The sequence below is a fragment of the Quercus robur genome, chromosome 5 (assembly GCF_932294415.1).
Source record: "Quercus robur chromosome 5, dhQueRobu3.1, whole genome shotgun sequence".
NCBI classification, from domain to species: domain Eukaryota; kingdom Viridiplantae; phylum Streptophyta; class Magnoliopsida; order Fagales; family Fagaceae; genus Quercus; species Quercus robur.
Window position 1 is genome coordinate 81,336,667 of NC_065538.1, and position 72,089 is coordinate 81,408,755.

Genomic DNA, 72,089 nt, shown 5'->3' on the forward strand with positions numbered 1-72,089 from the left:
CTCGCGGGTGGTTCGCGGCTGCAAGCCGCCAGATGCAGCACACGTGCCAAGCATGCCAGAAGGTGAACAGTCATGTTACTTGGAGCACTACAGGACAAAACAAGACAACTGGCCATACGGTTATCTCGCGACTGGAACTCGTGACTCAGTCAAGTCTCGAGGCCAAGCCGCGAGCCACCCCTATTTTGAAAAACCTGACGTTTCACATTCTCCTCTCACCTTAGTATAAATACCCCTTATACCCACAAATGAAAGAGAGTTTCCAAAGAGAATTTTGAGAGAGAAACCCTAAATAAAAACAAGATTGATTCACCTACAATCTATACATTAGAGTCTCTTCAAATTCCTCAACTCTCTTCATCTCCATTGTCAAATCCTTAAGAGGCATTTTACCAAAACCTCGTTCTCACCATATTCATCACTGTGAGAGGGCTGTTTGGTTTTCTGGGAAGCAGTTAGGAAGGAACCAATCTACATTGGTTGATGCTACGGTCTAGTAACGGAATCCGGGAAGCTAGAAAAGAAAAAGGTTCGGCGCAACCTCGTTGGAGCAAGAAGCTTGGAGGGCTTAGGTGCACTGGGTAGATTAGGCTTGGAGGGTCTATTGCTGTCCATGTATCCCAACTACATTTTCTAGTGGATCGTTTACCACTTGGAGGGCGGCAGAGAGGTTTTACGCCAAGGGCTTCGGTTTCCTCTTCGATAACACATCGCGTGTTGTCTTTGTGTTTGCATCTTCCTTCCCTTTTATCTTTACCTTTTATTATTTTCTGTGGGTTGTGATTTTAATATTGGTTTAGATTGTTTTTCCAATTCTATATTACAGCTTATGTTCATTTTCTGCATACTAGTTGTTTAACATAAAACTTGAATTGGTTAATTTATAAATTGGGGGTGTAAACGTTCAAGGGTGTTTATACACATATTTGAACTTTCAAAATGTATCTTACTAAGAAGGCCCATAACTTGTTCTCGCCAACTTGGTGTGAGAATGCCGAACAGGGGGCCATGTTTATATAACAATTTATGGTTGGTTCATGGTTGCTTTCTAGGATAAATGCTACTCCAGACTTTCGTGAGTCTAACTCTAACAACCCAGAAAATACGTTGAAGTAGTAAAGATTCAATAAGGACCTCATGTAAATGTCTCCATTTGAACTTTTCAATAGCATTCTCTCTCTCTCTCTCTCTCTCTCTCTCTCTCTCTCTCTCTCTCTTACACACACACACACACACACACACACACACACATATATATATATATAAGCAAGATTTAAGTACAGTATTTAGGTACTATTTCTTAAGTTCCATTCTTAAAATTCTATTATGTGGATTTTTTCTCATGTGCTGGAAGTATATTTTTTAGTTAAGTATCTACGTAGTAGAATCTTAAGAGGAGACCTAAGGAATAGTATCGAAAAGAAAAATATATATTGTATCATTTTTGCAAACCAAAAAAATACGTACTAATATTCACACTCATTCTCTCATAAAAGAAAAATACAGACTAATGTACTATATACACAAAATTTCCCACGGCGTTTCTTCGTAAAACACGTAACTTTCTAAAATTTTGAATGTAACATGAGTGATATGCATAATACAACCTAGGTATTGATTAGGATCCCAAATTTTAATTACAACTTAATTAATTAAGACTATTTTATCAATTAAATCCAAAGTTTACGTGATTAATCAATTGATAATGCATGTAAATAAAATGTAAAAATCCCATAAAATCAAAAGACACAATATCAAAGGTAACATAAAATTTATATATATTACTAAAAGCTTAAGCATGGCATTTATTACTGCTGAGCTCCTGTTGCACCACCTCATCGTCACGTCATTCGCCACATAATTATTATTTGTTATTTATTCCTTTTTTTTTTTTTACAAATATATATATATATATATATATATATATATATATATAGATTATTGACGTTACATGTTCATCTTTGTCGGTTTTAACATCTATATATATATATTGAAAGTTCAAAAACGTGTACAAAACACCTTTGAACGTTTAGACCCCCAAAATACAACTTAACAAATTCAAGCAATATGTTAAACAACTAATGTGCGGAAACTTAACACATGCTATAATATGAAATTGGTTAAATACTATCTAAGCCATAACATAATAAAACCACAGCAGATAATATAAAGGCAAAGATAGAGAGGAAGGAAGATGCAAACACAAAGACAACACGCGATGTGTTATCGAAGAGGAAACCGAAGTCCTCGGCGAAAAACCTCTCCGCCGCCCTCCAAGCGGTAATCAATCCACTAGAAAATACAGTTGGGATACAAGGACAGCAATAGACCCTCCAAGCCTAATCTACCCAGTGCACTTAAGCCCTCCAAGCTTCTTGCTCCAACGAGGTTGCGCCGAACCTTTTTCTTTTCTAGCTTCCCGGATTCCGCTACTAGACCGTAGCATCAACCAATGAAGATTGGTTCCTTCCTAACTGCTTCCCAGAAATCCAAACAACTGTCTCACAGTGATGATGATGGTGAGAACCAAGTTTGGTATAATGCCTCTCAAGGATTTGACAATGGAGAGGAAGAGAGTAAGGGAATTTGAAGAGACTCTAAGGTATAGATTGTGGGTGAAACAATCTTGTTTTTCTTTAGGGTTTCTCTCTCAAAATTCTCTCTGGAAGCTCTCTTTCAATCGTGGGTAAAAGGGGTATTTATACTGGAGTGGGAGAGGAATGTGAAACGTCAGGTTTTACAAAACAGGGGTGGCTCGCGGCTTGACCTCGCGGCTTGACCAAGTCACGAGATCCAGTCGCGAGTTAACCGTATGGCCAGTTGTCCTGTTTTGTCCTGTAGTGCTCCAGCTAGCATGACTGTTCATCTTCCAGCATGCTTGGCACGTGTGCTGCTTCTGGCGGCTTGCAGCCGCGAGTCCACCCGCGAGTCCCAGCCGCGAGTCTCTGTTTTCTTGCACACTCTTGAGCAATCTTCACTCTATCTCACTCACTACCCTTACAACAAACCCACCTAAATACAGGGTTACTAAATGCTGAATTACAAGGAAATTTGGCACGGAATAAAGCCAATTAGATGGTTGAATAAATTCAACCTTACATATATATATATATATATTTCTTTTTTTATTTCCAGTTTTCCTATGATTTTATTTACATTCACTTATTTTTTAAATATTTACATTTTCTTTAACCTTTCTTCTTCCCTTACCTTTTCATCTCCCCACTACCCTCTACTTTAATATTGCCATTCATCTTCCTTTATTTATCTCTTCTTATCCCTTCCCTCTTACTATAAATTTGTCACTCTTTTCCATTCTTTGCATAGTTTTCTCTCACAAAAAGGTTATCTCTCTCTCTCTCTCTCTCTCTCTCTCACACACACACACATACACACAATGTTTTGGTGGATTTTAATTTTTTATTGCATCTCCGCTTTAGGTTGATAAATTTTTGTGTTTTTAAGAATTCTAATTTAGGTTGATACAATTTAGTTTTTAAGTTATTAATTATTATTATTATTTTGCTCTTTGATTGTTAAATTTTATCCAATTAAATTATAAAAAATTAAAGATAGTACATAAAAATAAAATAGTATTCCATTACATAGCATAATTTGGATAATTTAGTGTTTATTGTTATATCTTTTAATTTTTCTTACTTTTTTTCTTCTCTTCTATTTTACTCAATATTGATATTCAACTACATCCTCCTTATCATTAAAATATTTATATTTTCTCTCTCTTGTTGTTTTTAAAAATAAAAAAATGTAATATTTTACTTAAATTCAAATAAAAGAAAATTGTGCTCATCAAATTGCACTCATTTTTTTTTAACATTTACACTTTTTCCAACCTTTCTCCTTCTCTTTACTTTTTCATCTCCCAAAACATTTTACCTTGATATCACCCTTCCTCTTTCCTTTTATCTTCCTTTAATTTGTTTCTTTTTATTATCATCCTCCTTGTATAAATTTGTCATTTACTCTTCCATTCTTTACATAATTTTCCCTCACAAAAAAGTGGTTATTTCCCACTCTTTCTCCCTCAATTTTTTGGTGGATTTTTATTTTCATTTTTCTTGCATCTCTATTTTAGCTTGATAAAGTTTTGTATTCTTTAGAACTCTATTTTGGTTGATGGGATTTAGTTTTGTGTTTTAAGGTTTTTTTTTAATTTTTTATTTTTAATGACTTTGATTGTTAAATATGATCATATTGCATTACAAATAATTAAAAATAGTATATAAGAATGTATAAGTTAGTGTTTATTGTTATTTATTTTATTTTTATTTTTTCCCATATCATTTTATTTAACATTTAAATTCAGCCACATCTCCCACATATATCATTAAATTATTTATATTTCCACTCTTTTTTATTTTAAAAAATTTAAAATATAATATTTTGCCTAAATTAAATAAATAAAACTATCCACATTAAGTGGAGTAATGCTAGGGAAACACTCATTCCCACACCCAATGCATCAAAGGAAGAATGAAATACAAAACAAATTAAGTTAGAAACACTAAATTAAAAAAACTAATAATGCATATTTAATGTCATAGAATCATCATCAAATTTTGGAAAACAATAGGTTGCCAATGGAGAGAGAGAGATGGTATAGAAAAAAACAAATACAAAGTAATGAAGAGTAGATAAAAGAAAGAAAAAAAAAAAACAAAACAAAAAACAAACATCAATTAGTAATCGTTGATTGGAAAACAAAAAGGTAGTAAGGAGAAGTAAAAAATAAAATAGAGATTACCGTGTGGAGAACATTAAAAACTTTATAGTGTAGTAACATAAACCGTTAAATTCACTTAAAAAATTAAATCAACAATTAACAATTAAATACAATCATGGTACTAAATTTAAATTTAAAACTAATCAAACTCTAACTATGGAAACCATATGCCAAAGGTCTTGTAGCTGAATTGGCACCTCCCCATGCACAAAGTGCTTGGGGATTTAGGGGGGAAAGGGTTCGAGTTATGGGGTTAGCAACATGTTGTAATTATTTCTCAAAAAAAAAAAAAAAAACTATGGAAACCACTAAAAAGAAAGTGAAATATATAGAGTTTTCTTAAAGGTATGTATAAAGACTCACTATATATGTGTATAAAGGTAAAAAAGGGTATATTTAAAGTTTTTATTAACATAAAAACTAATAAAAAACCAATGGTTAATAACTAAAATATAGTATTAATAAAATATTTAATGAGACCATCTTAATAAAATTATTATGCGCAATACATGGATATACGACTAGTGTGTTATTAAAGAGGAAAATCCAAGCACCAGGGGCATAAATCTCTTTGGCGGTACCATTGCCATTATGATCCACTAGAATGAATAGTTGCCATACCCGTACATGATAAGTGCAAAACCCCGATTTGAGTATTCTCCTTGCAAATTTCGAGGGACATGAGGCTAATATGTAGAGGATAAAGGCTGGAATCGTAGAGTTGTTCGTAATTAAATCCTCTCTAGTTCTGGTGATTTCGGTCGTCGAAGGGTCAAGCCAAAGTCAGGCGAAAATTTGGTGGGACGAAGAATCAATTTCAGTTGATTGAAATTCCTCTTCCGGTATCTTCAACTTTCAGCGCTTTGAACCTCAACCCAATTACAAATTAACCCACTAACACCAAAATACAAATATTTGGATGTTAGTTACAAGGACAATTTGACGTGGAATATGCCAACCCAAAATAAAACCTAACATAAAACTTAGCCTCTTTTTTGTATTGTTATATGTGCAAACCATTAATTATATATTATATTCAAAACTTTATGGTGGGTTTTGTGTTTGAAGGAGAACCTACAATTGGGTTTTGTATACTTTTGCTGGAAATTAGTTTCTTTGATTTGATATTATCCAGAAATTGATATCCCATATGCTATCATTTCGACAGAAAAAACCGTTGAATCATGAATGTTAGATTAGGCATGTGCGTTTGTTGTACATCCTAATCAATCATTAAACTTAGCTGGCGAAATTATGCTGTGTACGTACAATGTCCATGTCCAGACCTGGCGGCCTGGCCGAGCTCCACATATTCATTCTTCATGATAGTGGGCAATATTGACTTATGAGAGAACTGGTCATTGCAATTTATAGCTGGGACTCGTATCAAATTTATTAGGTTGGAGGACAGTTGAATGAAAGGAATGTAACACTCACTCATTGGACCTAATGGCATATATTCTCGATGCAGTTAATTCGAGGATTCAATCCTCATCTTACTCATTTAAGTCATAACAAAAAAAAAAGAGTACATTTATGTCCAATTCAAATGTTCATTTTCATTGGGGAATGATTAGTTAGAAATACTTGTATACTTGTACCTTGAAGAAGTAAGAAAAAGAAAGAAAAAAAATGACATTTAAAAAACAGTACATTAAAAAAAAAAAAGTAACTTATACTCTAGTCTCAAATACACAAAATGTCAAAATCTCTATTTGTTGTTATTATTATTATTATTTTCCTCTATTTGTTATTATAATTATTATTATTATTTTTCCTTTAGACTTGCAAATATTTGTCCCTTTCATTTACCGTTTCCATTCTCCTTTGCCTTTGAAGGCGAGCAATTGGGTTTTTTTTTTTGGTGGATAAATCACTAAACTTTTATGGGTAAATAACCTACAATACGAAACAGAGGCCAATACACGCCCAGGCAACAAAACCAGGGGAAAACGGAGACTCCAAGGAATACAAACAGAGTCTTTAAAGGCCCAAACCACAGATTTTGTCTATAACCCATGGATTGTGGCCATTCTCATTGATGATCCATTCTGAAACATTCTTAAGAGCTACATCAATTTATGTGCTACCATGGAAAGCCCTTTTCAACAGTGTTGAAGAGCTCTCCATTGGCCTCAACTTTGTACTTTTTTTTTTCATTGCCTAACAATTTTTACAATAGTTTGATATATATTTTTAGTTTACTAAATCATTCAAATTACACCAATGATGTTTATATATAAACATCCTTGTAATTGATATAAATGAACTTTTGTAATTGATACTAACATAAAATCATGAAAGAGTGATAAAGCAAGCCATAGGAGAGTTCTGTGTACGTGTTATAATATGCTGAAGGTAATTTGGTGTTGATCACTTGGGCAAATGCATATGATGAATGCAATAATGGAATTAGTTTGGAGTTTGGACAATATGAAAAGGGTATTGCTATTTATTTTTTATTATTGAAAAAAGAAAAAAACCCTACTACCTTTTTAGGATAAAATTACAAGTTGTATTCTCTATGTTTGATTGAAATTCATTTTAGTTCTCTAACTTTGTTTTAATTTAATTGAGTCCATTAAATTTTAAATTTGTTCAATTAAGGCATTTTGTCCAATTCCCTTAAAAAAAATTACCATTAAGCATGCAATTAACTAATGAAAAAAATCTTTTTTGAAAAAACTTCTAATATAAAAAATCTATAAAATATTCTTATTAATTTTATGTATTTTTTATTGCAATTTTTTAACAAAATTGGACAGAAGGCCTTAATTGAATATAGAGTAATACTTTCTCTCTATGGTCGAATAATATCAAAATTGGCATGTTGTGTTGATCTCTATAGCTTTGGCAACCATAGTCCATGTCACACTAGTTATTTTGCAATATGAGATTATAAAACTACCACTGAAAGTTGTGACATTGCTTGTGTGAGCACCCTTGCATATAAAACTTTGTTTTAATCAAATAACACTAAAGCTTTATCTTGGAGGGTTTAGTCTCATCATTTTAAACCAGTTGCCTACCTCTTGAGTGAACATTTATGTGTAAAATTTAAAAAATATGCACATATGTAATAAAAAAAAAATTATTAATTTATTTCTAATGTATACAAACATAGGTTTATGTTTAAGTTAATGATAATGTTTTATTTTTTTGAAAAATAATTATTAGAGCATATTTAGTAAAATATATTATGTGTATAATGTAGTAAGTACATTGATGGATAAGGTTCCTACAACTTGATCACTCGCCCTCAACGAGGAAGAATCTTGTCACCACAAATAGAAAAGTTCTATCACTTGACCAAGGATAAAAAGATAAAAAGTATTTTCATTTTATTTTATTGGGAAAAATGCCCTCAAATCCATGAACTTTAAAGCAGTGGTCTTGACACCCTTTAAACTTTTAATTTAGGCAATTTAGTACTTGAACTTCACACATGTGCTAATGTTTTAGTAACGTGGCATGCGTGTGAACCAAAAAAAAAAAAAAAAAAAAATTCCAAAGCCTATTACAAAGGATTGCAAGACAATTGAGAACATAGAAAAACCTGGGTTGAATTTAGAGAGAGAAACCTAGGTGATTGAGGATTGGATTAGATGGCAACATTCATAGTCTTGTAGGAGCTGGAGGCCCGGAGGTCACGGTATGGTCGACGATCAAGCTGTTCTTGGTCTTACTGGAAGACTAGAGCTAGAGTTGTGGGTTCAGTTTTATCTTTTTTGTACAAGAGAGAGAAACAATTTGATTTCTTGAAGCTTGTGTCTTCATGAGGAGAATGGAGTGGAGATGAACACGGAAGGAGGATCAGATGTTTAAGATTGTGTTTGTGTTTTGTGACATGGAATTAAATCAAGTGTCAATGAATAGGTGGGAGAGTGATTACGAAGAGATATAGAGGAAGTTTAGGGAGAAAGGGTATGGGTTTGTGGTATCAGAGATTGAGTTTTGGAACTTGAGTTGAGGATTACACTTTTTGCTTGGATTTTATCTCCATGAATTAAAAGAGCTAACCAAACATGTAAAGCTTCCAAGTGATCTAGTCACATCCTCTCTTGAATTAAATTTCTAACTTCTTAAGTTTCAGGACAGGCCAATACTAGTAATTGGCTAAAATAAAAGTTTAAGGGTGTGTCAAGGCCATCATCCCAAAGTTCAGAGGAGTGAAAGGGCATTTTTCCCTATTTTATTTAAGCGTTCCTAGCTGAAGTGTCCATGTTGGTTTACGCCACCACCTCTTGGCAAGAACCTTTAATTTCTTAAAATTATTGTGAAGATCCTAACTATTTAATTAGAGTCATAAGCCTCTAAGAAAAATCTTCTCTTAAGGGGGTGGGGAAATTTTCTATAAAAAAAAAGGGAAAAAAAAAAAGATCAAAAAAATTAAAGAGTTTTTACTGTTTCTTGGAAAAAATATCATTTTTAAAAGAGAATAAAATATTTTATTTCAATCCGTTTTCCAAGGATAATAACTATTTTCTCATGTTTTCAACTTTTGTGTTTCATAGTTTTCAAACAAAGTCAAAATTATTACCAAAAAACTGAGTCATACTCAAACTCAAAGTAGTCAAGTCGCTTCTATAATCGGACGTAGCTTAGTTAATGCCCTGACTCTCAATGCACTAGGTAAAAGAAAAGTCCTCTATGTTAAGGTAGAACGGATTCATAACCTTTGTAGACATGAAAGTCATATCACAACATCAAAAGCATAATGCAAGTAATCGATGTAGCCTGTGATCAAATTGAGACATAATATTAAAATAAGTACAATAATTTTCACTAGTAATCGAACAATTTATGTTCATATCTGCATCAATGGTTTTTAAAATTCACTCAGTTTTAGTAATATTGACAAATATTTTGAGACTTTTCTGAAAATTTTCAGCGTGCATACTACATATAACCACAAAATGATTATTTGAAAGTACGCATATGCTAACTATATGCTATCGACTGTGAAGTTACTTGCCTATATGTAGCAAATTCTTGGATTGAGATCTTTATCCAACATGACGTTACTTGTCTTTAGATGTTTATGAATTTATATATATCTAAAAGCTGAAGCGTAGCATTTATTGTTATTACGCTCCCGTTGAGCCACATCAGAGGCCACATCACCTACTTCTCTCTACTACTTCCAACCATAACTTCCCTTTTACCTTTTCATCTCTCCACTACTCTCAACCTTAATGTATCTCTTCATCTATCTATTTCTCTTCCTTTTATTTTGACCATTCTTATCTTTATTCTATTACTATAAATATGACATTTTCTCTTCCATTCTATATATATTTTCTCACGTGAAAAATGTTATTACTCTCTCTCTCTCTCTCTCTCTCTCATGTTTTATTTTTGTGTGAATTTTTTATTTTTTGTATCTCTACTTTAGATTGATATGTTTATGACTTCTTTAGAATTTTACTTTGGGTTGCAATTTGGTTTTTGTGTTTTCGAGTTATTATCTTTTTTTTTCTTTTCTTTTCTATGATTGTTAAATGTTATTCTATTGCAAATAAATATAATTTACAAGAATATAATGTTATTCTATTATATATCATGGCTTGGATAATTTGGTATTTGACTTATGACAATATAATTTTTTTATTTTTTTTTATTTTGATGCTTCTTTTTCTCATTTTATTTTCTATTTCTCTTCTGAAAAAGCTAATCTCTCTCTCTCTCTCTCTCTCTCTCTCTCTCTCTCTCTCTCTATATATATATATATATTATTTATTCTTTTTTGATGAATCATTGTATTTTTGTATATAATACTATTTTGGGTTAATACGATTTGGTAGTGTGTTTGATTTTTTAAGTTTTCCATCACAAGTTTTCTCACTCCCTTTCTTAGCTTTTGTTTGATTTCTTTTTTTTGAACATAATACTTGGCTATTTCGGAAGTGAGATTTTGAATTTATATCAAAATACAATGTTGGCTATGTATTTGAATGTGTCTATCAACTATTAAAATTAAACCGCCCAAGATGAATATGTATAGACAATATTTGAATTTTAACTTTTCATTGATTTATTATTTAGTTTTAACATCAAAATTAAAGTAAATGAATATGTAAAGTTAAAACTGCCTAGAAGAATTTGTAAAGATAATATATTTATATATTTAATATTGTCAAAAAATTAAAAGTAAAAAAAAAAAAAAAGTATAATGATGTGGCCAATGATGTGACAGATGAGAAGGCTCAATAAGAGCGTAGTAACAAAAATGCGATATGAAGATCCAGTTAAAGATAATTAAATCTTAATAAATAAAAGTGTATGTAGTCAAAAAATAATTTTAATTATGTTCTCTTTATGTTTTTATACAGATTATTTTCTTTCATTTCAATAGATGAAGTGTTCAATTTTAGACATAAAGTCTACTTTTTCCATACATATTATTCTAAATATTAAATTTATAATATGGTATAGTCTCTTAGGAGTTTCTAAGAAATATGTAGTTCCAATTTTATGTATCTATATTAGTAAACAAAAACTCAATCAATAGTTCGAAACTACTCCTACGATAAGAAAAATTATAAATATAATAATCTCTTTTTAAGAGAATGAAAATTTTGAATAATATATTTGAAAGTCAATTTTTTTTTTGGATAGGAAAACTCAAATAGTTTAGTTGTACATGAAAAAAAAAAAATTAGGAAAATATAGCGCACGATAACATAATTTATCAAAATATGGACCGCCTAAAAAATGAATAATATCAGTCAAATAAATTCAAATAATAAAATGATGATATAATTTTTGAGATAGATAAATGAAAAATAATTTTTGAAATGGTTTAAGTTTTTGGGAGAACAAATTATATATTATACCTGAACTAAAACAAAATTATCTACTTTCACGCATTGAGTGGGTCTACGACTAGTAATAATCTTAAATGAAATAATCTTAGTGATAAGTTCAAATTTGAACTAATAACAACTAACCACCTATGATTTATTATGAAAATGTTGTGGATGCAACACTTTTTCAACTAACTACACTTTTGATGTTAAAAAATTAGAGGTGCAGAATCTGAACATAAAAGAATCCCAAAATTAAATGACTATTTTTTATTACAAACCTTAATTATATTATTATTAATTTATTACCGTATTTTTAATTATTATGTTATAAATGAATATTACAATTTATAACTCACAAAATGTTTAATATTTGTATCTTATTAATCTTCCTAACCATTCCCATTCTAATGACTATTCAATAATTTTGTTTAAAAATTAGTTGACTAATAATTAAAAAATAATCAAAAGAAGATTGAACTAATAATTAAAAAAATATACCGAAAAAATTAGTGTCATTAAAATACATATGTGTTAATTTCCTTCACTATGCCACTTGGTAATTATCATTAAATGCATAATAACTAAGAATTACAACAACAAAAAAAGATAATAATACCAAAAATATTCCTTTGAGTCTTTGACAATAGAGTACCTAATAAATACCAAAAAAAAAAAAAAAAAAAAAATTCAAAAAGAGAGATGACTCATTAAACCAATAATAATAAAAAATAAAAAAATAAAAATGCTAAAACTATTTAGTCCACATTGGTCCATTTTGGTCATCTTTGGTCTATTTGGTCCAATTTAGTCTAATTTGGTCCATCAAATAATATCAAAAATTAATTTACACAGTAAAAAAGGATAAAGAAAAATCCCTCACAAAGTGTGATCTTTTGCTCTCCAAAACCCTTTTCTTTCCTTTCCTCCCTCTTCCCTATTCCCCCTTCTCTCCAATTCATCTCCCCCTTTCCCTTTCAAAACGCGTACGAGAACCAACGTGAATTCTGAAAGTTCAAATAGCGTATAAAACACCCTTGAACGTTTAGACCCCCAAATACAAAATAACCAATTCAAGCTTGACAAACAACAAGTGTGCGGAAAATGAACACAAGCTATAGATAGAATTGGTAATCAATCTAAGCCTATTAAAATCACATCTACAGCAGATTATAAAAGGCAAAGATAAAGGGAAGGAAGATGCAAACACAAGGACAACACATGATGTGATATCGAAGAGGAAACCGAAGCCCTCGGCGTAAAACCTCTTCGCCACCCTCCAAACGGTAAGTAATCCACTAGAAAATGTTTGGGATACATGAACAGCAATAGACCCTTCAAGCCTAATCTACCTAGTGTACGTAAGCCCTTCAAGCTTCTTGCTCTAACGCGGTTGCACCGAACCTATTTCTTTTCTAGCTTCTCGGATTCTGCTACTTGACCATAGCATCAACCAATGTAAATTGGTTCCTTCCTAACTGCTTCCCAGAACACCAAACAACTCTCTACCTGTAATGGATATGGTGAGAAAAAGGTTTTTGGTAAAATGCCTCTCAAGGGTTTAACAATGAAGAGGAAGAGAGTTGAGGAATTTGAAGAGTCTCTTATGTGAAGATTGTGGATGAATCAATCTTGTATAACACTAGGGTTTCTCTCTCAAAATTCTCTCAGGAATCTCTCTTTCTTTTGTGGGTATAAGGGGTATTTATACTGGGGTGAGAATGGAATGTGAAGAGTTAGGTTCTTCAAAACAGGGCTAGCTTGCAGCTTGACTGAGTCACGAGATACAGCCACGAGATAACAGAATGGTCAGTTGTCCTATTTTGTCCTGTAGTGCTCCAGCTAGCATGACGCTTCAACTTCTGGCATGCTTGGCACGTGTATTGCTTCTGGTAGCTTGAAGTCGTGAGTCACCCGCGAGAACAAGTCGCAAGTCTTTGTTTTCTTGCACACTCTTGAGCATTTCAACTCTCTATCTCACTCACTACCCTTACAACCATCCCACCTAAATACAGGGTTACTAAATGCTGAAGTACAAGCAAATTTGGCATGGAATAAAGCCAACAAGATGGTTGATTAAATTCATCCTTACAAATTCCAATTCCCTGACTACAATAAATGTCAATAACCATTTCTCTCTTTCATTCTAATGTTAACTTAATGTGTAAATAACTTAGTGGTTTATTTTTAATGCTGTGTCAAAATCAAATAAATTTAAGTTTTAATAGGTGCTAAGAATAAGTAAAATTCATGTTGAGTTGATAAATAAGAAATTTTTTGCAAAGACACGAAGGACTACCCAGAAAAGCTTAACATTGCAATTATTGAAATTGAGATTGGTTTTAATGGAGAAAGCTCATTTTACTACTTTTGTGTGATTTTGGAAGTAAGACTACTTACCAACACTTCTCCCAAACCCCATAAAAATATGGGGAGCCTTGTGCATTGGGTTCAATCTTATTTTGTTTTATTTTTATTTTTTGAAGAAAGAAAATAGAAAAACAGACCATCTTTGCATGACTTGAGGTCTACATAGATAGCCTCATTGCTTTATTGGAATCAGTACAGAAAGCAATGATTTTGTTTTGATCTGTGTATTGGAAATGTAGTAACAATTGAGATTGGTTTTGATGGAGAAGCTCATTTTGTCTCAAGGTTTTCGATGAATGTATGCTTCTAGAAGTATGCCTTGTGTGTGTGTGTGTGTTTTAAAAAAAAAAAAAAATTGGTTATTACCAAATAGATAGCTGTACAAAATAAAATGTCGATTTTCTAGCGAGGTAGTAATTTTTATAATCTTGAGTAATATAATATGTCCCATTATTTTATTTTAATTTCTAGTGATGCAATGAAACTGATATTTCTTTATAACATTTGATGGGTAGTATCTTTTTGAAAAGTGTTAAATATTAGCATTGATACATTGAATATGCTTGTAACACCCCATAATTTTGATATCAATTAAATTATTATACGTAAATTTTTTAATGGAGGCCTATAATTAAAATGGATTAAATTAATTTGGGCCTAAGGTATTAAAAAAGAAGATAAATACTATGGAATATGAAGCCCAAGTGAGGTGATATAAGTACATTTATGGGCCTTGAAAACCATAGCCTTTTTCCTCTTAGGTCACACGTGTTTTTGCTGATGGGATTTCTTTTTGCTTCAGCCGACTATTGAATTCTGCCTTTCTTCACTGTGGCGTTGAGTTGGAGTCTTCAGGTATGATCTTTCTCATGCTCAAGATTTAAGAAGTTTGAATAGTCAAATAGCTTGCAATTGATATGAACCTAGACTATCTTTATTCTAATAGAAAAAGGGTTCCTATAATTGTATTATATTAGATAAGAATGATCAAATATGGCTGCATGTCCAGAGCTTTGAATGGTGTCTAATAGGCTTGGACTTTATCATTTGTTTTGTCACCATGTGAAAGGAAAAAGGGTTGCTTGTGGTTTATATATATATATAATGGTTTATCTCTTTTCACTGCCATTGTCTTTGCCCAAATAAGGGTCCAGCCGTGTCCTTTGCTTTATGGCATCAAGAGGATTTGGGTCTCTGGGTTAATGAATACAATATTAAAATAGGAACTTTTTATTTATGTAGCCGTATGGTTCTCCATAGGCTTTGAAAAGGATTTGACATAACTTTAATATATAGCTTCTACCTTTGATTAATAGCTTTATATATTAGGTTGATCAGATAGGTTTATATATATATATATATATATATCTATTGTGGCTTCAAGGGAAAAATATAAGCATCCGGATTGATAAATTAAGAATACTATCTCATGGCTACCCATGTTAGATTGAATATATATATATATAATGGTTAGAGTCAATGGACATCCAGTGGCATCAAGAGGGAATGCTAAGCAACAAATTAAGGCAATACGTGGCTTCCAATAGTAAATTTGATAGTTAAGTGAATAAATGGAGGATTTTGGATATATTAATATTGTTTAGGATAAAACCGTTTAAGTGTGAAAATAAATTTTGAAGTGGGAAATTCTGTCTTGAATACAATATTTTTGGTATTGCTAGGTTCTAATTCTACTGAATTGTTGTGATTCAAGGGAAGTTGATTTCCTTTATTTTTGCAACTAAGAGGTAAGTGGTGTTTACTAATTTTGGGGGTTTTCCCAAAACAGTGTTGATTATTAAACTATTTTATATGAAAGAAATATGTTGATATTCTATATATAAATGAATATTTTACAAATGTTTGAAGTGCACATTGGCTATTCGTTTTATGAAAAACTTGTGGGACAACCTAATTTTATTTAAACTTGTACGTGTGAATATGTCTTTATATTTTGAGAAGTATGAATGGATTATTTTGTGAGCATATTGAATATGTTTTGAAAACCTATGGCAAGTCGTGATTAGAGGCTCAGTATGGTATTTAGTCCTTAGCAAGGGACAATCATGCTGCAGCTAATCCTTAGCAAGGGACGGTCCCAAAAGGGGACAGTGCACATTTGATAGCTCCTTAGCAAGGGAGCATACTATTGAGGATCCAAAAGGAAGCTCCTTAGCAAGGGAGTGTACCTTTAGGTTCCAAAGTAGCCATCCTCAAGAAATGGGATGAAAGGAGGTTCCAGTCCCAAAAAGGGGACAGCATAACCCTATCAACGGGGCGTAAACTTTGACCACGAGAAAAGTCTAGGAAATTGTTTATGTGATGGTATCAATATATATATTATGATGGCTCATAATATAAAGATATTATTTTCTTTTACATGAAATAGTTGATGACAAAATATTGATGAGTTATAAGCTGTGAATCTGTTGAGAGAATTATTTATTAGAAAGGTTTGTTCCCACACCCCAATGTTAGTGAAGTCCACTTATTGAGTTATCTCACCCCCCTTTATTTCCCATTACAGATACATTAGGTGGATTACTGGAGTAGAGATTCTTGGGAGACAGAAGTTACAAACTATTTTTGTGGAACTGAGGATTTTATTATTATTTTATGGCATTAAACTTGTATTTGGAGAATTATTTTGAGGATGTTTTGTATTTGGTGAATTAGAGCTCTGACTTTTGTAATAAGGTTGCTAGTTTCTTTTATTTTTATTTTTTATTTTTTATGGATTATTCAGATTAAATAGACTTTTATTACCTATGATTTTGGGGGATTACATTTGTGGTATCAGAGCTTAGGATATGATTCTGTAGACACTTGAAAACTAGGTCATGATCCTATAGACACTTGAAACTAGGCTATGATCTTGATTTTTGTTAGAGCATTTGGAATTTGGGTTATGTTTGATGAGATATTTTAAAAAATTTTAGCAATGTACTTCTTATGTGTAGTAATAATAATTGTTGCACCATCTATATTTCTTGATTCTTTGTTAACTAGGTATCATGCCACCCAAAAAGAAGAGAGTAGCTAATTCCAATAGCGAGGAACCTATTGTTAATTTGCGAAGGCCAACCAAAGCAAGGGTTGATACTGAGGCTGAAGTCACTTAAGACATGAGAAATAATGAACGTCCTAGGGTGACACGCACTGATCCTTTGGATGAAGCTGCTGCTCGACTGTTGGACAGGTTGGCCCATGTTGCTAGTAGAGGCGTAGGTAGAGTAGAGGCAAGGGCTGGTTTCTCTTTTGAGACTTTTATGAAGCAGAATCCCCCTTCCTTTGATGGGAAGCCAGATCCTACAGAAGCTGAGAATTGGTTCTTGCAAATGGAGAAATTGTTAGAAGCTTCAGATTGCACTGACTCTCAGAAGGTGCGGTTTGCAACTTTCAAGTTGATTGGAGAAGCTGAGCGTTGGTGGAGATCTACTAAAGCAATTTTGGAGGGAATGGACACTGAGAGAAATCCCATCACTTGGGAGAAATTTAAAGGGGTTTTATATGATAACTACTTTCCTGAGGTGGTTCGAGAACGAAAAGAGAGGGAATTTGCTGATTTGGTGCAAGGAAGTATGACTGTTGAGCAGTATGCTACTAAATTCATCAAGTTATCTCGCTTTGGACCCCACTTAATCCTTACTGAGGCGAGGAAAGCAAGCAGATTTCAAAAGGGGTTGAATGAGAGACTTTGACACCATTTGATTGCAGCAGGGGTTGATAACTATGCAGAGTCAGTTAAGAGAGCTATGAGACTGGAGGAAGATTTCAAGAACAATGTTAGGAAGGAGAATCCACCTAGAAACACTGGACAGACAGGCTTTCGTCAAGGCAATGATCAAGGTCATTGGAACAAGGAAGGATCTTTTGGGAGGTCTGGGAATAATTCATCATCAAATAAGCCAGAAAATAAGAATCCACCCCAGAATGCTCATGGTAGAAGTTTGAATGCTTGCCCTACATGTGGAAGGTTTCATGGAGATAAGCCGTGTTTTTTTGAAGGAAAGGCTTGTTATAACTATGGGAAGATAGGACACTTAGCTAGAAGCTGTACTTCTCCTCAACAAAACTCAATGGCACAACCTAGAAAGAATGATCAGAGGAGGAAAGCACAAGGGAGAGTGTTTGCACTCACACCACAAGATGTTCAAGCTTCGGATACTGTGGTTACAGGTACCCTCCCTTTATTCTCAAACTTTGCTAAAACTCTATTTGATTCTGGATCTACACACTCTTTCATCTCCTCTCGATATGCTAAGTTATGTGATAAGAAACCTGGACTTATGGATTATGACTTGTCTGTGGCCACACCTATGGGTGATTCTTTGGTGTGTAATTTTATGCTTAAGTCTTGTGTCATCCAAATTGAGGATAGGGAAATGTTAGCGGATTTGATTGTGCTGGACATGTATGACTATGATGTAATTTTGGGCATGGACTGATTGGCGGCTTATCATGCTAGTATAGATTGTTTTAGAAAAGAAGTGGTGTTTTGGCCTCTAGGAGAACCTGAATTTCGGTTTAAGGGCTCTAGGATGCATGCTTTACCTAGGGTGATATCAGCCCTTCGAGCTAAGCATCTTTTACGGAAAGAATGCCAAGGGTACCTAGCTCATGTGGTGGACACTAGGAAAGATGTATTGAAGTTGGATGATATCCCTGTTGTACGGGAGTTTCCTGATGTCTTTCCTGAAGACCTACCAGGGATACCTGTAGATAGGGAGATTGAATTCTCTATTGATTTGCTCCCTGGAACTTTTCTTATTTCGAAAGCACCATATCAGATGGCACCAACTGAACTTAAGGAGCTTAAGGAACAGTTACAAGAACTTCTTGATAAGGGGTTCATCAGACCAAGTGCATCTCCTTGGGGTGCACCAGTTTTATTTGTAAAGAAGAAGGATGGGGGCTATGAGGTTGTGTATTGACTACCGTGAGTTGAACCGGGTTACTGTGAGAAACAAATACCCTCTCCCTCATATTGATGACCTGTTTGATCAATTGCAAGGGGCACAAGTCTTCTCTAAGATTGACCTTCGTTTTGGGTATCACCAGTTGAAAATCAAGGGTGAAGACATACCCAAGACAGCTTTCAGGACTAGGTATGGGCACTACGAATTCTTGGTAATGCCTTTTGGATTGACCAATGCTCCTGCTGCGTTTATGGACTTGATGAATAGGGTGTTTCATGAGTACATAGACCGCTTTGTTAATGTCTTTATTGATGACATTCTAATCTTCTCCAAAAGCATGGAAGAACATGAAAAGCACTTGAGAATTGTTTTTCAAATTTTGAGGGAGAAGAAGCTATATGCTAAGTTTAAGAAGTGTGAATTTTGGCTTGACCAAGTGGTGTTCCTAGGGCATGTGATATCTAAGGCAGGGATTTCTGTAGACCCTAGTAAGGTTGAAGCTGTGGTTGATTGGGCAAGACCGACGAATGTGAGTGACATTAAAAGCTTTTTGGGCCTTGGTGGCTATTATAGGAGGTTTGTGGAGGGATTTTCCTGTATTGCAGCCCCTTTGACTCACCTAACTCGTAAGAATGCCAAGTTTGTGTGGACAAAAGAATGTGAGAAGAGTTTTCAAGAACTTAAGCAAAGGTTGGTCACTACACCAGTACTAACCATCCCTAGCAACATGGGAGGCTTTGTCATTTATAGTGATGCCTCAAGAAAAGGGCTTGGTTGTGTGTTGATGCAGCATGGTAAAGTTATAGCTTATGCATCCCGCCAATTAAAAAGGTATGAACAAAATTATCCCACTCATGATTTGGAGTTGGCTGCAGTGGTGTTTGCATTGAAGATTTGGAGACATTATTTGTATGGTGAAAGGTGTGAGATTTATACAAATCATAAGAGCTTGAAGTACTTCTTTACTCAGAAAGAATTGAATATGAGACAACGAAGGTGGCTTGAGTTGATTAAAGATTATGATTGCTCAATCAATTACCATCCAGGCAGGGCTAATGTGGTAGCTGATGCACTTAGTCGGAAGTCTTCTGGTTTCTCAGCTGCCTTGTTAACTACTCAAAAGGAGATTATTAAGGACTTGGAGAGGATGGGAATTGAAATTTTCATGGGTGATTCCCAAGTCTTTATGGCTAGTTTGACAATACAACCCACTTTGATTGAGAAGATTAAGAGTTCACAGGTTGACGATGCACAAATTGTAAAGATCATAGAAAAAGTACAAGAAGGGAAGAGACCAGAATTTAATGTGTCTAATGATGGTGTCTTGAGGTTTGGAAAAGGACTTTGTGTGCCAAATGATTTTGCAATAAAGAAGGAGATTATGGAAGAAGCCCATCGTACCCCATACTTAGTGCATCCTAGTAGCACTAAAATATATCGTGACATTCGAGAAACTTATTGGTGGAACAACATGAAGAGGGAGATAGCTCAGTTTGTGGAGCAATGCTTGACTTGTCAACAAATTAAGGCAATACACCAGAAACCTTCAGGATTGTTGCAACCACTTCCCATTCCTGAGTGGAAGTGGGAGTGTATATGTATGGATTTTGTGACTGGTTTGCCAAGATCTCCTAAGGGACATGAGGCCATTTGGGTAATTGTGGATAGAATGACAAAGACAACACATTTATTCCTGTTAAGTTGACTTACTCACTTGATCACTTAGCACAGATATATATTGATGAGATTGTGAGTCTTCACAGAGTTCCAGCATCAATTGTGTCCGATCGAGACCTAAGATTCACCTCAAGGTTTTGGGAAAGCCTACATAAAATTTTGGGTACTAATCTTAGCTTTAGCACTGCCTTCCACCCACAAACTGATGGATTATCAGAAAGGACTATTCGTACTCTGGAGGATATGTTAAGGGCTTATGTATTGGATTTCAAAGGGAATTAGGAAAAATACTTGTCTTTAGTGGAATTTGCCTACAATAATAGCTACCACTCTAGTATTGAGATGGCTCCCTATGAGGTCTTGTATGGTAGAAAATGCAGGTCCCTATTGTGTTGGGAAGAGGTTGGTGAGAGGAAATTGCTGGGACCAGAAATCATTCAGATGACATCTGAGAAGATTGATTTGATTTGTAAAAGATTGCAAACAGCACAAAGTCGATAGAAGAGTTATTATGACCACTCAAGAAAGAAAGTAGAATTTGAAGTTGGAGATATGGTATTTTTGAAAGTCTCCCCAATGAAGGGTGTGATGAGATTTGGGAAGAAGGGGAAGTTGAGTCCCAGATTTGTTGGTCCATTTGAGATCCTGAAACATATTGGTAAAGTTGCCTACGAGTTGGCCTTACCGCCTAAACTTGCAGGAGTGCATAATGCGTTTCATGTTTCCATGCTGAGAAAGTACATCCCGGATCCTTCACATGTCTTGAACTATGAGCCACTCAAGATCAAAGACAACTTGACTTATGAGGAAGTTCCAATCCAAATTCTTGACCGCAAGGACCATGTGCTATGCACCAAGACTATAACATTGGTTAAGGTTCTTTGGAAGAATCACATAGTGGAGGAGGCATCTTGGGAGCGAGAAGATGAGATGAAATCAAAGTATCCAAAGTTGTTCGTTAACGAAGGTATGTACGATTTCGAGGACGAAATTCTTTTTAAGGGGGGAAGGATGTAACGCCCCATAATTTTGATATCAATTAAATTATTATACGTAAATTTTTTAATGGAGGCCTATAATTAAAATGGATTAAATTAATTTGGGCCTAAGGTATTAAAAAAGAAGATAAATACTATGGAATATGAAGCCCAAGTAAGGTGACATAAGTACATATATGGGCCTTGAAAACCCTAGCCTTCTTCCTCTTAGGTCACATGTGTTTTTGTTGATGAGATTTCTTTTTGCTTTAGCCGACTATTGAATTCTGCCTTTCTTCACTGTGGATTTGAGTTGGAGTCTTCAGGTATGATCTTTCTCATGCTCAAGATTTAAGAAGTTTGAATAGTCAAATAGCTTCCAATTGATATGAACCTAGACTATCTTTATTCTAATATAAAAAGGGTTCCTATAATTGTATTATATTAGATAAGAATGATCAAATATGGCTGCATGTCCAGAGCTTTGAATGGTGTCTAATAGGCTTGGACTTTATCATTTGTTTTGTCACCATGTGAAAGGAAAAAGGGTTGCTTGTGGTTTATATATATATATATATATATATATATATATATATATATATATATATATATATATATATAATGGTTTATCTCTTTTCACTGCCATTGTCTTTGCCCAAATAAGGGTCCAGCCGTGTCCTTTGCTTTATGGCATCAAGAGGATTTGGGTCTCTGGGTTAATGAATACAATATTAAAATAGGAACTTTTTATTTATGCAGCCGTATGGTTCTCCATAGGCTTTGAAAAGGATTTGACATAACTTTAATATATAGCTTCTACCTTTGATTAATAGCTTTATATACTAGGTTGATCAGATAGGTTTATATATATATATATATATATATATATATATATCTATCGTGGCTTCAAGGGAAAAATATAAGCATCCAGATTGATAAATTAAGAATACTATCTCATGGCTACCCATGTTAGATTGAATATATATAAATATATATATATATAATGGTTAGAGTCAATGGACATCCAGTGGCATCAAGAGGGAATGCTAAGCAACAAATTAAGGCAATACGTGGCTTCCAATAGTAAATTTGATAGTTAAGTGAATAAATGGAGGATTTTGGATATATTAATATTGTTTAGGACAAAACCGTTTAAGTGTGAAAATAAATTTTGAAGTGGGAAATTGTGTCTTGAATACAATATTTTTGGTATTGCTAGGTTCTAATTCTACTGAATTGTTGTGATTCAAGGGAGGTTGATTTCCTTTATTTTTGCAACTAAGAGGTAAGTGGTGTTTACTAATTTTGGGGGTTTTCCCAAAAAAGTGTTGATTATTAAACTATTTTATATGAAAGAAATATGTTGATATTCTATATATAAATGAATATTTTACAAATGTTTGATGTGCACATTGGCTATTCGTTTTATGAAAAACTTGTGGGACAACCTAATTTTATTTAAACTTGTACGTGTGAATATGTCTTTATATTTTGAGAAGTATGAATGGATTATTTTGTGAGCATATTGAATATGTTTTGAAAACCTATGGCAAGTCGTGGTTAGAGACTCAGTATGGTATTTAGTCCTTAGCAGGGGACAATCATGCTGCAGCTAGTCCTTAGCAAGGGACGGTCCCAAAAGGGGACAGTGCACATTTGATAGCTCCTTAGCAAGGGAGCATACTATTGAGGATCCAAAAGGAAGCTCCTTAGCAAGGGAGTGTACCTTTAGGTTCCAAAGTAGCCATCCTCAAGAAATGGGATGAAAGGAGGTTCCAGTCCCAAAAAGGGGACAACACAACCCTGTCAACGGAGCGTAAATGTTGACCACGAGAAAAGCCTAGGAAATTGTTTATGTGATGATATCAATATATATATTATGATGGCTCACAATATAAAGATATTATTTTCTTTTACATGAAATAGTTGATGACAAAATATTGATGAGTTATAAGCTGTGAATCTGTTGAGAGAATTATTTATTTGAAAGGTTTGTTCCCACACCCCAATGTTAGTGAATTCCACTTATTGAGTTATCTCACCCCCCCTTTATTTCCCATTACAGATACATTAGGTGGATTACTGGAGTAGAGATTATTGGGAGACAGAAGTTACAAACTATTTTTGTGGAACTGAGGATTTTATTATTATTTTATGGCATTAAACTTGTATTTGGAGAATTATTTTGAGGATGTTTTGTATTTGGTGAATTAGAGCTCCGACTTTTGTAATTAGATTCAAGGGTGCTAGTTTCTTTTATTTAATATTTTTTATGGATTATTCAGATTAAATAGACTTTTATTGCCTATGATTTTGGGGCGTTACAATGCTAATATAAATGTGGAAGTGAAAGCATAAAGTATATAATACAATAACACACGAGGGTTGCGTGATTCAGCCTAACGACCTACATCTACGAAGGAAATCCTAAAAGGCTACATCAATAATATATTAAAGTGTAGTATAAATCCCGTGATACAATGAACCATAACATGTGTATATATAGTAGATGAAACCCTAGACTAATAGACTTCTAGTACAAGTAGGAGACTTGACTTGTACACAAGGTAGAATTAGGCTTAGGCCTATGCTAATGGGCTAATATATCTCTAACACCCCCTCTCAAACTCAAGATGGAAGCTTAATGAAATCCTGAAATTTGATAAGGTTGAGAAGATCCTTTTTATGAAGTTTGGTTCTGTGACGGTGGTTTGAGGAAGGCAATGATCTTATAGTATTGATGCGACTTCTAATGGTGGCATTACTATACCGTAGAGTTTTGATGGCTGCGGTGGGAAGCCAAAGAAGATGAACGCAGTGAAAAACCACCAAGGAAGACAAAGATTGCTCTTAAATATATCAGAAGGATAGAAAACCATGGCCACAAGAAGGAGGCTTTGATACCATGTTAAATATTAGCATTGATACACCATGTTGAATATAGTAGTATGGATGTGGAAGTGAAAGCATAAATTATAGAATATAATAACACACTAGAATTACATGGTTCAGTCTAATGGCCTACATCCACGAAGGAAACCCTAAAATGCTATATCAATAATATATTAGAGTGTAGTATAAATCATGTGTTACAATTAACCATAACATGTGTATATATAATAGACGAAACCCTAGACTAATAGACTTCTAGTACAAGTAAGAGACTTAACTTGCACACAAAGTAGAATTAGGTTTAGGCCTATGCTAATGGGCTAATATATCTCTAACAAAAAGAAAAGGTTTGCTAGCAGTTTGTTGCTAAAGTTTATAAATTCAGTGTGTAGATCCCGACCATCTACTTCCAAGGGTTGCGATTGTTGGAGGACCATATGTTGGTAAATCAGTGTTGTTTAATTGTCTTGTTGGGATATTTGATCAATAATTCTGGCTTTTGATTCACTGAATGGTATTGATGCTTTCCTGTACTGTAGGAATAAACATTAAAACTTCCACACGTATGTTTTCACTTAGTGAAAGTTGACTTTCTTTTTTGATTAATATAGGGGAACAGGGCAATTGGGGTGGATGAACTGGGAGTTACAAGGGATCGCTTGCATGGTAGATCCTATTGGAGAGTATCAATTTATGGTGGTGTTCTCAATATTGCAAAGTCACAGGCTTATGTTATGGACAGGTATCGTGCATGACTGTATGACTTAAAATGTACTGTCTGTGTCTTAATATTTTATGATCTCTCTTTGTAATTCCCTTTTCAATCTATATTTTTGCTGGTGAAATGCTTGAAAGAACGTCTCTAAAATTTGTTTTGACTTTCCTAAGAAATTGCAGTAAAATGAATCATGCACCACCTTAGTGGGTAGGTGTTAATGGTTGTGGTGACTTGGGAAGTGATTCTATGCATCAATTGACGTGTGACCTCCAGGTAAGTTTCACCCTATTTTTTTCTTTGTTAACTTCAATTTTCCATAGTCAACAAGACGATATATAGCACCCTAAAGGAAGATAGGAGTACTGAAAAGGTAGAAAACAATAGGGCACTTGTGTTGCAACCCACAAAATTTCTAATGACATTAAATTGTAAGATAAGTTGAGTGATGCAAGAAAGTAAGAACTCACATAGGACCAAAAACAAATTGGAGAAGCACGTCCTAAAGTAAAATTACATGGCAGTAGTAATAAGATTCAGAGTTTTTCATGAAATTTCTTTTAGACCTCAGCTGTTATGTTTTGAATTTTGTTTACCTGGATTTTGATGTGAGTTGTTGGTGATTCGTTTTGATAATTCAGGTATTTGTTGGATTTGTGTTTGAGAGTTTTGATTTTTATATTTTGTTTTTATTTCTCTAGTTTCTGTAGGTTAGATTTGCATGTGCTCTCTCTTTTTGAAAAATGCTTATAGGAATTGCAATTGGGTTATCAGCTTCGCAACCACATTTTCATCTTTGATTTTTTTTTTTTTTTTTTTTTTTTTATGACTATATGTTTTTCTGTCAAAGATTGATTTTTTAAAAATATTTTTTTATTTAATAATTTGAGGGTTGGCAGAGTTGAGTATGAATTGTTTTTGCAGAGTTGGTATAGAATTACTGTAAAGGTGAGATACAAAAATCTGCATGTGGTGGCAGAGTGTGAGGTCGTTCATGGCAAGCCCATACCAACACTATGGAATTCACTTCTGTAGCTCTCTTTAAGTACTTTTATTTTCTTAACAAGAAATGACTAGAACAACCTGAAGATAAATTTTTTCAATTTATTAGTGAAAAGCATGCTAGGTGTTTGTTTGACTGGATAAATCTTTTATTTCCTGTATTGCTTCAAGTATCTAATATGGATGAGTTTTCTTGGTGAAAAAGATAGTAAGTCTTGATGAAACTTCTTTGTGAATGTTTCTATCATTGTCCTGACATTATGGAATTTGTGAAATACAAAATTGATCTCTTGGTCCAACAGAATCACTAATGGAAGTGCTTAATAATATTTTTCAATCTGCCTTTTGCAGCCCCAAGGGCAATGGAGAATTGCAAAACTGTAATTAGTGCAATGCTTCCACTGTGGATGGATATAATATTCTATTGACGCATATAATTGGGGTCTCAGCGGGTCTCAAAATTGGGCCCTATGTTTCATTTTTATAGATATTGAAGATTTTCTGTGATGGAAAAACAATGTAGTAGGCCAGATATATAAATGTAGATGGTTCCAGGAATCTTAGGTCTATTCCCTTTATTTACTCTCTCCCATGTAGGTAGAGTTTGGATAGCGTCTGCGTTGTGCATTTGCGTTGCTTTTCTGTGAGTCCTGTAAACTGTTCACGGGACCCACAGATACTTTTTTTAGAAAAAAACTTTAAAGTTGGGTCTCACGGTGTTATTTATACATTTAAAAATTATTTTGTTACAGTTTTTTCAGTTTTCAGTTTTTAGCAATAAGCGGTATCCAAACAGACCCGTAATTTGATTGATGATTGTTAAGGCTGTATTATTTATTACGTTCCTCTAGCTATGTAAGAGTTATTTATAGTTAGCCTTTCTAAGCAATTAGGTTCCTTTATACGTGTTACCTTTAAGTGCAATCACTTATTTGTTTTAACTCCATTACTTTCACATGAAGGTGAGGTTGGTTTATGATCTTTCTCTTATTGCAAATTTTGCATAACTATATATGGTCAACATTATACCTTCAAACAAAATAAATATATGTGATTTTTATTTACTTGTCCCATGCTTTGCACGGGTTAGCAACTAGTGTATATATAATAACAAAGTCATTATTTCAAGAACACTTGCAAGCTATCGACCTTGAACCATAGTAATAGCAACATTGTTAGCAGAGCATTTACTTTGGCTGAGTTGGGAGGACTCTGTATCCAAGCCAATGTTCCTTTTAGTGAATGCTGATTTTTTTGGAGGGGGCAGATTGATAATCTCACTTTTAAGCATAGAAACAACAACGGATACAATTGGCCTATCTTTAGCAAATTCTTGGACACATAATAGCCCAACTAGTATGCACCTCAAAATCTCCGTTTCAAAGCAAGGTTCATATATCATTGGGTCCATTAATGTGACAATGTTGTCTGCATTCCACAATTTTCAGGCCTTGAAAAATGAAAACATGATTCAAATCTTTAGTATCAATACTGAAACTTATCAATGAAAGAAGACAAGAGATTTTCAAAATGAGGCAATGAGTGACTTACAAGTCCTAAAAGGCTCAAGGACTTCTCATCATTATAAAAGCTAGTGTTTTTTCCTCCACTAACTATCTCTAGTAACACCATTCCAAAACTGAAGACATCTGATTTTTCTAAAAATAGTCCTTCTATTGCATATTCAGGAGACATATAGCCACTAAATTTCAACAATAGAACACATTGTAGATTTTATCATCTCAAATATTAGTGGTATTGATATAAATTGACTGAGTTAGTAATAAATAGTTCATGCATGGCTAAAACAAAGTGTTTATATTCATTTATTTGGCAAATGCGTCAAGGTCAAGCCTAAGTATAGGTTTGATGATTAAATGAGGCAAGCTTAGGAATAATAATGTGTTCAAGAACAAATTTAGGAGCATAAGAATTGATTTAAGTAAATAATAATATACTTATTTATACTTGATATTGGATTGTGTGAATCTGTAAATAAGTTCATAAGATATCAATCAATATTTGTATTTTATTGATAAATATATACAATCAATTTTATAGTAGAAATTATATAAAATATTTTAACAATACAACATATGTGAATCTAATTATTAAAAGTTCATAAATGAAAACCATTTTACCTAATTAACTCCAATAATATAATTTCAACTACATAATTTATGTATGAATTATTTGCATAGATTTGTAAAGAGGTAAAATTTTTAGTAGTGGGGTAAACTATAAATGAGAACATAATAAGTTATCAACTAGTTGTGAATCAATTTGAGCTTGTTCAACCAAAAAATGAGCTAAGTTTGACCAAGTAATCTAGTGTGTTGATGAGCTTGAGCTCGACTTGTATTGGAATAAATTTTAATAAAACAATCTTGAACTTTTAATACTCAACTTGTCTTGGCTTGTTTACAACCATACTTTCAATTGAATTTGGCAAACTAGGGGTACTTACTATGTTCCAACAACCCTTCTAGTATTTGCCTGGTCTTCATTACCATGAAAAATCCGAGCTGTACCAAAATCTGATATTTTTGGATGTAGCTCTTTATCCAACAAGATGTTACTTGCCTTTAGATCTCTATGAATAATCCTTAATCTAGAATCCCTATGTAGGTAGAGCAGACCTCGACCAATTCCTTCAATAATGTTGAAGCGTTTTCTCCAATTTAGCGGATTTTCTTTTTGTGGATCTAATGAATTTAAACAAAAGAAAGAAGAGAAAGAAAATGAGGGTTAAACTTATAAGGTGAATGAACATGAGGTTTGCAAAATAAGTTCATTTGGTGGAAGTCATTAGAAAACTATGTTCCAAGTGAATTACCACAACAAAGAATATTGTTCCATCGTCTCCTAATATACTGACACTATTTCTAGGCACAAATTTAAAAATTGAAAAATATTTTGGTAACAAGAAATTGTATCAAAATTAACTAACCGAAGAGAAATGCATCCAAACTTTTGTTTGGCATGTATTCATAAATCAACATCCTCTCTTCTCCTTCAACACAGCAGTCGTGGAGCCTTACAAGATTCCAATGTTGGAGTCTAGAAATTACTACCACCTCATTCATAAATTCTTCTAACCCTTGTCCAGAGGCTTTGGAAAGTCTTTTTACTGCAATTTCTTGCCCATTTGACAACATTCCCTATAAACAAACATCAAATCATTAACTAGATATTCAAATTACATTTCAAAAAACCTCTAGTAGAACGACCATTTCAAATTACATTTCAAATCCACCCTGCCCAAGCTTGTTAGATTGATGGAAGTTGTTTGTTGCACTCTCTAGCTTCTCAAAATTGAATAACGGCAACTCCTGGACTTTAACTTGGTTTAGGTTTTCTCCAACTCCAAGCATGTTTTCATTTGGAAATGTTTTATGTGCTTCCCCTCTCTTCAACAATAAGATTCCCTTTGCTTTCTTTTTCCTTGCTGATTTCCACTGAAGTTGTCAATAATCTCTAATATTTAGCAACACTACCTAGTCCACTGTATTAATTTTAGTCAGAATATTACCTTTATGTTTAGCTATCCACCTCCACAATACGAAAGTGCAGATTGAAATGAAAACTGTTCCTATTACCACTGTGATTGTGACAATTTTTTTCGTATCTTCCTCTGTATCTGTTAACAGAAAAAAAGTAATATACTAATTTTGTGGGCATTGTTTATTGGGAAAAAAAAAAAAAAAAAAAAATCTTACAATAAGGGCTTATTAACTTATTTCTTGGCCCAAATTCTCAAGGCTTTATACACTAAGTTGCTGGAATGTTTTCTAAGTAACTAAGAAAATACATAAAGTTGAGAGACGGGTTATTGAAGCAAGCATCTCAAAATTATTTGGGGTTTCTTTCAAGAAGTTGTTTGGAAGATTTCATTGCCGTGAAGGTGAGTTTTGTAAAACTCCCGAAGGTAATCTTATAATTTGCGTGATAAAACTATTAGGGTTAATTATAGCTCTCCACCCTTATAACCCAAGATATTAATTTATGATGTCCTTCAGGATTAATGGATAGCTATCCACAATAAACTATACGAGTATAGGTAATGTACATACAAAACTACAAAAAAATTATAAGATTGATTAAGATTAATTTGATCATATATGATACTCTTAACACTAATTTGGAAGGTAGGTGGATATTATAAAGAAAGAAAGAAAGAAAGCAAGTATAAGAGGATGATGTGGTGGAAGTTGGATTTGGGTTCGCGATGGAAATCTTAGGGGCCTAACCAAAGAGTGCGCGTTGTGTAGAAGACCATTGTAACTTGTTGATTACAGTGGACCATTTGAAGCTCGATCTATTGATGTACCTTCCATGTGTTTGATGGTTTGTCTCTTTAATATTATATATCTTGCTTGCTTAACCTTGGTATTTGTTGGGTTCAATCCCCCGTCTCTGCCCTATCTCACAATTAAAAAAAAAAAAATTCACATGTTGGACCCCAATTAAAGGGCAGCTCAGGTAGCTCACATATGAAGAGAGAGTGTAAGATTAAATGATTAAATTCATTATTTCTTAACAACTTAAGTTTTTGGGAGAATTAGTAATTTATCAATCTCTATATTGGAAAATTTACACATGATTAAAGATATCTGTTGAGATTTTTCTCTCACCATGAGGTGGTTTTTTTTCCCAATATAATTTATACAAAATAGATTACTGATATGTTTTCTTTTCTTTTCTTTTTTTGGACAAATAAATTGGCTTTAACTAGGATTTCATTATCTAGGGGAACTGGGGGGGTGGGTGGGTTGAAGTTGGAAGAAATGGTAACCTAACAAACTGGACTAGCAGTGTATGATTTGAATCACCAACGGTGGTGGTCTAGAAGTTAATGAGCATACTCCTAAGTGGTTTGGGAGGTCGAGGTTCCAAGTTCGAATCTTGTAATGGGAGGCGCTCATAACAAACCTCATGCCCCCTTTGTTGCCCACTAGTGCCCTTGTGGGGTTAGGATAGCATCTATGGCTCATTAAATCCCCTATTTGCAGGTTGAGATGGTCACGCCCAGCGGCCCAGGTAGGAATGCTACTCTGGTCACTCCTTCCTATCCTTTTTTTCAATAATTAAAAAAAAAAAAAAAAAAAAAGCAGTGCATGATTTGAAGCTTAAGATAAATTTAGACAGAAAACTAAATAACTCACCAAGTTCTAAATAGGCGAGACGAATGTAAAGATCAACTCCGCTGCTGGACAATTGGTTTGTGTCAATTAAGTTTCTAGTCCATGACATACACCCTATGCCAATATCATATGCATAAGCTATACATGAACAATTCTGTAAACACTGCTGCCTGCAGTCATCTTCAAGAGCAGCTGACCATTCTGCAAAGTTTGGCACCTTCATCATTTTCAGTTTCAAAAACCCATCCATTTTGTCGGCTTCACTGCCAGTACTGTTCACCCTCCCACACTGCAACGGTGTCCTCCTCACACATCCACTAGTCCAATTTCCTCTATTCCATTCTTTTGTGTCATTTGGCTTAAACCCCCGTAAACAGCTGCAAATTGGTGAGTTCCGTGAATAACAGCTTCCAAATTCACCACACTTACCATAAAAATGGCACTCACTCTTCAAAGCTTTCCGCAAGACCTTCCAATCTTCCTTCTCATTATCCCAATATCTTAGCTCCATATCTCCTTGCGTAGTCAGGACAATATGTGACAAAGACATGTTCACATAAAAGAAACTTAAAACAAATGTTCCGTCTTGATCCTCTACGAAACTAAATCCATTTTGAAATACATGATACATTTCTTGCATTCCACTAAAGGTCCGACCACTCCATGGGCCACTGCGCCAAAATGGGCTCCCGTCTTTCCAAACAAATGCTTGAGGAGGATGTTGAGGTTGAACACCACTCAAGAAGCTTCCGATGGATGGATCAGAAGGGCTTTTCCATGATGTACACTGAACTTTCTTACCTGTTCTTACATTACTACTAATTTTCATATTGGGCAACATTGTATTAGTAGGAAATTGGGAACTCTCCCATATGATTGTCCCTGTAGTGTCTTGTAAGACAAGGTTCCCTGAATCTAAAAGCTGGGCTTTTGAATTGACAACAGAGTTTATGACTTCTGATGACCAAAGAATCTTTTTTTGTCCATCTAATACGACAAGATTTCCATCCTTAAATATGGTAAGAACCCCAGAAGCATCTTTGAGGGGTTTTTGTCTGTTAGCTACCCATACCCATTGGGCAGGGGAAACAGAATTTTTATTATACCATATTCCGACATAGCGATTGGTTGAATTTACCGGGCTGAAGAATCCCAGTTTGAACGTACTACCATTGGAGATTATGTAATCAGAGTCTTTGTCTTTGATGGATTGAGAAGATCTAATGGTGTCTATGGCAAGGACTAAGTTTAAACAAAGGCAACAAAGGACAGACAAGAAGTTTATCATACCAACAGGCCCCATAGCTTGTTCGAACAAACTTGGTGTGAGAATGCGGAACAGGGGGGCATGTTTATATAACAATTTATGGTTGGTTGCTCTCTAGGATAAATCTCCAGACTTTCGTGAGTCTAACAACCCATAAAATACGTCAAGCAATAAAAATTCAACAAAGACCTAAAAGTCTCCATTTGCTCTTTTCAATAACATTGTGTCACTTACCAAGAGTTTGTAGCTCAACTGATGATTTCTTATGTTTCTAATACAGATGTTCAAATTCTCCCTCCCCAATTGTAACTATTAAGTTATCAAAAAAAATATGGATTAATATTCACAGGGACACTGTAACACCCCATAATTTTATTACTAATTTCTTTTTTATACATAATTTAAAAAGGGGGCCCACAATTAAATGGATTCAATTGACTTGAACCTAAGATATTTAAATTAGATGATTATTATGGTATAAGAGGCTCAAGTGAGATGGCATAAGTGTGTATATATATATATATATATATAGGCCTTGATAAGCTTTAAAAACCCTAACCTTTTTCCTCTTAAGCTACATGTGTATATATATAGGAGGATTCCTTTTGTTTCAACCGCAACACACTATTAAGCTTTTCTTTTCTTCTATGCGATTAGGGTTTGTGCATGAATTTATTTTAGTACCTATAAGCGTCAGTCCATGAACCTAATCTATCATTATATTAATGGTAAAAGGACTCCTATGATTGTTACCATACTTAGACTAGGCAAGTACATATAGGCATGTGTCATGGAATGGAGCTAGGAGGCGTTGGTCTCATGATTCTCCACCTATCCTTATATTAATGGAAAAGATGTCCTATAATTGTTATTATATTATATTAGGAATGATGTATATAGCTTTTTGTTTTTCCCCTATTTTCATCCTCAAATATAAACATGACCCTTTCAGCAACTAGCAGGTTGAGATGACTTCTTAAAACTAGAAATTTTCAACAAAGAAAAATATCTAGATATTTCTTATACCCTTTCCAATGACATCAAAATAATGCCTTCATTGTTTTTCTATATTAGCAAAGAAAATGTCCACTAACTAGGGATGAAATTGGGCAGTAGAGAGGAAAAGAAATTTGAGCAGAACTAGGCCCTACATATAGTTTGAACTTATAAGGCAGCCTTCAGTGACTGCAATCAGAATGGTGCAGTGGAAGTGTATCTCAAAGAATCTAACATCTCTGTAGGCTTTAGTATTGATAGATAAAACTATTTAAGTGTGAAAATAGATTTTTAAGTGAGAAATTCGTGTATTGATGGACCTATTTTTGGTGTTGCTAGGTTCTAATTCTACTGATTATTGTGACTCAAGCGTGAATGATTTCATTTTTGCAAATAAGAGATATGTGGTGTTTACTAATTTTGGGGGATTTTCCCAAAACAATTTTGATTATGAAACTATCCTTATATCAAAGAAATATGTTGATATTCTATTAATATATTGATATCCTATAAATGTTTGATATGCACATTGTATGGAGACGTTGACTATTTGTTATATGAAAAACTTGTGGGACAATGTAAACTTATTTAAATTTGTATGTGTGGAGAAATCTTTGTATTTTTTAGTATTATGACAAGATTATTTGTTGTGAGCATCTTGAATTTGTTTTGAATCCTATGACAAGTCATGATTAAAAGCTCAGTGTTGTATTAGTCCTTAGTAAGGGACAATCATACTATAGCTAGTCCTTAACAAGGGACAGTCCCAGAAAATGGGACAGTGCACATTTGGTAGCTCCTTAGTAAGAGAGTATACCATTTAGGATCCGAAAATGGAGCTCCTTAGCAAGGGAGTGCACCTTCAGGTTCCAAGGGCGCTACCCTAAAGTAAAGGGATGAAAAAGGGGTTCCAATCCCAAAAAGGAGACAGCATAATCCTATCAACGAGGCGTAAACATTAACCACAAGAAAAGTCTAGGAAATTTTTTATATGATGGTGTTGTTATATTATGATGACTCACAATATAATTATATTTTCTTTATATGAAATATTTGATGTTAAAAATATAGATGATTTGAAAGTTATAAATTTATTGTATGGATTATTCATTTAAAAGGTTTGTTCCAAAACCCCAATGTTAGTGAATTCCACTTATTGAGTTATCTCACCCCCCCCCCCCCCTCTTTTATTTCCCCTTACAGATACATTAGAGGGATCATTGAAGTAGAGATTCTTGAAACACAACAGTTACAAATTATATTGTAGAACTAAGGATTTTATTATTATTATTTATGATTTGGGGGCATTACACACACTCTCACTAAGGATATATAAGATATATCTTTTGTTAATCTCCTTTTGTTCCACAACAATAGCATTTCTTGAATCTTCTTCTTCCCATCATTTCTCACCTTACCATTATTCTTCTTCCAAGCCTTCCTCCACATTATTCCTCACATATCCGTTACTCTTCCTACAACTCTTCTTTTTCCTTTTTTGACTCATTTTCTTCTTATCTTATTTCATATAAACTAGTAAGTTGCCCATGTGATGCACGGATAATGTTGTAATATTTTATGTAAAATGGTTTTGAAAAATGTTGTACATATATTATAGCATAATTGTTATAGAATTTTGTTAGTAATGAGTTCATCATAAAAGAGGATACAATTATAATTGCTCATACATATCCATTATAATTATTTAGTTCAAGTAATGAGAAATAAAAATAAAATAAAAAATAAAAAATAAAAAAACTTTGGAGGAACACTGTAGAATAAAAGTTGATATAAAATGCGTTTTTCTATTTCTCCTTAATTCCTATATATATATATATATATATATATATATATGCATCCCAAACACCCACATTCAATCACATCATTTACAAAACCCACAAATCTACAACGTTTCACCTTAACATTTGAATGCTCGAAAATGTGTTAAAAACACAAGAGCTGTTTAGACCCCCAAATTAAAAATTACGGCTCGATTGATTTTACTCTAACTTATACTAAGTGCAGAATAGAGTAAATGCGAGCGGATAAACAACATAACTACTCTACACCATATTCATTAAAACATAGCAGTAAAATGAAAGTTAAAAGAGTAGGGAAGAAGAATACAAACACAAGATAACACGCCGATGTGTTATCGAAGAGGAAACCGAAGAACTTGGTGAAAAACCTCTCCACCGCCCTCTAAGCGGTAATCGATCCACTAGACAATCAGTTGGGATACACGAATAGCAAGAGACCCTCTAAGCCTAATCTACCTAATGCACCTAAGCCCCCCAAGCTCCTACTCCAATAAGGCTTCTCAGAACTGTGTCTTGTCTAGCTCTTCGGATCCCGCAATACGCTCGATTGCATCCGCCAAAGCTTGGCTTCTTTCAATGCTTCTCAGCAGCACCGAAACATCACTTGACACTCTAAAAGGATGTGATAAGTGTTTGGGTTATCAACCTCTCAAGGGTATGGAAATAGAGAGGTAGAAGTTGAGGAAAATCCACAATGAATTGTGTAGAGAATCGTGGGTATAATTGTAATGCCCCAAAAATCATAAGCAATAAAAGTCAATTTAATCTGAATAATCCATAAAAATATTAAATAAAAGAAACCAGCAACCTTAAATCTCATCACAAATGTTAGAGCTCTAATTCACCAAAGACAAAACATCCTCAAAATAATTCTCCAATACAATGTTTAATGCCATAAAAATAATAATAACATCCTTAGTTTCACAAAATAGTTCGTAACTGCTGTCTCCCAAGAATCTCTACTCCAATAATCCCTCTAATGTATCTGTAATGGGAAATAGAGGGGGGGGGGGGGGTGAGATAACTCAATAAGTGCAATTCACTAACATTGGGGTGTGGGAACAAACCATTTAAATGAATATTCCATACAACAAAGTTATAAGTTGCAAAATTATCTATACTTTAACATCAAATATTTCATATAAAAATATCATTATATTGTGAGCCATCATAATGTACCAATGCCATCATATAAACAATTTTCTAGGCTTTTCTCGTGATCAACGTTTACGCCCCATTGATAGGGTTGTGCTGTCCCCTTTTTGGGACTGGAACCTCCTTTTCGTCCCCTTCTTAAGGATGGCTCCTTTCAAATCTAAAGGTGCACTTCCTTGCTAAGGAGCTTCCTTTTCGGATCCTCAATAGTATACTCCCTTGCTAAGGAGCTATCAAATGTGCACTGTCCCTTTTTCTGGGATCGTCCCTTGCTAAGGACTAGTTGCAGTATAATGGTCCCTTGCTAAGGACTAAATACAATACTGGGCTTTTAATCACGACTTGTCATAGGTTTTCAAAACACATTTCAAGATGCTCACAAAAATAATCCATTCATAGTTCTTAAAAATATAAGGATATATTCACACATACAAGTTTAAATAAATTTAGGTTGTCCCACAAGTTTTTCATAAAACGAATAGTCAATGTAAACATCAAACATTTATAAAATATCAATTTATATATAGAATATCAACATATTTATTTGATATAGAATAATTTAATAATCAACACTCTTTTGGGAAAACCCCCAAAATTAGTAAACACCACTTACCTCTTAGTTTCAAAAATAAAGGAAATCAACCTCCCTTGAATCACAACAATTCAGTAAAATTAGAACCTAGCAACACCAAAAATAGGTTCATCAATACACAATTTCTCACTTAAAAAAAAAAAAAAATCTATTTTCACACTTAAACGATTTTATCAAGACAATACTGATATATCCAAATTCTCTATTTATTCACTTAACTATCTAATTCACCCTAATATTATATATATTCAATCTAAGTCCTATTCCCACAAATGCTCTGGCAAAGCAATTCATCAAGTTGAGGCAGCTTGGGAAATTCTCCATCACACAATTTACAATTGTATGGGTGTAATAGAAGATCATAACACCAACTTCATTGTTAGATTCCCAGATTGGGATCCATCAAATACCAGCCCTTCTTTTAAAAGCTTTAGATCTTCATAGTAAAAAGTTATTATATATATTCAATCAAATATAGGAAGCCACGTACTAGACTTACTATCAATCTTGTTGCCTATTGTCCCTTTAATACCGCTGGACTAGTTTTAGACAATAATAAAAGGTGATGGTTAATCGATCAACAATTGAGGCTATGTGTGAATATTAACCACAAGCACTCTTTTCCCTTTAACATGGTGACAAAATCCAAGCCTATTACTCTATTTGGTTCAATTTCAAAGTCTGTGGCCCTTTCCTGACATATTGACCATTCCTTATCTAATATAATACAATTATAGGAGCCCTTTTCTATTAGTATAATGATAGTCTAGGTTCATAACAATTGCTAGGTATTGACTATTCAAACTTCTTAAATCTAGGGCATGAGAAAATCATACCTTTAGACTCCAACTCAATGCCACAGTGAAGAAAGGCAAAGTTCAATAGTCGGCTGAAGCAAAAGGAAGCCCCATCAATAAAATACACGTGTGACAAAAGAGGAAGAAGGCTAGGGTTTTATTTTTATTTTTTTTAAAGCTTATCAAGGCCTATATATTTACTTATGCCACCTCACTTGGGCTTCATATCCCATAGTATTTATCTAATTTTTAATATCTTAGGCCCAAGTCAATTTAATCCATTTAATTGTAGGCCTCCTTTATAATTTACGCATAATAATTAAATTGATATCAAAATTATGGGGTGTTACATCCTTCCCCCCTAAAAAAAAAAAAAATTCGTCTTCGAAATTGTACATACCTTCGTTAACTAATAACTTTGGATACTTTAATTTCATCTCATCTTCTCACTCCCAAGATGCCTCCTCCACTGTGTGATTCTTCTAAAGGACCTTAACCAATGATATGGTCTTGGTGCATAGCACTTGATCCTTGTGGTCAAGAATTTGGATTGGAACTTCCTCATAAGTCAAGTTGTCTTTGATCTTAAGTGGCTTATAGTTCAAGACATGTGAAGGATCCAGGATGCACGTCCGCAGCATGGAAACATGAAACACATTATGCACTCCTGCAGGTGTAGGTGGTAAGGCTAACTCGTAGGCAACTTTACCAATGCGTTTTAGGATCTCAAATGGACCAACAAATCTAGGACTCAACTTCCCCTTCTTCCGAAATCTCATCACACCCTTCATTAGGGCAACTTTCAAAAATACCATATCTCTAACTTCAAATTCTACTTTCCTTCTCAAGTTGTCATAATAACTCTTCTGTCAACTTTGTGCTGTTTGCAATCTTTTACGAATCAGATTAATCTTCTCAGATATCATTTGAATGATTTCTGGCCCCAACAATTTCCTCTCATCAACCTCTTCCCAACACAATGGGGACTTGCATTTTCTACCATACAAAGCCTCATAGGGAGCCATCTCAATACTAAAGTGGTAGCTATTATTATAGGCAAATTCCACTAAAGACAAGTATTTTTCCCAACTTCCTTTGAAATCCAATATACAAGCCCTTAACATATCCTCTAAAGTACGAATAGTCCTTTATGATAGACCATTTTTTTGCGGGTGGAAGGCTATACTAAAACTAAGATTAGTAGCCAAAGCTTTATGTAGGCTTTCCCAAAACTTTGAGGTGAATCTTGGGTCTCAATCTGACACAATTGATGCTGGAACTCCATGAAGACTCACAATCTCATCAATATATATATATCTGTGCTAGCTGATCAAGTGAGTAATTCATCTTAACTGAAATAAAATGTGTTGTTTTCATCATCCTATCCACCATTACCCAAATGGCCTCATGTCCCTTAGGAGATCTTGGCAAACGAGTCACAAAATCCATACATATATGCTCCCACTTCCACTCAGGAATGGGAAGTGGCAATCCTGAAGGTTTCTGGTGTAGTGCCTTAATTTTTTGACAAGTCAAGTATTGCTCCACAAACTAAGCTATCTCTCTCTTCATGTTATTCCACCAATAAGTTTCTCGAATGTCACGATACACTTTTGTGCTACCAGGGTACACTGAGTATGGGGTACGATGGGCTTCTTCCATAATCTCCTTCTTTAATGCAACATCATTTGGCACACAAAGTATTTTTCCAAACCTCAAGACACCATCATTAGACACATTAAATCCTGGTGTCTTCCCTTCTTGTACTTCTTCTATGATCTTTATAGTTTATGCATCATCAACCTGTGTACTCTAAATCTTCTTAATCAAATTGGGTTGTATTGTCAAACTGGCCATAAAGACTTGGGAATCACCCATGACAATTTCAATTCCCATCCTCTCCAAGTCCTTAATAATCTCCTTTTGAGTAGTTAACAAGGCAGCTGAGAAACTGGAAGACTTCCAACTAAGTGCATCAGCTACCACATTAGCCTTGCCTGGATGGTAATTGATTGAGCAATCATAATCTTTAATCAACTCAAGCCACCTTTGTTGTCTCATATTCAATTCTTTCTGAGTAAAGAAGTACTTCAAGCTCTTATAATCTGTATAAATCTCACACCTTTCACCATACAGATAATGTCTCCAAATCTTCAATGCAAACACCATTGCAACTAACTACAAGTCATGAGTGGGATAATTTTGTTCATAACTCTTTAATTTCCGGGAAGCATATGCTATGACTTTACCATGCTGCATCAACACACAACCCAGACCTTTTCTTGAAGCATCATTATAAATGACAAAGCCTCCCAAGTTGCTAGGGATGGTTAGTACTGGTGCAGTGACCAACCTTTGCTTAAGTTCTTGAAAACTCTTCTCACATTCTTCTATCCACACAAACTTGGCATTCTTACGAGTTAGTTGAGTCAATGGGGCGGCAATATGGGAAAATCCCTCCACAAACCTCCTATAATAGCCAGCAAGGCCCAAAAAGCTTCTAATCTCACTCACACTCGTCGGTCTTGGCCAATCAACCACAGCTTCAACCTTACTAGGGTCTACAAAAATCCCTGCCTCAAATATCACATGCCCTAGGAACACCACTTGATCAAGCCAAAATTCACACTTTTTAAACTTTGCATGTAGCTTCTTCTCCCTCAAAATTTGAAAAACAATTCTCAAGTGCTCTTCATGTTCTTCCATGCTTTTAGAGAAGATTAGAATGTCATCAATAAAGACAAGAACAAAGCGGTCTAAGTACTCATGAAATACCCTATTCATCAAGTCCATAAATGCAGCAGGAGCATTGGCCAATCCAAGAGGCATTACCAAGAATTCATAGTGCCCATACCTAGTCCTGAAAGTTGTCTTAGATATGTCTTCACCCTTGATTTTCAACTGGTGATACCCAAAACGAAGTTCAATCTTAGAGAAGACTTGTGCCCCTTGCAATTGATCAAACATGTCATTAATACGAGGGAGAGGGTATTTGTTTACCACAATAACCTGGCTTAACTCACAGTAGTCAATACACAACCTCATAATCCCATCCTTCTTTTTCACAAATAAAACTGGTGCACCCCAAGGAGATGCACTTGGTCTGATGATCCCTTTGTCAAGGAGTTCTTGTAACTGCTCCTTGAGTTCCTTAAGTTCATTTGGTGTCATCCGATATGGTGCTTTCGATATAGGAGAAGTTCTAGGGAGAAAATCAATGGAGAATTCAATCTCCCTATCTATAGGTATCCCTGGTAGGTCTTCAGGGAAGACATCAGGAAACTCCTTCACAATAGGGATATCATCCAACTTCAATATCGCCTTCCTAGTGTCCACCATATGAGCTAGGTACCCTTGGCATCCTTTCCATAACAGATTCTTAGCTCGAAGGGATGATATCACCCTAGGTAAAGCATGCATCCTAGAGCCCTTAAACCAAAATTCAGGTTCTCATAGAGGCCGAAACACCACTTCTTTTCTAAAACAATCTACACTAGCATGATAAGCTGCCAGCCATCCCATTCCCAAAATTACATCATAGTCATACATGTCCATCAAAATCAAGTCTGCTAACATTTCCCTATCCTCAATTTGGATGACACAATACTTAAGCATAGAATTACACACCAAAGAATCACCCATAGGTGTGGCCACAGACAAGTCATAATCCATAAGTCCCGGTTTCTTATCACATAACTTAGCATATCGAGAGGAGATAAAAGAGTGTGTAGATCCATAATCAAATAGAATTTTAGCAAAGTTTGAGAATAATGGGAGGATACCTATAACCACAGTATCTGAAGCTTGAACGTCTTGTGGTGTAAGTGCAAACACTCTCCCTTGTGCCTTCCTCCTCTGATCATCCTTTCTAGGTTGTGCCATTGAGTTTTGTTGAGGAGATGTACAGCTTCTAGCTAGGTGTCCTGTCTTCCCACAATTATAGCAAGCCTTTCCTTCAAAGAAACATGGCTTATCTCCATGAAACCTTCCACACGTAGGGCAAGCATTCGAACTTCTACTTTGAGCATTTTGGGGTGGATTCTTATTTTCTGGCTTATTTGATGATGAATTACTCCCAGGCCTCCCAACGGATCCTTTCTTGTTCCAATGACCTTGAGCATTGCCTTGTCAAAAGCTTATCTGTCCAGTGTTTCTAGGTGGGTTCTCATTCTTAACATTGTTCTTGAAATCTTCCTCCAGTCTCATAGCTCTCTTAACTGACTTTCCATAATTATCAATCCCTGATGCAATCAGATGGTGTTGAAGTCTCTCATTCAAGCCCTTTTGAAATCTGCTTGCTTTCTTTGCCTCAGTAAAGATTAAGTGGGGTCCAAAGTGAGATAACTCGATGAATTTAGTTGCATATTGCTCAACAATCATACTTCCTTGTACTAAATCAGCAAATTCCCTCTCTTTTCGTTCTCGAACCACCTCAGCAAAGTTGTTATCATAGAAAACCCTTTTAAATTTCTCCCAAGTGATGGGGTTTCTCTTAATGTCCACTCCCTCCAAAATGGCCTTAGTGGATCTCCACCAACACTCAGCTTCCCTAATTAATTTAAAAGTTGCAAACCACAACTTCTGAGAGTCAGTGCAATCTAAAGCTTCTAACAACTTCTCCATCTGCAAGAACTAGTTCTTAGCTTCCGTGGGATTTGGCTTCCCATCACAAGAAAGGGGATTCTGCTTCATAAAAGTTTCAAAAGAGCAACCAGCCCTTGCCTTTACTCTACCTGCGCCTCTACTAGCAACATGGGTCAACCTGTCCAACAGTCGGGTAGCAGCTTCATACAAAGGATCAGTGCATGTCACCCTAGGACGTTCATTATTTCTCATGTCTTGAGTGACTTCAGCCTCAGTATCAACCCTTGCTTTGGTTGGCCTACACAAATTAACAATAGGTTCCTCGCTATTGGAATTAGCTACTCTCTTTTTTTTGGGTGGCATGGTACCTAGTTAACAAAGAAATCAAGAAATATAGATGGTGCAACAATTATTACTACTAAACATAAGAAGTAATATTGCCAAAATTATTTAAAATGTCTCATCAAACATAACCTAAATACCAAATGCCCTGACAAGAAAATCAAGATCATAACCCAGTTTTCATGTGTCTACAAAATCATAAACTAGTTTTCAAGTATCTACAAAATCATAACCTAGTTTTCAAGTGTCTACAGAATCATAACCTGGCTCTGATACCACAACTGTAATGCCCCAAAATCGTAAGCAATAAAAGTCTATTTAATCTGAATAATCCATAAAAATATTAAATAAAAGAAACCAGCAACCTTAAATCTCATCACAAATGTTAGAGCTCTAATTCACCAAAGACAAAACATCTTCAAAATAATTCTCCAATACAATGTTTAATGCCATAAAAATAATAATAAAATCCTTAGTTCCACAAAATAGTTCGTAACTGCTGTCTCCCAAGAATCTCTACTCCAATAATCCCTCTAATGTATCTATAATGGGAAATAAAAGGGGGGGCGGGGGGCTAATAAGTGGAATTCACTAACATTGGGGTGTGGGAACAAACCCTTTAAATGAATATTCCATACAACAAAGTTATAAGTTGCAAAATTATTTGTGCTTTAACATCAAATATTTCATATAAAAATATCATTATATTGTGAGCCATCATAATGTACCAATGCCATCATATAAACAATTTCCTAGGCTTTTCTCGTGGTCAACGTTTACACTCCGTTGACAGGGTTGTATTATCCCCTTTTTGGGATTGGAACCTCCTTTTCATCCCCTTTCTTAAGGATGGCTCCTTTCGAATCTAAAGGTGCACTCCCTTGCTAAGGAGCTTCCTTTTTGGATCCTTAATAGTATACTCCCTTGCTAAGGAGCTATCAAATGTGCACCGTCCCTTTTTCTGGGACTGTCCCTTGCTAAGGACTAGTTGCAGTATGATGGTCCCTTGCTAAGAACTAAATACAATACTGAACTTTTAATCACGACTTGCCATAGGTTTTCAAAACACATTTCAAGATGCTCACAAAAATAATCCATTCATAATTCTTAAAAATACAAGGATATATTCACACATACAAGTTTAAATAAATTTAGGTTGTCCCACAAGTTTTTCATAAAACGAATAGTCAATGTGCACATCAAACATTTATAAAATATCAATTTAAATATAGAATATCAACATATTTTTTTGATATAGAATAGTTTAATAATCAACACTGTTTTGGGAAAACCCCCAAAATTAGTAAACACCACTTACCTCTTAGTTGCAAAAATAAAGGAAATCAACCTCTCTTGAATCACAACAATTCAGTAGAATTAGAACCTAGCAACACCAAAAATAGGTTCATCAACATACAATTTCTCACTTAAAAAAAAAAAAATCTATTTTCACACTTAAACGGTTTTATCCTAGACAATACTGATATATCCAAATTCTCTATTTATTCACTTAACTATCTAATTCACCCTAATATTATATATATTCAATCCAAGTCCTATTCCCACAAATGCTATGGCAAAGCAATTCATCAAGTTGAGGCAGCTTGGGAAATTCTCCATCACACAATTTACAATTGTATGGGTGTAATAGAAGATCATAACACCAACTTCATCGTTAGACTCCCAGGTTGGGATCCATCAAATACCAGCCCTCCTTTTAAAAGCTTTAGATCTTCATAATAAAAAATTATTATATATATTTAATCAAATATAGGAAGCCACGTACTAGCCTTACTATCAATCTAGTTGCCTATTCTCCCTTTAACGCCGCTGGACTAGTTTTAGTCAATAATAAAAGGTGATGGTTATTCGGTCAACAATTGAGGCTATGTGTGAATGCATATTAACCACAAACACTCTTTTCCCTTTAGCGTGGTGACAAAGTCCAAGCCTATTACTCGATTTGGTTCAATTTCAAAGTCTGTGGCCCTTTCCTGACATATTGACCATTCCTTATCTAGTATAATACAATTATAGGAGCCCTTTTCTATTAGTATAATGATAGTCTAGGTTCATTACAATTGCTAGGTATTGACTATTCAAACTTCTTAAATCTAGAGCATGAGAAAATCATACCTATAGACTCCAACTCAACGCCACAGTGAAGAAAGGCAAAATTTAATAGTCGGCTAAAGCAAAAGGAAGCCCCCATCAGAATACACGTGTGACTAAAGACGAAGAAGGCTAGGGTTTTTTTTTTCTTTATTTATTTTTTTAAAGCTTATCAAGGCCCATATATTTACTTATACCACCTCACTTAGGCTTCATATCCCATAGCATTTATCTTATTTTTAATATCTTAGGCCCAAGTCAATTTAATCCATTTAATTGTTAGCCTCCTTTATAATTTACGCATAATAATTAAATTGATATCAAAATTGTGGGGTGTTACAATAACAATCTCTAACTCTTAATGTTTGTGGCTAGGGTTTTCTCTTAGAAGCACTCCTCAACATTTGTGGGTAATGGGGGTATATATAGTGTGGTTACAGATAGTGTGTATCAGATATGACAGTTCAGCAAAACAGAATGTTTCGCAGGTATCTCACGGGAAGGCCTTACCCGCGAGACACTCGTGAAAACAAGCTGTCTCCATCCTGTCCTGACTCTTCGCATTCCAGTAATGTGCAGGGCACATGCTTCACTTCGTGGGAAGCCTACTTGCGAGCTACCCACGAAAATAGCTTTAGTCTTCAATTGCCTTGAGTCTTCACACACTCTCTCTCTCTCACAACCCTTACAAATAAATCTCACATGAAATACAGGGTACATAAGATTAAAAAAAATTACAATCAAATTTGGCACAGAATTAAAGCCAACATAAACTAGTTGTAAATTACAACTTTACAACATTAAAATCACAATTGCCACTGTCACTCAATATAAATTGCATGCCTCCCTTCTTTAGTTGTAGCCAACGCATATGAGTTAGGATTAGATGAGACAACAATGTTAGAGCTAGGTAGGTGTCATCAAAAAATTGAAGGTAAATGAAATCATTTTTGGTCCATTGTATTTAACATGGGATGGCATGAAGGGTTAAGGGTAGGTATATATATAAATGAGTAGAAGTGCAAGAGGTGAAAATTGTGAATTGAAATGTAAAGAATTTTGTCTGTATGTGTGAGGGAGAAAAAGTCTTAAAACATTGAACAAAAAGATACAAAGAATATTTACTTTTTAATTAGAAATATCTAAAAACATTGAACCAAATAAAACAAATTTTAATATTTAATTTGTTCTTATCTCTAATATGGCACTTAAGAATATATCATTTTTTTTCCCAAGATTGTGCCACTTGGCAAAACCTTATGTTTTCCCACATGAGGTCTTTGCTTTTATATATATACCAGTACGTTGCCTATGCGATGCACGGATAGTGTTGTCATGTTTTATGTAATTATTTTTTGGGAGAATGTTGTACATATATTATAGTATTTGTTATAAATCTTTGTTGCCCGTCATCGCACGGATAATGTTGTAATGTTTTATGTAAATTTTTTTTGGAGAATGTTGTACATATATTATAGCATATTTGTCATAAAACTTTATTAGTAATGAGTTCATCATAAGAAGCAACAGTTATAAATTGCACACACATATCCATTATAATTATTCAGTTATAGTAATGAGCAATTAAAAAAAAAAAAAAAACTTTGGAGTAATTTTGTATAATAAAAGTTGATAAAACCATATTAATTCATTCCATATTATTTATTTTTATTATGTGATGTAATAAAGAACTTCATTATGAAATCTTTTCTTTTATGTTTTCTTCAATGCTTTGTTATTGTAGTATGGCAACGCTTGTAAAGATTGTTGAGGGGTATGTTATCATCATATGTTTCTTCATCTTCAACGTTTGAAGTTCGGTCCACCCATATTTGTTCATTTTTAACTTTCATCACTTTTCATTTTGTTGCATCATTTGTGTTAATCATTAAAGAATTTTTTGAATTATGCTTTAACTAATATTTATATATCAAAGGATTTGATTGCATTTTCTATAAAATTATTATTTTATAGAACTATCTGTTAATTATGAATTTTGAAAAACGTATATAAAAAGTTTAGGTAAGTTTTAGAATATGTTTTAGCTAAATGATGATTATATCAATAAATCACTAGCAACAGACAAAAAAAAAAAAAAAAAAAAAAATACAAAATTCCCATGTGGTTTCTTTGTAAAACATGTAACTCCCTAAAATTTTGAATGTAACACTTAGCCTCTTTATGGCAATCTTATATATACAAACCATTAATTGCATAAGATTTAATCACTTTTGGCTTTTAAATGTAATACAAATTGGACAAAGTTTGGTTACAAACTTGGTTGTAGCCAATTACTACAACTTCCACTTAAAAAATTAACATGGGTACATATTTTGAAAATCTAATCATTTGATTATATATATATATATATATATATATATATGTCCTTAACACATGTAAAATTTTGTGTCAATCGAATGTTATTTACTATTCGATCTATAAACTTCCTTATTATGCATAATGTCAGACTTCAAAAATTTGAAATTTAAACATTTAATTGATGACATAGTTATTGATATTTGATTTTCTAGAAACTTTTTTATCATGAAGGATATAAGGAGAAAATGTAATCTAATGGCAGATTTATCAATGTTCACATTCAATAAAAATATATTTGTTAGGTTCTAAATATTTGGATATAAATGTTTAGATTTTAAATACTTTATGTGTTGACAAACCAAGTACATAAACTTGTCTAGGAATAGATCTTATTGTCTATGAAGTGTTTTAGACACTGCTAAAAGTGCTACAAGTTAGAATTCAAGAATATACAAGCAGCAGAAAAAAGTGTTGAAAATCTGAAGAGCTCAATCGATCGAGAGAAAGGCTCGACTAATCACGCAAAATGTTTAGGGTTACAATCCAAAACTACATGGTATATAAGGAAAACTCTAAAGCACGTTTTTTAAGTCTTGGAGAGATACTCTTTTGAGATCTAAGCAGTTATTGTACTTTCTACTCTTTCAAGCATCTACTAGAGATCTCACTCATATTGCTAGAATTGGAGGAATAAAGTTGCAGCAAAGCTTCAACTATCAAGTGCACAAAAGATCAAAGATGTTAACTAGAGGTTCATATTGGAGCAAATCTACATCAAAGAAGTCTGAGGGGTTCAGAGCTAGACTTGATAATCTTAGTTAAGTTTACTACGAATGGTATATTTTTAATTGTGAACTTCTATTTGATATAGTGGATTGTTCTTTTGGGATTGTTTCCCCCAAGTTTTTTACCTTGAAACTGGTTTGTTTCATTGGTTTTCCTAGGTCATCATATCTTGTGTTATTTATATTTCTATGTGTGATCAATGTTTAACCTAGATCTACATAATTGACCTAAGTAACAACTTGACTATTAAATTAGGTTAAACACCGTGTTTTCAAGGGTCTAAAAACTAACAATATTGAATGGAGTTGTAGCCATCGACTACAACTAAGTTTGTAGTCAAACTGTGTCCATACAAAATCCTTATAGTAGATTAAATATTACATTCAAAACTTTATGTTGGGTTTTGTCATTTCAAGGAGAAACTACACTGGGGGGTTTTTGTATACTTCTCCCGAAAATTAATTTTTTTGATTTGATATTATCCAGAGTTTGATATCCCACTGTCTCTCATATTGACAAAAAGACCTTTGAATAATGAATGTTAGATCAAGGACTAATAGGGATGTCATTGGAAACGTGCTGTTTTAGGTTTGACTGTGAGAGATCATGGCTCATTCATCATGACTGTGTTCGTGCAATGTCCATGTCCAGGCCCGGCGGCCTGGCCGAGCTCCACACATTCATTCTTCATGACTGTGAGAGATCGTGACTCATGAGAGATCTGGTCATTGCAATTTATAGCTGGAACTCATGTCAAATATATTAGGTTTGAGGACAGTTGAATGAAAGGAATGTAATATACATTTATTGAACCTTATGGCATATTTTCTCCATGAAGTTGATATGAGGATTCAATCCTCATCTTACTCATTAAGTCATAACCAAAAAAAAAAAAAAAAAAAGAACATTTATTTTCAATTCAAATGTTCACTTTCATTGACGAATGATTAGTCAGGGACAAAATGTCAAAAACTCTATTTGTTGTTATTATTATTATAATTTGATTTTTTTTTTTCCCTTTAAAATTTCAAATATTTGTCCCTTTCGTTTAAAGTCTCCATTCTCCTTTTCCTTCGAAGGCCAGCATTGGTTGCGTGTGTGTGTGTTTTTTTTTGGGGATAAATCACTAAGCTTTCATGGATAAGAAACCAACAATACAAAGCAAAGGCCAATACAGGCCCAGAAAACAAAACCAGGGGAAAAGAGAGACTCCAAAGAATACAAACAGAGTCATTGAAGGCCCAAACCACTCATGTAGCCTATACCCTATGAATTATGGCCACTCTCATTGATGATTCATTCTGAAACTTTCTTAAGAGCTACAACGACTTTTTAAGTCCTTTTCAATGGAGTTGAAGAGCTCCATTGGCCTCAACTTTGTACATTTTTTTTTTTCATTGCCTTACAATTTTTATAATAGTTCGATATATACGTTTAGTTTACTAAATCATTCAAATTCCACCAATGGTGTTTATATATAAAAATCCTTTTAATTGATATACATGAAATTTTGTAATTGATACTAACGTAAAATCATGAAAGAGTGATAAATAAGGGAACTTTTGGCCTCAACTTTTTTTCCCCACCAAATATCACATTAATAAATTGACCTTTGTTGTGTGTACGTGTTATAATATCCATGGGACAAAGTTTAACTACAAAACTGGTTAATAAATATTACTACATATTTTGAAAATTTAACCGTTAAATTACATGTTTTTTATGCTTTTAATACACATATCAAATTTTGTGTTGTTCGGATATTTTTTTAAAAAATATATGAACTATAAGCTTATGTTTTATGTATAATTTTAAATTATAAAAACATGCAATTTAAACAATTTATTGATAACATAACTATTGATCTTTAATTTTCTAGAAATTTTCCAAGCATGGAGGATATATGAAAAAGATACAACTAGTTTTGTAGCATATGATGAATACAATATTGGAATTAGTTTGGAGTTTGGTGTTGATTACTTAGGCAAATGCATATGATGAATGCAATACTGGAATTAGTTTGGAGTTTGGACAAAACGAAAAAGGTAATGCTATATTTTTTATAAAATAAAAAATACTACTTTTTTAAGGCTAAATTATAAGTTGCACTCTTTAAGTTTGACTGACATTCATTTCAGTCCTTTAACTTTAATTCAATTGAGTTCTTTAAGTTTCAAATTTGTTCAACTAATGCATTTTTTCCTAATCGTTTAAAAAAATTACCATCAAGTATGCAATTAACTAATGAAAAAATTTATTTTGAAAAAAATTCTTATATAAATAATCTATAAAATATTATTATTAATTTTATATTTTTTTAATATGAAAATAATATATTTTTTTTAATGGCAAATTTTTAACAAAATTAGATAGAAGGCTTAAATTGAATAAATTTGAAACTTAGAGGACTCAGTTGAATAAAAGTAAAGTTAGATGACTAAAATAGTTTTTAGACAAACTTAGAGAGTGTGATTTGCATTTTAGCCAATAGATGTTTATTCATATATAGAAGATTTGGTAATTGAAGTCTCAAAAAATAAGAATTTGTAGAAATTATCATCAAATATAGAATTTTTAACGTAAAAACATCATACAAGGAATTCAAATTTTACCTCAATTTAAGGCAATCTTTATGTTGATTTATTGATATAGATAGACACCTCATTTTGTTCTTTGTACAACTTAATTCCTAGCCCTGAATAAGGAAGAATACCTAAAATGAAAAAGCTCGATCATTTAACCAAGAATTTAAAAAAAAAAAAAAAAAAAAAAAAAAACCAATTTTATTTCATTTAAAGGTTCCCAACTGAAGTGTCCATGTTGGTGTATACCACATCTTGAAAGGAAGTTTTAATTTCCTAAAATTATTTTGAAGATCTTAGTCATTATTTAATTTGAGTCTTAAAAAAATTTATTTCTATGCGAAAATTTTTTTTCCTTAAAAAAAAAAAAAAAAAAAATTTCTTAAACAAAAACTATCCCTGAGAATAAAATCATTTTATTTCAATCATTTTTCCAAGGATGATGATAAAATTTGATTAATATCACAATGTGAATAAGAGTTCATTAGTCCATATTCTTTCTCTATCAATAGATTTAATATAAAACCATATCTATCTAACACATAGGCATCTGTGCTGGAAGTCTCTGAGGCTATCCAAATACCCATAACTTTCAAAAGTCTTCCTTCATATAATTTAAGAGGAAAAAAACAAAAGACCTTTCAAAAGTCTTACTTGTAGGAAAATTAGTAATCAAAGGGGTACAGTATTAAACAAGGTTTATGTGTCATTGTCTCAAGTGTATTATATGAAGGAAGACTTTTGAAATGGTACATGCTTAAGGCTAGGTGACTCAATATTGTATCTATGAAAGAAATCTGAATTGACGCAAGACTGAATGGGGTCCCGTTCTATGTGTTGGGTCACCACCATCAACCATCACCATATTCACCCTTGATTGGCATCAGCAAGCAGCCAAGCACCAAAGGTCAATTTGTTTTTGTAGATATGAAATTGTTTGTTGAAATAATATTTGCAGACACGTGCCATGTTAGATTTATCAAGTTAATATCAATTCTCCAATCTTATACTAATTCTTGATGCGTTTTTTTATTTTTATTTTATTTTTTATTGTACAATGAGTAAATTGATCTTAACACAAGAAAAATTTTCAAGGAATATAGAAATAACACTATAGGTTGCCGGTTCATGTACTCCATAATTAACCCAAATAAAGAACAATTACCATGTGATATCACCATGACCGATCTTGGATTATTGCATCCATGGCGTTCCCTTTCTTCTTCAATGCAAGCTTCAAATCCTCGATTGTTGTGATTCAACGATGTCATATCTTCACACACAAATAGAAAGAAAGAAGGAAAACAACTATTTTCTTGTCAAAATGAGTATTAGCTTTCAAAATAATTTTAGTTATAGCCATATGCTTGTCAACATCTAGAGAAAGAGAGTACTAGAGGAAGTGCCATCCAGCAAATTGAGGATAGAGATACGAATAGTGATTCCTAACATTGATCACAACCCACAAGGTTCAATATAGTTTTAACTTTGCCTTCTTCACATTAATGCTTTTGCATTTGTATTCTAGTTCTAGTACTTATATAAGAATATTAGGAATAGGAGAAGTTAGGCAATGCAAGAGTTACGTGTGAAGGTGGAGACAAAAAGCCCAAATCTGATATCAAGGCGTGGTAAATAAAAAGCATTCTAATTCCTTTTAAGACAAGGATATTCACCCTTTTAAATATGAGAGAGAGAGAGAGAGATGACCACATGGTAGTCATTAAAAATTTAGGTAATTAAGGTGGAATGTCAAACAGAAAAATATTCTAAAGCAGCTGTTTGGGTATGCTAAAAGACATGAAGAGAAGAGAGATATGGAGGGAGTAAACTCTTCAAAGAGAGCACCACATGATAGAACCTCATACTCTCCCGCATGAGATCTCTGCTTTTATATATATATATATATATATATATTTATTTATTGACTGCATCCACCATAAATTGGCATGACAACTCAAAAACATCCACCACAAATGCTTCCCAAGAACTCAAAAACAACTCACAACACTCAGAATGGGTGAGTTTTGTGTTTGGGTTAAGAACCTCTCAAAGGATATGGAATTAGAGAGGGAAGAGTACGAGGAAAACTAAGAGAAATGTGTAGAGGATTGTAGGTAAGCAATTTCTAACTCTCAAATGGATTTCTAGGGTTTTCTCTCTAAAACTCTCCTTACAATTTTGTGGATAATGTGGGCTTTTATAGTATATGTAAAGAAATGAGGAAAGGCACACAAAACAGCTGGCAGTGCATCTTGCGAGTCAAGTTGCAAGTTGGCCAAGTCCCGAGCCACTCGCGAGATGCCATCCATCACTTAAACCTTTAGACTTCCAGCATTTGCTCATCACGTGACCTTTCATGAGTTGCACCACTTGCGAGCTAGTTGTGAGCCAAATTGCGAGATGCTCAGTCTTCACAGTTCTTCACCAATTTCACACATTGAACCCATTACATTGAATCCCAAAAAAATATAGGAAAATGATTGAAGAATTACAATCAAATTTGACACGAAATTAATGCCAATAAACGTAACTAAAAATCACAACTTTAGAAATACAAACAAAAGTTTAAGATTCTTTAAAAAGTGTTCAAAATGAATAAATAACTACAACATGATCATGTGAATAATACATGCCAACTATCGACCTTGAACCATTGTAACAGTAACATTGTTAACAGAGCATTTTGTTTGGGGGCATTTAGAGGGATTTGTATCTAATGCAATCAACTTTTCAGTGAATGCTGGTTTCGTTGGAGGAGGCAAATTACCAATCTCACTTTTAAGCATGGAAACAACAACAGATACAGTTGGCCTATCTTGAGCAAATTCTTGCACACACAACAACCCAACTTGTATGCATCTCAAAATCTCTATTTCAAAGCAGGGCTCATATATCATTGGGTTTATTAATGCTATAGCATTGTCTGCACTCCACAATTTCCACGCCTGAAAAAGTGAAAACATGATTGAAATTATCACCACCAATACTAAAAATTATTAAAGAACAAAAAGCAATGGACATTTTAAAAAAACAATGAGGCAATGAAATGACTTACAAGTCCTAAAAGGCTTTGGGACTGCTCATCATTATAAAAGCTAGTGTTTCTTCTTCCATTAACTATCTCTAGTAACAACACTCCAAAGCTGAAGACATCCGATTTCTCTGAAAATCGGCCTTCCATTGCATATTCAGGAGACATATAGCCACTATATTTTAACAAAAAATACATCCAAAACTTGTCATCAACAATATTAGTAGTATGTAATTGAAATGGTCAAACCAAAAGTTACTTACTAAGTTCCAACAACCCTATTAGTATTGGCCTGGTCTTCATTACTTCCAAAAATCCTGGCCATACCAAAATCTGATATTTTTGGATTTAGCTCTTTATCCAACAGGATGTTACTTGCCTTTAGATCTCTATGAATTATCCGTAATCTAGAATCCCTATGAAGGTAGAGTAGACCTCGACCAATTCCCTCAATAATGTTAAAGCGTTTTTTCCAATCTAGTAGTCTTTCTTTGTGTGGATCTAATGAATTTAAACAAAAGACAAAAGAGAAAGAAAGTGCTGATTAAATCTACAAGGTGAATGAACATGAACTTTACAAAATTTCTTTTGGTGGAAGTCATCAGAAAACTTTTTCAAGTGAAGTACGTCCACAAAATTAAAAGAGGTAAAATATTTTTGTAATAAAAAATGGTATCAAAATTAACTAACCGAAGAGAAATGCATCAAGACTTTTGTTTGGCATGTATTCATATAACAACATCCTTTCTTCTCCTTCAACACAGCAGCCAAGGAGCCTAACAAGATTCCGATGTTGGAGTTTAGAAATTACCACCACCTCATTCATAAATTCTTTTAACCCTTGGGCAGAGGTTCTGGAAAGTCTTTTCACTGCAATTTCTTGTCCATCTGACAGTTTTCCCTGTTAAAAAACCCAAATCATAAACTATATATTCATAGTATTTGAAAATAAAACTTTAGAAGAGCAACCATTACCTTGTATACAGGACCAAATCCACCTTGACCAAGCTTGTTAGATAGATGGAAGTCGTTTGTTGCGCTCACCAGCATCTCAAAATTGAATAGTGGGAGCTCCTGGACTTGGTTCAGGTTGTCACTAGGGAAAGGTGTATATTCCTCATTTCCTTTTAATCTCCTTGCTGAATTCGACTACAGTTGTGATCAATCGGTAATATATACAAAAATTTCCTAGCGGTGTTATTTTAGTTGAAATATTACCTCTTTGTTTAGCCAGGATCCACTTCCACAATCTCATAACGCAGATTGAAATGGTCATTCCTATGATCAGTGATTGTGACCAATTATTTTCACTTCTCACTTTGTATCTGTAAATCAGAAAAACACTATTACATTAATTCAAATAAAACAGCTAACTATATATGTTTTCTTGGGGTCAAATATATTGCATTTTACAAGGATTTCATCAGCTTGGGAAGCTGAGGAATTTTGTGGGATTGGGTTAAAGATGGAAGAAAAAACAACACACCAAGTTCTAGTAGGCAGCACGAATGTAAAGATCAACTCTGCCGCTAGATAATGTCTATGGGTCAATTAAGCTTCCTGGGTGGAAAAATAATGCAGTTGATATACAACCTGTCCCAGTATCAAATGCATAAGCTATAAAAGAACTGTTACGTGTGGCTTTAACTCGTGGAAAAATAATGCAGTTGACTAGAATTAATAAACTTTCATTACGTATGTGACAGACCAAACTCTTTCAGACCAAACTCTTTCAACTCTCTCTGTCTTTTTTAATTTAATTAATTTTTAGTTTTATTATAATTTAATTCTTCATATCTCTGTTTTAAGCCTATTTGTCTAACTCTGTGACAAACACTGAAGTTGGCATAAGAGAATCTCTTAATAATTGGACTAAAATCAAGGACCATCACTATGGGCTAAATGTCGTATGGATGATACACTAATAGAGAAATAGGTTTGAATAATTTGATATCTTGGTTTGGTAAATTTGTTAAAAGTATTTTTGGGGTTGCTTAAAATTATTCAATTGATTATCTTTATCGTAATTCATGTAAAGCAGATTGTAACCCAACAGATTAGAGCTTGGACTATTACGAAGTTGTAACCCAACAACTTTCAAGTGCATTTTTTTCAAATTACATAAGAAACTAAGAAACAAGATAATAATAATAATAATAATAATATTAAACTTATAAATAATCCGTCAAATACAAAGCATGGTAATATAAATATACAAATTGTCGGTCTATTTTTAGTGTAGTTGTGGGGAGTCAAACTGTGGTCACCCTGACAATCCCTCGCTCACAATGATGCTCATGTGACTTAAACCCATGACTTGGCTCTGATATCATTTGTCAAACCGTGTGCCACTCCACCTTAAAATATATTAGTGATGTGGAAGACACTCAAGCCTTTTATGGCATTCAACAATGCGTCCTACAGGCCTTTTTTAGAGTAGTTGTAGAGAATTAAATTGTGATCTCTCAACACAAATAGTTTCCAAATTTCACATTGTAACACCACAAAGATAAGAATTCTTCAATAAATAAAATATACACTCATAATCTATAAACATTAATTTTTATCTTGTTGAGTATATAAATTCATAATGAATGACATAATAAAAAACTATAAGTTGGTTATAATTGAAAAAATATGTGCGTTAATTTGTTATTGGTTATTCGTAGGTGCCATATTAATACGAAAATTTTGGAATTAACCTTAAACCCCTAATATACCAAAAATTTTGTGTTTTTCTTAATATCATTTATTTATGAGACCTAAAATTTTGTGTCAAAGAGAGGTAAATCATCCTCAAGTGTCCCAAGAAGGGTATGGTTTAACGGTTTACTTCTTGGATTAGACAAATATGGTGGACTTTAAAGAAATAATAGAGGGATTTTTTTTTTCGTTGAATAGAGAGGAATTAGTATTAATATCATATATAATGTGAGAGTATAATCATATTTCAGTTAAATTATGTAAACTTATAAAATTACCTAAATTCTTTAGTTTCACCTCTGATCACCAAAAAAAAAAAAAAAAAAGTTAAAAAGATGCTACTAATACCTTGGCATGTATTTAGAACCTGTGAACCATTTTACTGGCTTAATCACTTTTAATCTAAAACTACCAATTAGTCCAATGTACGTGATGAACCAAGTTCCATATAGCAAGCATGATCAATTAATAGCTAAAGCAAATAAATAAGTAATATAGAAATGCGGAAATAAAAACAAACCAAAGCTAAAAACAAGAAAGTATTTAGGAAGAGGAAAACCTGAGCCTCCGAGGGAAAAAACCTCTCCCCCACCACATCATTGGAAAATTTCCACAAGATGAATAGTTGCAATACAAGAAAAACAATGGACCCTCCAAGCCCATATCCTCCAATGTACTTAAACCCTCTAAGCTCTTGCTAGCAATTGACTTCCCTGAGTCCTTTCTTCAACTAGCTTGTTGGAGACACCACCATTAAGCCACCAACGAAAAGCCACCAAAAGTATTGTATTTCAGATGACATCGTAAGTTTCCAAACTTTCACTCATATCGGACAATAGTTAGCTATACGTGAATGAGATGAAGGGAATACAAGTTCAATCAAGAGCAAGACAATGGTGAAAGAAATAGAGAAGAGAGATTGAGAGTATTTAAACCTCAAAGGCAAAGAATCTCTCTCTACAAGGTGGGAAGATGAAAATGAGCTCCAGCAATAGGCTTATTCTTAGATCCCACTCTCTAGGAACGTCCAGCTTGCACATGGTGTGTGTTGGACTATATTGAAAAAGCATATCAGGATGAAATAGGACAATTTATCTGCATGCTGTTCGTGATATAGTCGCAACCTAGCTAGGTCGTAAAGACATCGTAACATGCCTTGTCAAAAGCCATCTTGATCTTCTGCAACGTGTCACTTGCAAGCTATGAAGATTGCATGAAGGCCGTGAGCTCTCAGGTACTTTTTACCCCAAATATAATTAAGCCTAGTGTTAGGTTCTAAAGTTTAGGACTTTATGTATTTAGAACTCTAATTTGTATTGTTGGCAAACCATGATCAAAAGAATGTGTTTAGAAGTGTTTAAAGCTAGCTCAAAGTTGTATGTCAATGTAAAGTTGTAATCGAGTGTAAAGCAGAAAGCAGTGTGGCTTTCGGCCTGGCTCGATCGATCGAAGCTTAGGCTCGACCGATCGAAGCTTGGGCAGATTGCTTTTCTGCAGAATTTTCCAACTCAGCCCTAGTTGTTTTAAAACGTTTTTAGGGTTTCTTATTTGTCCTAAGTATAAAAGGCAAACCCTAGCCACGTTTTAGTGTTGCTCATATTGTGGTTTGTGTAAATCTCTTGTGAGATCTAGAGGAGCTTTCCTTTACACAAACTTAGGGTTTTCAAGGAGGATATATTCTCTACACCTTGATGATCAAAACAGTTGCTGCCATTAAAGCTTAAAGAATACACAAGCGGGGGTGCTTGTAGCTGGTGGGAATCCAAGAAAGAAGGAGTCCGTGGATTCGGAGCTTGCACGTGGTCGTGTCAGTAAGTTCTACTGGTTGGTAGCATTAGGAAGTCGAGCGGGAGTGCTTGTAAGTCCTTTTGTATGAACTTCGATTCTTTCTGATAGTGGATTCAAGTTTACCTTGAGGATAGCTAAGTCAAATCCTCCCCAGGTTTTTACCGGTTTGGTTTCCTGGGTGATCATATCGTGTGTTATTTATTTTCCGCTGCTTTGCATGATATGATTGTTTTATTGTGATAACCTAGACTTGTTTAATTGGACTAAGTAACAACTTGGCTAATTACCTAGGTTTAATCAATTGTTTAAGGGGTCTAAAAACTGTCAAGTGGTATCAGAGCAGGTAGCTTTTTTGTTTTTGATCCTTTGATCTTTGAGCTGATCCTTGACCCCTGTTGTCATAGAACACGGACACTCTCTAGTTATTCCTCCTCACTTTGATGGGAATAATTATGCTTACTGGAAAGTAAGGATGAAAGCCTTCCTGAAATCCATTGATGAGAGGGTGTGGAATTCCGTTGAATACGGATGGGAGAAGCTCACTACTCCTGTTAGTGAGTGACAAACTTCTCAAAAAGAAGCAGCTTCGTTTAATAGCAAGGCTATGAATGCGATTTTTAATGCTGTTTCTATGGAGGAATTTAAGAGAATCTCGAATGTTGAGATCGCTCATACTGCTTGGAATATCCTCCAGATTGTGCATGAAGGCACAAAGGCTGTCAAAATAAATAAATTGCAGCAATTGACTTCTAAATTTGAATGCATTAGGATGTCTGATGATGAATCTTTTGATGAATTCTATGCAAAACTGAATGATATTGTTAATTCTGCTTTTAACTTGGGTGAAATCTATGATCAACTTAAAATTGTTAGAAAGATTCTTAGATCTTTGACTGAAGACTTTAGACCCAAGGTGACTGCCATTACTGAAAGCAAGGATGTGGACTCCATCCCTATTGATGAGCTTGTAAGATCTCTTCAATCCTATGAGTTGGATCTACCCAAAACTACCAAATCTAAATCAATGGCTCTTAAGTCAGTTGATGATGTTGAAAGTGGTGGATTTGATGATGAACTCTCTGCTACAGAGATTGCCTATCTTGCCAAGAATTTTAGAAATTTTCTCAGGAATAACAATAGAAAGGCAAGAGGCACAAACACTGCTAAACCTAGAAATTTTAGGAAGTATGATCCCACTAAGGTTAATAACAATGATAAACCTAGAGAAAGAGTAGGTAAATCTTCAAATAATTCTTTGGGCTCTCAATGTTTTGGATGTCAAGGGTATGGACACTTGAAATTTGAATGTCCAACCTATTTGAAGTCTATGGGTAAGGCTATGGCTGTAACCCTTAGTGATGGTGAAGTTTCTGATCATGATTCTGATTGTAATGAGGATGGAAACTTTATTGCTTTTACTACTACTGTTGTAGTTGATGAGAGCATATCTGTTGAAGAGAACCCTTCTGATGGGGAACTCTCTGAAGATGCAGATCTTCAAGAGGCCTATAACAAACTTTGCAAAGTTGCTGCAAAGGATGCTATGAATGTTGAACTTGGCCTAAAGAAAATTGAATCTCTTGAGCTTGAAAAGAAAAATTTGCTTGTTAAATTATTTGATGCTAATGACCTTTTGAACAATGTGAAAATTGAAAACATGCTTTTGCTTGATAAAGTTAAATCTTTAGAACTTGATTTATCTGTTGCTAGATCTGCTAGTTCTAAACTTGATCAAATGCTGAGTATTCAAAAGTCATCTTCTGACAAAACTGGTTTAGGTTATGTTGATAGCATCTGTGTGGCCGCTCCCCATTCCACTAAGTTTGTTCATTCATCTTCTTCTTCTGAACCTTCTGCGAGTGAGATAGTGAGTGAAATTGTCAAACCCCCTGTGAGTGAGGTTGCTAAACCCTTAGAAGGTTCATCATCTAGGAAGATCAGGGTTGATCTGAAAGAATCTAAGCCTAAGAAGCCTACCCTATCTAAGGACAAGACACATGATAAACCTGCATGGGTTTGTCATTTTTTTGGAAAGACTGGACACATACGTCCAAATTGCTACAAGCTGCAAGCTGCAAAGAGAGCAAACAAACCAAAAGTACCTGTGCCTTAAGCACTTGATCCTATGGTAGTTATTGGTGATTTGGTAAAGGCTTTAAACCTTTATTCTAATCCTGGAGTTGGAAATCATTCTCAAGTGAATAAGAACTCCAATGCTCATGGTGCATCTAAAAAGTTTTGGATGCAAAAGACTTGTCCTAACTGAGTCTTTCTGACATGGTCCTTGTGCTTCATTGCTCTACCCTTTGTGACCATTGTTCTTTGGTTTTTTTTTTTTTTTTTTTTTTTTTTTGTTGTTTCTAAGATTTGCATTGCATAACATTCATACATTTCATTCTAGGTGTTTTTATTTTTATTAAAATAAAAAAATAAAAAAAAGGGGAAAAGGAAGCACATTTTGTTTTTGCACTATTCTTCTTGGTTTTTGAGAACAAAGTTGGTCAATTTATTTTCACATAACATGTCTTTTGTACCTTGTTTAGCTTTGATGAGCTTATTTATTGTACTCTACTAGTTGAAGATTTGTAGTGCATGTTGTGTGGGAAAGATGTGTATGGTTTTTGATTACTATGTCTTAATCTTGAAGTCACTTGTTTTTAAATGTTGGACTTGAACTTATAGAGAAAGGCATAAATAACCATCTCACCACTGTTCACTAGCCAATCATGAACACCTTAGTGCATATCATAAGATTTTGTGCTCGAGAAAGTATAGCACATGCACAAAAAGAACATAAGGTGAAGCCTCGGTAAAAGTGCTTAATTCTTAAAATCTAATTGGTGTGTACTATTAGGTTTGATGCCAAACTCACATAAACTTAAAAATTGGAATGTATATTATGAGGCATAAATACAAGAAACTTACATGATTGCAAGCTTATGATCTAGGAGATGTGGGAGTTATATGATGTAACTCTTCAGGTGATAGTTTCTTTTAAATTCTTTGTGATGAATTTTGTAAACTTTGTGATTGATTGCTATTCATATATCACCTCACATGTATCTCATGTCTTTGCTAATCGCACACACTACACGAGTTACTCGTTGCTAAACATTGTACATGTTATTGTGTGTGTTTATGGTTTGACCAACCAAGTTTTTTTGCAATCACTTTGAATTATTTGCAAACTAAATTTGTTGCTTGAAAATTTGTGGAGAATGCAAAATTTTGTTTTTGGGAATATTGGGCTTAAAATTCTTGTTTGGAAAATCATATCATCTCATACTCATGCATTTTTGTTCTTGAATTTCAATGCTTTGAGTTAAATCAATTTGTTTTTCAAAAATTGTGTTTTTCCTGAAAATATGGTGAGCCTCTACCTGATTCGATCGGTCCATTCTGTTTTTCGACTGATCGAAATTTTTAAAATTTTAAAATTTTTAAGAGAGGGAGCCTCTGTCTGTTTCGACCGATCGAAACTCGTGTATCAGGTTTTTTAACAAAGCAGAATAGGACTTTTTCAAAGTCACTATTCAAAAATTTTCAAGCTTCTCTCCCTCTCTCCGCGTTGGCTCTTTGCTTCACCATCAAATTTTTGTCGTTTTCTTTCAAGATTTTTGTCCTTAGAAGCCGGTAAGACCCTTTTGCCCTTCTTTTTCAAGTTTATTTCTTGTTTTCATGCATTCTCATGGGTATTTTCGGCATCTTCAAAATTATTGGGGTTTTTGATGATTCAAGCCAATTCTTGTGTAATTGATCAATGGGTTTTTGTGCCATGATGTTATATTGATGTTCCCTATTGTTTAATTTGATCAATTTGGTGGTTTTTGAAAAATTGAAAATTCTAGGGTTTTGAATTTAATCCGAATTGGGGATTTTGTCAAATTGGCTTAAATTGATGAAATTGGCTTCTCCAATTGATGTAATTGGTCATTATTGTTGTTATTCCATCATGTGTAATGATCAATTTGTCAATTTTTTAAAAATTGATCAAGTGGTTTTTATATTTTGGGGTTTTTTGTGTTAAAAACCTTTATGTGCAAGCCAATTTTGTAATTTGAATCTTTTTGACTCAATTCACTGCACTAGCACATGCATCATGACATTTAAAATTTGTTCATGCATCATATAGATTTTGTTTCTATTTTTTGTTTTTGTGCTATCTTACAGTCTGCCTTTGGCTTTGGTTTTGTGGTTTTTGTTCTTTCGCTCTGTGTTTTGATCCTTATCTTAGCACCATGCCTAGGAAAACTAGAGCTCATAGGACCATTTCCACTTCCTCTGAGTCTCCACCTAGAGTAGAGCTGTTTAAGAATGATAAGTGTAGAGAAGCTTATGACACCTTGAACTGTAGGCGTAAGATCTGGTCTGAGTGAGCTGTTGTGTTAGATGCGCTTGATCCGGCCATTAGGGCTAATTTTGAGTCTAGGGGTTGGTTGCCTCTCGTAGCGATAGATCATCCACCTCCGACCGCCCTAATTAGAGAGTTCTATTCGAATCTCTCTTGCCACATCTATGATTCTAACACCCTTGTTAGGAGTTGGATACGAGGTGTAGAGTTCACCATTACCCCTCGGGTGGTGGCTGAGGCTCTTGGGGTGCCGGTTGTTCGGGATGCTGACTATCCCTATGATGAGTCACCCTCTTTAGATGTAGTCATGTCTTACATCACTGGATCATCTATCCAGTGGGGTTCTGATCCTCGGATCACGTCCACTAAGCTTACCGAGACTGCCTATCTCTTCTTTAGGATTGCGTGTCATTCCTTGTGGCCTATCTCTCTCTTCCACACCATCCCTTTAGAGCGATGTGTGTTTTTGTACGCCTTTGCTTCTAGAGCGTCTATCAGTTTTCCTCACTTGTTCTTTCGTTCTTTGAACGAGATTCATAGGAGTTCTGCCGTAGGGCATGCGTTGATTCATCCTATTTTCATTCATAGGATTCTACTCTATTTGGGTCTAGATGGTTTTCCGTCAGGTGAGCTTGTTCATGTGATAGCTCCTATAGGTGCCACCTTTCTTCGTCAGAGGGCTGCTCAGTTGAGGGTCCCTCCTTCTCGTCCTAGAGGTGCGTCATCTAGTAGTGTTCCCCCTCCTCCCTCTTCTACAGGTACAGCTGTTGCTGAGCCTTCAGGTGCTGCTGCTGAGCCTTCAGGTGCTGCTGCTGATGCTGATGCTGCTGTTCCTCCACCTACTGCTACGGATGATTCAGACATTCGTCGCACGTTGGATCATGTCTTGACCGTTCAGGCGGCTCAAGGACAGATTTTGGTGGACGTGCTTGATGAGATCCGTGCCTTGCGTGCGAAGTTGGCGTAGTTTAGACCACCTCCCTTTTGATGATGGATATCTTGTTTACCCTTTGACATTCCGTCACAAAAAGGGGGAGTACTTGTAGAGTTTTTGCTTTCAGGGGGAGACTTTTTGATTTTGGTTGGAGCTTGTGGAGTTTTAGATTGTATCTAGGTGCTTCACTGTGTACTTAACATTTTTAGTTCTTACCTTGTTTTTGATGGGATATTCATGTTAGGGGGAGTTTTATGTTTTTGTTGGTACTTTATTTGTTTCTTGTTTCAAACTGCTTATTGATTTATATTTATAAGTTATTCACTAATATATGTCTTTATTTGTGTGTTGTTTGAAATCAAGAAGTTATTTTATTTACTTGTATTATTGTCACACATGCGGTTATGCATTTTGTTTAGTGTTTCAGGAAATATACAGGTTGATTCAATTGAGCTGCTGTCTACACTTGCAACTGATGGATAGTAGTTAGGATTGGATTTTTGTTTATGAGCATTATTTTGTAAAGGGCTTTTCAGTTTGTAAACTTTGAGCTTCTAAGTTGCGTTTTGTCATGGATTGCCAAAGGGGGAGTTTGTTAGGTTCTAAAGTTTAGGATTTTATGTATTTAGAACTCTAATTTGTATTGTTGGCAAACCATGATCAAAACAATGTGTTTAGAAGTGTTTAAAGCTAGCTCAAAGTTGTATGTCAATGTAAAGTTGGAATCGAGTGTAAAGCAGAAAGCAGTGTGGCTTTCGGCCTGGCTCGATCGATCGAAGCTTAGGCTCGACCGATCAAAGCTCGGGCAGATTGCTTTTCTGCAGAATTTTCCAACTCAGACCTAGTTGTTTTAAAACGTTTTTAGGGTTTCTTATTTGTCCTAAGTATAAAAGGCAAACCCTAGCCAAGTTTTAGTGTTGCTCATATTGCAGTTTGTGTAAATCTCTTATCAGATCTAGATGAGCTTTCCTTTACACAAACTTAGGGTTTTCAAGGAGGAGAGATTCTCTACACCTTGATAATCAAAACAGTTGCTGCCACTAAAGCTTAAAGAATACACAAGCGGGGGTGCTTGTAGCTGGTGGGAATCCAAGAAAGAAGGAGTCCGTGGATTCGGAGCTTGCATGTGGTCGTGTCAGTAAGTTCTACTGGTTGGTAGCATTAGGAAGTCGAGCGGGGGTGCTTGTAAGTCCTTTTGTATAAACTTCGATTCTTTCTGATAGTGGATTCAAGTTTACCTTGAGGATAGCTAGGTCAAATCCTTCCCAGGTTTTTACCGGTTTGGTTTCCTAGGTGATCATATCGTGTGTTATTTATTTTCCACTGCTTTGCATGATATGATTGTTTTATTGTGATAACCTAGACTTGTTTAATTGGACTAAGTAACAACTTGGCTAATTACCTAGGTTTAATCAATTGTTTAAGGGGTCTAAAAACCGTCACCTAGGAAAAAAAAAAAAAAAAAAAAAAAAAAAAAAAAAAAAAAAAAAAAAAAAAAAAAAAGGTACATAAAACGTTGTCACTGAATAAAGCCAATAAAAACATAAACTTAACAGTAGTGTCTATTATTTGTACCAATGGTTTTAAAATATTCATTCAATTCGATATAGCAAAAATTTTAAGATTCTTCTAAAAGTATTCAAAATGACTACACAACAAGAACATGATTATGTCAACAAGACATGCTAGCTATCAACCTTGAACCATTGTAACAGTAACATTGTTAACAAAGCATTTTGTTTGGCTGCGTTGAGAGGAATCTGTAATCTGCCTTTCGGTGAATGCTAGTTTCTTTGGATGAGGCATATCAACAATCTCACTTTTAAGCATGGATACAACAATGGATACAGTCAGCCTATCTTGGGCAAATTCTTGCACACACAACAGCCCGACCTGTATGCATCTCAAAATCTCCATTTGAAAGCTGGGTTCAAATATCATTGAGTCTATTAATGTTAAAGTGTTGTCTGCCTTACACATTTTCCATGCCGTGAAAAATGAAAATAAGAATGAAATTGTTATTATCAATACCAAAACTTATTAAAGAACTAAAGGCAGTTGAGGTTTTAAAAAATGAGGCATGCTTGTGCGTTAATTTGTTGATATCCCCATATGCTATCATTTTGACAAAAAAGTCCGTTTAATCATGAATGTTAGATAATGCTTGTGCGTTAATTTTTTGGATCATCCATGATCAATCGTTAAACTTAGATGGCGAAATGATGTTGTGTTTGAGCAATGTCCATGTCCAGGTCTGGCGGCCTGGCCAAGCTCCATATATCCATTCTTCATGACCATGGGAGATATTGATTCATGAGAGAACAGGTCATTGCAATTTATAGCTGGGACTTATGTCCTAGAAACCACAGGTGCGGCTCCAGCGCCGCTGCACTCGCACCCAATGTGCACTGATGCGACGTGTGGTGCGTGACGCTGCTGACCGTGCGTCCATGCCGTGTTAGTTTTTTTTTTGTGTTTTTTTTTCACTGATTCTGGTCGAAACAGGTGCCGAAACGGGCGTTGAAACGGCTAAAACGACCCAATTCTGCTCGAAACGGGTGTCGATATGGCTGAAACGGATGCTAAAACGAGCTGCCATCACGTCGCTGGCCTCCATTCTTCTGCTTCATCTGGCCTTGTGAGAGAAGAAGAAAAAAAAAGAGAGAGAAGGAAGAAGAGAAAGGACGATTCATGTGCATTGGTATAAGAGAGAAGGATAGATTTTTGAATATGTGTATTGCTATAAGAGATAAGGACTTGAAAAGTCAAAAAGATAGAAAATGTTGCAACTTGTGAAAACAGTAAAAATATTCTTTGATTTTATTACCTTTACACATCAATTTTTGTTATTCTTTAATACTTTGATTTTATCACCTCAATAATTTAATATTATAAATATGTTATATATTGGGCTAAAATTGGAGTTGTGTAAACACTATTATAATATATAAAAATATGCTTTTAAATTTATTAATATATGTTTCCCATTACTCTTAAATTGGTATATGTTTACCATATATAAAAAAACATGCATAGTAATATATAGAAAAAATATATATATATATTTAATAATTTTTTAATTACTGTACACTGTTGCATCCGCACCCTACTTTTTAAAAAATTGTCGAGTCCTGCATCCGCATCTACATCCGCACCTGAATCTGAATCCACACTCGTCCTTCATAGCTTATATCAAATATATTAGGTTCCAGGACAGTTGAAGGAAAGGAATGTAACATACATTCATTGGACCTAATGGCATATTTTCTCCATGCAGTTGATACGAGAATTCAATCCTCATCTTACTCATAAGTCATAACAAAAAAAAAAGTACATTTATTTCCAATTCAAATGTTCACTTTCATTGACGAATGATTAGTCAGAATTACTTGTATACCTTGAAGAAGTAAGAAAAAGAAAAAGAAAAAGAAAAAAAAAATGGCGTTTTTAAAAACAGTACATTAAAGCTAAAGAAACAAAAAAGAAAAAAAAGTAACTTATAATGTAGTCCCAAATCTCTATTTGTTGTTATTATTATTATTTTTTCCCTTTAGACTTGCAAATATTTGTCCCTTTCGTTTACAGTTGACATTCTCCTTTGCCTTTGAAGGCCAGCCATTTGGTTGTTTTTTTGTTTTGTTTTTTGTTTTTTGTTTTGTTTTGTGTGGATGAGAATAAATCACTAAACTTTTATTGATAAAAAACCAACAATACGAAACAAAGGCAAATACAGGCCCAGACAACAAAACCAGGGGAAAACAGAGACTCCAAGGAATACAAACAGTCATTGAAGGTCCAAACCACAGATGTAGCCTATACTATATATTATGGCCACTCTCATTGATGATTCATTCTGAAACTTTCTTAAGAGCTACAACGATTTATGTGCCACCATGGAAGCCCTTTTCAACAGTGTTGAACAGCTCTACATTGGTATCGACTTCGTACTTTTTTTTTTCATAGCCTTGCAATTTTTATAAGGCAATAGTTTGATATATATTTTTAGTTTACTAAATCATTCAAATTCCACCAATGATGTTTATATATAAACATCCTTGTAATTGATGTACATGAACTTTTGTAATTGATACTAACATAAAATCATGAAAGACTGATAAAGCTAACCAGAGGAGAGTTGTGTATACGTGTTATAATATGCTGAAGGTAATTTGGTGTTAATTACTTGGGCATATGCACATGATGAATGCGATAATGGAATTAGTTTGGAGTTTGGACAATATGAAAAGGGTATTGCAATTTTTTTTATTAAAAAAAAAACTACTACTTTTTTTAGGCTAAATTGATCCTTATCTAGAGGTCAAACTCAACAAAAATTTCCAAAGTTAAGGTCTAGGCTTCAGATGATGTTAGGTGCCTGGTGCCCCACATGATCAAATGGATTGTGTTGGGCTTCCTATTTTAATAAAATATTTATTGTGTTAAAGGGGATACCCACAAGGAAACCTTTTTTTTTGGTTAACAACAAGGAAACCTTTTCAACAGTTAAGAAAATATATGTTGAATTAAATTCAAAACTAGATAGACAATCTTCTCCAAAAAAAAAAAAAAAAAAAAAAAAAAGGGGGATAAACAAATCAAATCAACTAGTCAAATCAAATCAACATTTAAAAAGGAATAAGACCAAAACAACAAGAAAGTGCGTGTGCATCCATGAAGGGTGCGTATGCAGCCTAAAAGGCTATAAACGCAAAGCCTTGAGGTTGAGGACAATGAGGAGGCTTATGCATGCTTGGATAGAAACTCACAATAAAGACGCAAACTTGTGAAAATTACAATTTAGAGGTCAATGTTGATGCATACTTAATCTAGATGACTTAGGCAGCATGTGAGGGTGTCACGCATGGCTAAGGAATAAGATTTCTTGACAGAATACGCACCAAGATAGATTAAACAAGTAACTTTATTAAGAACATCAGAAGAACCTTGAAAACATAGTTTTCCTAATTAAACACTTAAAATTTAAGCACATATATCATGAATCCCGATTCACGTGATTGTCACAAAAGCTATAAGAATCAGAATGCCACTAAGTTAAAATTTAAGATCAAATAAGATATCACATAATATAATGAAGTATATCATAAGAGATCAAACATTTAAGAAAGCTCGAGTTTTGGCCATAACAGAGATGTTCACCATGGCACTCATGATATTACCTCAATTTAAGGCAATCTTCATGTTGATTTATCGATATAGTTAGACACCTCATTTTGTAATTTCTACAACTTGATTCCTAGCCCTGAATGAGGAAGAGCACCTAAAATGAAAAAGCTCGATCATTTGACCAACAATTAAAAAAAATATACAAATTTTATTTCATTTAAAGTTTCCCAACTGAAGTGTCCATGTTGGTGTATACCACATCCTGAAAGGAAGTTTTAATTTCCTAAAACTATTTTGAAGATCTTAGTCCTTATTTAATTTGAGTCTCAAAAAAAAAATTATTTCTATGCAAAATTATTATTTTTCCTTAAAAAAAAAAAAAAAGAGATTTCTTAAACAAAAACTATCCCTGAGAATAAAATTGTTTTATTTTATTTTATATATATTTTTTTTAAATATTAAGTATTTTTAACACAAGCACACAAGGAGAGGGGAAAAGGTCTTAAAGAAATTGATAGTGGTGTATATTCAAAAGGGTCTTAAAATCATTTTATTTCAATCATTTTTCTGAGGATAATGATAGAATCTGATTAATATCACAATGTGAATATGAGTTCATTAGTCCATATTCTTTCTCTATCAATAGATTTAATATAAAACCATATCTATCTAACACATAGGCATCTGTGCTGGAAGTTTTGAGGCTATCCAAGTACCCATAACTTTCAAAAGTCTTACTTCATATAATTTAAGAGGAAAAAAAATATATATGACCTTTCAAAAGTCTTACCTGTAGGAAAATTAGTAATCAAAGGGATGCAGTATTAAACAAGGTTTGTCTGTCATTGTCTCAAGTGTAAAAGCTTCTTTTTTTTTCTTTTTTTTTTTCTCAGTTCAGGTAGGTCAAACAAGGAATGAGTTGAAGCATCTTATATTGGTTAAGCAAAAAATGATTCTGTTCCAATCGATTGAGAATTTGGGATATCATTATCACTGTAAAAAAATAATTTAGTATACCAAAATAACGGTAGGCGACACAATATGTAGATAGCACTTAACACTCCCAAATACAATGAAACTTGAAAGCGTGTGTGTATCGCGTTGTGCAAAAAAATTAATGCACTAGAATAGGATTAATAAACTTTCAGTACGTATCTGACAAACACAGCTTTTTTAGGGGTTTAAATTTTAAGTACTTCATGCAATCGATGTTTATAATTTATTGAATTTGGGTAAATCAAAGTTCAAATTGATAGGGCTTTGTCTATGCGAGCTTCCTTCTGAAAGATTGCCTTTAAGGTGTTTGCGAAAATGCCTGTTTGCTTGACATTTTTCTATTGGCTTTATGATTTTACTTCTGGTGGGTGGGTAGTGGGTTTGAATGAAAAAAAAGAAGAAGAAATGAATCTATAGTTGATGTCACCGAGCCAAGTAGTACTAATATAGTTTTTATTTTCCACCTATTGCTCTCATAGTTTCTTCAAAAGAAGATCAATAAAACATGGTGTTTTTAGCTCTTATTTATTCAATATTTTGTAATTTGAGTGTTTTGTCATATGAACTTCTTGAACTCCAACCAAAAAAAATAAAGGTTCTTGGTTCTTTGAGCAATTTGCTTTGGCACCCATTAATTGTTAATAGTTCTATTGTTTTTACTAACTTCAATTTATCGTGAAGATGTAAAACTCCCATGCCCCATTTTTTCTTTTAGTATTGGCTTAAATTTGCTGCCCACTTTATTTCCTTTAGGTATTAGCTTGAGAATCCCTTTTTTTTTTTTTTGGCACATGTTTACAAATACTTAGGCCTGAAGACATTAGAGCGTAAGAGTATGCTTCACCAGTTTTAGTTTTTGGCAAATTTACAAGCATAGGCAGTCACAGCGTTTATGCTTTGCAACTATTTTCAAGGATTGTGCTTTATAAACTTATTGCTTATTATTTGGCTTCTCTAATTCAAGTTTCAATCAAATTGCTGGTTTATTTCACTTGAAACCAAATGAGCATATAGAATCTTTGCAAGTAAATAGAAGTTCGGCTTCTTGGATAATACTGTACTAATTGAAATTTGTTTTTCAAAGTTGTAGGATGATAGAGCTCCAGCTAAGCCACATTGCTAATAAAAGGTTTTGAAGCATTCACTACGGATTGAAGTCATGTATCTTGAAGTTACAGAGACAAATTTTTAGTTTTACTGAAGTTTTAGATTTGATACATGTTAACTTCTTTTTAGTTTGAAACAAGTGACATGTCATGTACATACTTTTGGAATTTGGCTTATAGAGATCATAATAGCTCATTGTTGTGCTTGAGAAAACAGTTCTTCCCTAACCCTTTTTTTTTTTTTTGAGGTGACTAGAATCCAAGTTTTAAACCATTTGTTGAATAAACAAAATTTTTCATCTAAGATATTTCTTTTCAAATAATGATGCCTAGAGAAACCAAGCACTAAATGCCATATACTTCCATTTTTACAAGAGAAATCAAGAAAGAAATGCAGCAAAGTTGCTCCATGAGTTCCAAATAATAGAAACTTTAATGAGGCCTTCATCAATCTCTTCCCCACTTTTCTCAAGTTAGTCACATAATATGGTCCCAAAGCAAAAGATGACATAAAAAGATATATCATCCTCTTAATGCTAGTCTTGAATGGAAACCATAGAGGTGTTTACTACAAAAAATCTTGTTAGCTAATCATATAAAAGCCTCTTATCTTTTTCTTTTTTGATAATCAAAGAACCTCTTATCACTCATACAAAAGTTGCAAAAGAATCTCAAAATGAGTCCATTCAAGGTTCATTTTTGTAACAAAGAAAGCAATCTCCAAATAAGATACTAGTTCTGTAAAAACTTTAAGCAAATAGAATCTTTGTTCAATTTCTCATGGCAACATGCACAACTATACCGTATACAACCTTTCCTTTCTTGACTTTTCAATTTGGATGGGCTTCCTTGACTGATGCAACTATTATGTCTCCCAATCTTGCACCTTTCTTCTCCTTTAAAGCTTGTATGTACATCACCTTTGTTGCCCCCAAGTTTTCCACAACTTTAAGAATGGTCCTTATTTGAATGAAAGACCTTTTTGTTGTAGAATTGCAAAGAACAAACTGATGCAAAATCCAGAGGAGATAAAATCAGTGTACCTTTAAATATTGATTTGGCAAAATGGATTAAACCTTGGTAAAAATAAAATGCCTTGTTTTACAATGAGGTATCGGATTATTAGGGGTTCTTTTAATCTTTCAAATAAAATGTAGGCACTAGGTAATTTTTATAACATCATTATAGCCTTCTAAGGGAGATGGCTAAAACAACTCTTCCTTTCAAGACAGAGTAGACGTTTAGATACAGCCTAACATTATTTAGCTACACTGGGGGCAGATGTAATAGGAAACAAATGTTCATTGCCATTCTCATTGTGTAGGTGTGGAGACTTCAACATCATATGCATGCTCTTAAGCAAAAAAACTAGACTTGTTTTATAACCAGAACTTCTACACATAATATAGGCAGATGTCATCTTAATCAATTGGCGTCCTCTAAATTAATCAACTA

At 34.0% G+C, this 72,089-nt stretch overlaps 3 protein-coding genes and 1 pseudogene across 4 annotated transcripts; 1 reads left to right on the plus strand and 3 right to left on the minus strand.

The window, feature by feature from the left end:
- Positions 1-17,045: 17,045 nt before the first annotated feature.
- LOC126728818 (uncharacterized) lies at positions 17,046-17,621 on the plus strand. The gene has a single exon (XM_050434585.1). The coding sequence runs from the start codon at positions 17,046-17,048 to the stop codon at positions 17,619-17,621; it is 576 nt and encodes a 191-aa protein (XP_050290542.1).
- A 9,622-nt stretch (positions 17,622-27,243) lies between these two features.
- Positions 27,244-32,549, minus strand: LOC126728819 (G-type lectin S-receptor-like serine/threonine-protein kinase At1g11300; annotated as a pseudogene).
- Positions 32,550-38,355: 5,806 nt separating this feature from the next.
- LOC126728820 (uncharacterized) lies at positions 38,356-38,688 on the minus strand. Its single transcript, XM_050434587.1, has one exon. The coding sequence runs from the start codon at positions 38,686-38,688 to the stop codon at positions 38,356-38,358; it is 333 nt and encodes a 110-aa protein (XP_050290544.1).
- Positions 38,689-53,128: 14,440 nt separating this feature from the next.
- LOC126727361 (G-type lectin S-receptor-like serine/threonine-protein kinase SD1-13) lies at positions 53,129-55,268 on the minus strand. 2 transcript variants are annotated; one of them, XM_050432976.1, is made up of 7 exons: positions 55,119-55,268; positions 54,851-54,957; positions 54,608-54,771; positions 54,323-54,533; positions 53,896-54,133; positions 53,657-53,807; positions 53,129-53,546 (listed from the first exon to the last, which is right to left on the minus strand). In XM_050432976.1, exons 2-7 carry the CDS (start codon positions 54,906-54,908, stop codon positions 53,238-53,240), a joined length of 1,131 nt encoding a protein of 376 aa, XP_050288933.1. In that variant the 5' UTR covers positions 54,909-54,957; positions 55,119-55,268; the 3' UTR covers positions 53,129-53,237. The 2 variants fall into 2 exon arrangements, with proteins under 2 accessions (XP_050288933.1, XP_050288934.1); XM_050432977.1 differs by having other exon boundaries at positions 54,608-54,781; positions 54,851-55,216.
- Positions 55,269-72,089: the final 16,821 nt, after the last annotated feature.

Excerpts from the sequence above, each read along its gene's own strand:
- LOC126728818 (XM_050434585.1), top strand. The coding sequence starts at position 17,046 with ATGAGAAATAATGAACGTCCTAGGGTGACACGCACTGATCCTTTGGAT.
- LOC126728820 (XM_050434587.1), bottom strand. The coding sequence starts at position 38,688 with ATGGTATTTTTGAAAGTTGCCCTAATGAAGGGTGTGATGAGATTTCGG.
- LOC126727361 (XM_050432976.1), bottom strand. The coding sequence starts at position 54,908 with ATGACCATTTCAATCTGCGTTATGAGATTGTGGAAGTGGATCCTGGCT. Across the intron at positions 54,772-54,850 it reads GATCCTGGCTAAACAAAGAG|CAAGGAGATTAAAAGGAAAT; the intron begins GTAATATTTCAA and ends AGTCGAATTCAG. Across the intron at positions 53,547-53,656 it reads CCCAAAGCCTTTTAGGACTT|GCGTGGAAATTGTGGAGTGC; the intron begins GTAAGTCATTTC and ends TCACTTTTTCAG.